Here is a 72,089-nt window from a genome sequence, read left to right as displayed (position 1 = left end):
TATTGTGGGAAGCTAACTGAGCATCATAGTCTGCATTCTTTTTCATCATCTATTCAAACATCATTTCAATTATCTTCATTTCACTGTTAGAAGAACTCGAACCTTGGGATGGAAATGGGGGTGGATTGTTCGGTTGTTGATACATTGGGGTCCTTTGAAATCCTTGCTCCCGATTTCCTTGATTGTCATTGTTCCAACCACCCTGATTGTTGTTACCACCCCAATTGTTGTTGTTGTCATTCCAATTACCCTGATTGTTCTGATTATTGTTTTGATTGCCCCAATTGGAATTTTGGTTGTTATTCCCCCAATTACCATTCCCTTGTTGTTGTTGATTGTCCCAATTGCCTTGGGGTCTCCATTATTGTTGGTTGGAAGAATTGCACCTTTAGCCTTTATAGTTGTTCACGTATTGCACCTCTTAATTCTGCCCATCATAACCATCATCTTGGAATCCACCACAATCATTGTCATATTTATCCGAACTCCCTTGGTTATGTTAAACTCTTTGTCCTCTTTTGTTCACTATCATGTTGACACCCTTCATAGCATTTACTTAGCGCGAATTTTGAACATGTTGTAACTGTGCTTTTGCTAGCTGGTTCATTGTTATTGTCAGCTCTGCTATAGCCTGCCCTTTGTCATGTAGCTCTTTGTGCAAGTGAGTGACCATGGGGTCATCCTATGGCACATTGGCTCTACTTTGCCAAGCGGAGGATGTGTCAGCCATCTCGTCAAGAATGTCACAAGCCTCATCATAAGACAGCTTCATGAAATTACCTCCAGCAAGTTGGTTCACTATGCACTAATTTATTGTGTTAATGCCCTGGTAGAAAGTCTATTGTATCATTGCCTCAATCATATCATTGTTGGGACATTCCTTTACCATGGTTCTATATCGCTCACATATCTCATGTAATGGTTCGGTGGGCTCTTGCTTGAAAGCTAAGATCTCATCTCTCAATGCTGTCATATGCCCCGGTGAGAAAAACTTTTCAATGAATTTATCAGTCAACTCATCCCAAGTAGTGATGGAATGGTTGGGAAATCGTTCAGGCCAATCCAATGCCTTCCCTCTAAGTGAAAAAGGGAATAGTCTCAACTGAAGTGCATCTTATAATACATTAGGTTTCTTGCTCCCCCAACAAGTATCCACGAAACCTTTGAGATGTTTGTAAGCATTCTGATTGGCAGCGCCCGTGAAATACCATCGTTGCTCCAACAATGTCAGCATCACATTTGTATTTGAAAATTGCTCGCCCGGATCTGGGTTGGGACAATTGCACTTGCATATCCTTGGTTGAGAAGCACTTGAGGAGCCACTCTTGGAGGTGTCGGGGGAGGGTCTGGAATAATATCATTGGCCTGGCGGCCTCTCCTTTGTCCTTGAGGTACAATAGGAACCTCATCATCAACATTGTCATCTACCTCCTCCCCCCGGTGGAAGATCTCCAAAAGGTGCGTTGTTTGTTGCCATTTTGTACCTGAAGTTGTGACACACACAAAATAGTAACACAGAAGGAAAGAAGAACAATACATAAAACTATTTAGATAGATAGCCAAAACCATTAGCTCCCCGGTAACGGCACCAAAAAGTGATCGGGGGCCAACCCTGCACCACTACAAAGTAGCGAGAATGGTCGAAGCAGCTTTTACCCGAGATGGTTGGGATCGAATCCACAGGGAGCTAGAATGGGAATTGGATTCCTATATAAACTGGAGATGCGTAATTGCTCTCAATTGCACTTCCAATCATAATTGGTCATTTGATTACTTCTAATATTATGCTAATAAGATGCTAAATTAAGCTAAGAGTAAGATACTTGAAAGGTTGTCTAAATGGTTAAGGAGGCACTAGGGAAGTGACTTTTTCCTAAGTGAATACTTGACGGGTTTTCGAATCTAAGGCAAGATTGTCATTTTGGGGATTACGATATAACCAATGCATGAAACTTCTCACTCTATACCTCTCGGTAGTTTGAGTGATTTTGTCCTAATTGACTTTCTCAAGACCAATTGGGTATGATAATTTGTGCAAGCAATTTAGGTTCAAGTCGGGTATTACTATCTCTAGGTTTAACCATTTAATTGGGGCTATCAATCTCTTATATATGCCACAATTCCTTGTTGGACTAATATTCCTAGACTCAAGCTCTCTTTCTCAAGAAGAGCTCAAGTCAAAAAGGCACAAATTAGTATTTGCAACCACTAATTCAACATGGAAAATAAAAATTAGTCCAAATATCAAACATTCATAGACATTCAAGTCCTAAAACTCAAGACCCATCAAATACTCACATTAGGGTTGAGCCACAACCCCAACTAATAGGTATAGCTACTCATAATAATAGAAGAAACTGATAAATAGATGAAGAAAAAGCCATAAGAATCAATTACAAGCTAATAATTGAATATTCAATGATAAAACCACTATAAAATTACTCAAAGTAGTTAAGAACAGCAGTTCACGTGCTCAGCCCAAAGTCAGATTACAAAAGATGACCTAAAAATGGGAAAAAAGTATTTATACTAGGCTGAATTTTCTGGACAAAAATACCCCTGCGGGGGTAGTGCGGTCCGCACAAAATCGAGTGCGACCGCGGTGAGGCTTCTTGGCTTTAGATCTCTACTCTCTAAACTTGGCCACCGCGGGCCGCATAAAATGCACCGCGGCCGCGGTGGCTTCAATTGCGGTCCGCACAAAAAGGACCGCGGACCGCATTGGCATTAATTCTTCAAAGTCCCAACTCTTTGAACTCCTTCTTTGTGGACCACACAATTTCGATTGTGGCTGCAATGAGGCCATTGCGGTCCGCACAAAATGCTTTACGACTGCAATTCTTGAGTTTACAAAATATTCACTCTCTGAATCTCTTCACTGCGGACCTCACTAAATGGAATGCGGCCGCAGTAGATCTGTTTCACTGTGCTTGAACTTGTTCTTGGTACTTGTGCATGTTTCACTCCTTTTTGAGCTAGTTTTGACTAATTGTCACTTTTTTACCAAACCCTACAAACAAGTACAACGTGTAAACCTTTGGGACTATTTTGTATACATTTTTAATCAAAACTCAAGTAAGAAGGAGTGTAAAATGAACCATAATCCCTAGTTATCACCGGTCCATATGTATTCATATTTTAAGAATGATAGTTTATTGATACAGTATTGCCCACTTATAGTTATGCATTACGAGTTGTGTCCATGTTGGCCCACGATAGTTACAAAAGGAATAAGTCCAGCTAACTCGACCTATGTATGTTCTAGTTTTGGTCGAACGATCATGAGTTATCAGAGTGATTCGTTCGGGCCACAACGGCACAGGGTGCCATCCATGCCTCCCCAGGTTTGGGGTGTGATACCACCTCAAGCTGTCACTTCTTAGTTGGTAAGCACATTCCTCCCCTGAAGCTGTAGACCTCTTAGTCTTAGTTCCGGTGCTAATGACCCTTGGATTTTCTCCTCCACTCTGCCAAAGTACAATATATTTAGTTACAACATTACATTCAATAGAAGGAGGATATACTAATTATAGCTTTAGTTAGTTCACTTACAGTAAAAGAAGTAAACCCATTCCTTGCTTGAAATAACACAATTCCACTGCCTCTACCTCTTCCAACCCCTCTAACTCTTGCTGATTGTGAACTAGATGTTGTAATAGTACCAGTTCCTCTTCCTCTTCCATTTCCTCTTCCTCTACATCTTCCAGCAACATATAAAGGTGTACTAATTGGTATAACATTTCCAGCAGCATTATTTTTAGCAGCAGCATTTCCAGCAGTAGTTATTTTACTGGGGCATTCACCTTCTACATCTAATATTATCAAGCTTGTTATATTTGTTAAATTAAAGTGTAATTCATAAGGTAAGATAATTATTCTTCTATAAATTCTCGTATTAGGGTTCATATTAAATGGAGAATTCAGGTCCATTTTTATCGATATGGAGATACAGCTGGACTAGTAATTTCATGGAGCATTCAGAACCCTGGTCATCGATTCTACGACTGTAAAAATTACTAGGTAAGCTTAGATTGTTATAAACACTATTTCAAGATTTTATAAGCTTCATTTTAACTTATTTTTGGATTTGCAGAAAGATAAGAAAACTGGGTGTAAGTATTTCGCATGGTTTGATCCCGTGACTCATGAACACTTGAAGCTAGTGATTTTGGATCTGCTTAAGAAGAAGAAGCAGTTTGAAGCGCATTTGCAGGAATCCAGAAAATAAAGGAATTGAAGGAGACTTTTTTCTGATTTAGGATTAATCATTATTAAGGCCATTGTATTTGGTAGTTCCGAGCACTGCTATATAGTGTAATGATATTCCCCTATATTGGGTGTTCATGTATTTTGGCTGATTGAAGTTGTTGTTGTCTATGAGGATTATCCCCTATTTTATTAGAGATGAATTCAAGCTTTGTGTTATGTTCCTATTTAGCTCATTGAAGTTATTGGTCTTCTTTTATGTTATGTTCCTATTTAGATTTGGTAGCAAAATATGGGTAATGCAGCTTTTGTATAACCAAAGTATACCAGTATAAAAAGAAGACCTAAATATACTTTATTCCACAAAATAGGTGTTCATTAGTAGACACCAAAACAGATTAGCAACACTTAACAGAACATACCACTTGGTTGTCCATAGTAACACTTTACAAAATATAGCACTTGGTTATCCATAGCAACACTTTACAAAATATAGCACTTGGTTGTCCATAGCAACACTTTACAAAATTTAATACTTTGTTGTCCATAGCAAAACTTAACAAAACATAAAGCTTTCATTTCTTTTTCTGCTTCTTCATTAGTTGAGATGATAAACTAGCTTGAGTAAGATTGTGTTGTGATGCTGCAACTCTTTGAAGTTTTCTTGTGCTTATGGCATTTTTGCACATCCACCTCAAACCGACACTTCTTGGTTGGTAAGAACATTTCTCTCCTGAAGCCGTAGACCTCTTAGTCTTAGTTCCAGTGCTAATGACCCTTGGATTTTGTCCTCCACTCTGCCAAAGTACTATATATTTAGTTACAATATTACATTCAATAGAAGGAAGATACACTAATTATAGCTTTAGTTAGTTCACTTACAGTAAAAGAAGTGAACCCATTGCTTGCTTGAAACAACCCAATTCTACTGCCTCTACCTCTTCCAACCCCTCTACCTCTTGCAGAAACTCCTATACCTCTTACTGATTGTGAACTAGATGTTGTAGTAGAACTAGTTCCTCTTCCTCTTCCATTTCCTCTTCCTCTACCCCTTCCAGCAGCAGATGAAGGTGTACCAGTTGGTACAATATTTCCAGAAGCATCATTTCCAACAATGATTTTTTTTACTGGGGCATCCCCTCTTGTTGTGTCCACACACACCACAGAGGAAACATGTCATATCCATACCTCTCCTTGAAAGCGTCCCAGATTTTGGATGTTTAGTTTCTTCTCTTTTCCGATTTTTTTGGTCTGCCAGACAGGCATCTTTCTAATAGGGTGAGGTTCAAAATAGGGGTGCTTGAAGATGGGCACTATTTCATACAAGGCACATGCTGGATAAATATTGAATAAGCCTTTAAGTACGTGGGCTTATGATACTAATGTGAAATGTAGTGAATATGTTCCATGTCCTTGAAATGCATGCTAGCAATTGCATGACAACAGGGGATACCTTTTAACTTCCAAGCTCTCATATTCACTAAGGATACCATATGCCCGTACTTAAGATCTTCAATCTCATAGCCCGTTTCACCGTTCCATCTTGGAGCACACCTCATAGACTTTGCTAAATTATCCTGGTAAACCATCATTGCAATTGGGGAGGTACCACATATCCATGTCTCACAGAACTCCCTCATCTTGCCTATCATAATCATCAGCTTAATTCTGATTTCCTCTAACATTATGATGATTGTCTTGTGTGTCTCAGTCAGAATCCAAGAGTTGAAAGTCTCACATATATTGTTGTCAATAATATCACACTTCCTATCATATTTGAAATAAGCTATACACCAAGTTTCTTTTCTGTAGTAGAGTAAGCTTTCACATATGCCATCCCCAAACTTGTCTAGCATATCAAGTTGGTCATTTAATTCTGCAACACTAGAAGCTCTTGCGCATCTCCAGAAAATATTTCTCCTATCCAACCCTCTCCACTCTTTTGACTAGCTTGCAAGGATGTTTCTAACACACATCCTGTGTTCACACTCAAGCAACAAATCCCTTACATCATTAATAAAATCGTAAAGCATTAAAAAAATATAGTTACTGAAGCAGAACATATACTGCAAAATAGTGAAGGAAAATAGTTACTGAAGCAGAACAGTGAAGGAAAATATTACCTTCTGTATATCCGACATAATTATAAGGTATTTACCATATTCTAAGATTAAATCTTCACTCAAATATTTCAGAAACCAAGTCCATGTGAAGGTGTTCTCCACCTCTACAACTACCCATGCAATTGGAAATATCTGATTGTTTTCATCTTTGGAGATAGCTACAAGAAGTTGTCCCTTGCAAACTCCTTTCAAGAAACATCCATCAAGACCAATAATTCTTCTGCATCCTTCAAGCCAACCCCTTTTCATGGCATGTAAACAAACATAAATTTTAGAAAATACCAATTTTCCATCACCTTGATCTTCTGCTTTAACCACACATGTACTCCCAGGATTGGTTTGCAAAATTATATCTCTATAGTCATAGAGTCTTTTGAACTTTTGATGCACATCGCCAATGATTTCTTTCAGTATCTTAGCTCTAGCCATATGAGCAGTTGATCTCCCTACATAAAGGTCCAGTTCTTGCTTTCAAATCCAAACTTTCATACCTGGTTGTGACATAATTTTGCTTTTGTATCTTTTTGCAAGATATCTCGTTACTTGTTCTTATTGGTTGTATAACATTTGTGCACTGGATTGTATTTTTTCACCTTAAAATTATTGGATCTGTCATCTTTACTAGTTGCTAGAAGGCATCCACATTTAGGTACCATGCATTTACCATCACCCTATGTAGCTCATTTATGTACTTCTCAATTTGCACCCTTTTTTGAATTGCCTATTTGGTGATTGCTTCCCTAAACTCATCAACATTTTCAAATATCAATCCTAACTTCCAAGTTATTTTCTTGGCAGTAGGACCAAAGATCAATCTTTTTTTTTCTTCCTCCATTTTCCTATTATGTTCTTCACCATCTTCACCTTCCATATATGAAATAAAGCTTTCATCATATGAGGAACCAAAGTATGGCTCATCAGTCCCAATTAGTTCTTCACACCTATTTTCTTACTACATGTATGCAGCTCATCAAACCTAATGTCGACACCTACTTTATCTATGTTTATATCACCCTTCCCTTTAGGCTTTTCACTTCTTTTTCTCCTGCTTCTCTTCACCTGCTCTCTACCTTCACCAAACTCCTCATGGATATCAGATTGGAGATCATTGTCATCAGAAACATTCAAGTCAACTTCATAAAAACAATCAGAAATCCAGTCTATGTCTACTTTTCCTTCATTCCCAGCAACATCATAAGCATTTCCATTAGAAGCAACAGAACTCTCTGAAATCCGATGTATGTCATCAGAATCTTCATCATCTACCTCTTCAACCTCTATAGGCCTTTTTTCAGAAGCCTTACTACTGCTCACACCTTCCCTTTTTTTAATAGGGTCATGTACTGATAAAGGGGCAGCATGATTCACATATATTTCTAGTGTATCCACATCCTCTAACTGATTACAAATGTCTAAAATGTCCTTATCAGTCAATACGTTTACCAGTTTGTCAATCCTATCCATCGGGTACATATACAACTCAACCATATTAGTTAGTCTCATCTCCTTAGTGTAATCCATAAGCTCAAAGAATGAAATCCTATCTATATCCATGTCTAAATTCAAGGATTGACTGCCCCCACATATCTGCTAAAAGGACCAATAATTAACTCACCCCCGTGATACCACTTTAAAGTAACAATTTTAAAAGATATTGTCCCTGAAACAAGCAGACAACAAGTTTCAATTTCACATGCAAACAAAGAATAAAGAAATTAAAATGGACAATAAAGAAAGATATAACACAATAAAGAAAGAAAAAGACAACACAAGCTCAAAAGCACCAGGTTTCAGTAGACAATGACAAGAGATTCCCCATAAAGATGTCTTAAAGCGCTAAAAATACTTATGATAAAATACCCAAATAAACCCTAACTATTTTGACCCGCCCATCCAAATCAAAATGATTGAACAACATAAAATTAGAATACTAACCTGAAAATGACGAAAGTAACAGCAACAACCAGCAGATTTGTTCTCGTCGAAGTCGCCTTCAAAGTTAGGGCTGAAGAACATTTTGGTGAAAATAGAAATATATTTGTTAATCTGGTCGAGGGGTATTTTTTAATCTAGCGGGTCGAATCTTTTTTGTGTCGGGGATTAAAGCTTGGGTCAGGTTGTCTATTTTTAATTAAAAAATAATTTTTTTAATTTAAATAAGCGCGCGTATATACAACATTGAGTATTAACTAGGCTGGTCAAAAGTAGTGTGTCATTGACACACTTTTAAAAGTTTTGGTACGTAACATTAAATCCGTGGTCAATAGGTGTGTAACAAAAATTTGAGTACAAAGTAGATGGATAAACTATGTATTTTGCCTTTTTTAAATGAAGAGAATAAACCTAAAAAACTCACTTACATCTTCTGCGTTACCCACTCTTTCTTTATTTATAAAACAAGTTTACTCATTTCTATGCAAATGCAATACAATATCACAAAGCAAATGTAATTGTGTGATGCAAATAGTACTAGCACTATTGCTATTTTGTCAATCATAACTGAGTTTCTTTACTACTATAGTTGATATTTCAAATTTGTATGTTTATAAAAATTTAAGAACTCAATATACAAATTTTGATCTGATAACTCCTTGCATGTCGAACTTTGCCACAAGGGGTGCTCATGATTCGACTTGAGTTAATTTTCCTCTAATTTTTCGGTTATTTCGAGTTTTTATCGGGGTTTTCTCCCTTAAATATGAGACATTTGCCAAACACATATTCCGCCTATATTCTAAAATAACACTATCAAACCTATTATTCATTAAGAAAATTTATCATTTACCAAGATATATTAAGAATATATGATTGAATTAAATAGTAGAGTAATTTAAGGACTCAATTAAAGATAATTTTTTGAACGTGAAATAGATTCTTGGACTTTGAAAAATAAAACTACCATCAAACTAGAAAGTAAAGGCAAATAACTTAATTATTATAATGACAAAGAACTAGACTACCAACTAAGAGTGCAAACGATTAAATATTTACCATAAAATTATGTATGCATGTGTGTGTTGTAGAAATGTGATTTTTGACCCTTCCCAATTTTTTTTATATTTTAGCATGTAAATATTTAATTTAGGCCTAATATCGTTATTTCGACTAATTTTGACTCTTTTACTTTATTTTATTACAAGAAAATGAAAATTACAAAAAATTATTTTAGTTTATGTATCTTTCATAAATTTAAAAAATACAAAAAATAGTACCTTATTTTTATCTTTATATAATCTTGAAAAATACAAATATATATATATATATATATATATATATATATATATATTTATATATATATATATATATATATATATATATATATATTTAATTAATTAGAATTTATTTTCGCATCATGTAATATAGTTATCTTATATTAAAGAAATTTAGGTATAGTTTTGAATAATAATTTTGGAGTCTTGGAGCCCAATTTTAAGACCCAACAAGACATGAACCTACCCCAATCTCCTAAATTTAGGCCCAATAAGACCAAACTCATATTCCCTTAACCTAGAAATCCCTACACTTTATGAAATGGGCTAAAAATACAAAGAAAATGAGACCTAAGATATTCATAGCTTGCTTTAGGCAAGTAGTAAAATCATCACAACTACGGGTACGGTTTCCGTGGTGTAGTTGTGATATTCAGTTTTAATTAGTGTCAAATATGAATATCTATAGTTCGTTTAGTTGAATACTTTTACTTTAAATAAAATTGAGGCGTGTCATTCATACAATTGAATCACATAATCTATGACCCTCATATTAATTATCTTAACTAATGTAGAAAATGCCTTGAACTATCGTAGTTTGCTTTAGGCGCATTAATTAAATAATTATCATGGCTACGGGTACGGTTCCCGTGACGTAGTTGTGACGCTTAATTTCTAAATCCGGGGGTGCATTTCATGTGACCCGGTTCTAATTTCCAACAAGGTTAAATAGAACGTGTCGTGAATCGCGCACTACTACATTATGCATTTATAGCTACAGAAGTTTTGCTATGAATTTAATAATTATAGCTAATACCTAATAATAGCCACACAAATTAGAATCCGTGGCTATTTACAAAAGTATAAAATTTCTTTGCCACGAAAATTAAGTTAGTAAAGCTAATTCCTTGTATTAGCTATACTTGCTAACAATCGTGGCAATAGCTACATAAATAGCTATAAATTTATTGTTACAAATTAATTTTGTATCTAATCATAAGTTTTTGCCACGCGTCAATAGTTATTGTAGCAAAAGTAACCTTTCAGCTACAATAAATTATTTGAAACAAAATATTGTAGTTAAATGAATGCTTTTGCTTCAAGTTTTAAAACGTTGTGGCAGTAGTTAAATGATATAGCCGCAAATTTATTGCTATAACTGAATTCTGTAGTTAATCATTAATTTTTTTGCCACGAATTGAAACTTACTATAGCTATAATAACTTTTTAGCCACAATAAAATATTTGAAATAAAAATTTGTAGCTAAATGAATATTTCTGCTACAAGTCATAAAAAGTTATGGCAGTATAGGTTAAATTAGCCACAAATTTTTTGCTATAATAGAATTTCGTAGCTAATCATTAATTTCTGTCACGAGTTGAAACTTCATATAAAAGTAGTAACCTTTTAGTCACAACAAATTTTTAAAATCAAAATGGTACTAAATAAATAATTTTACTTCAAGTTCTAAAAAGTCATGGCCATAGTTGGCTTAGTAGCTACAACTATTTGTCACGCTAAAATAATACCACAAAATTGATAAGATAAAATTTTATAACTCATCATTAGTTTTTTTTTCCACAAGGTAAATCTAGCCACATTAAATATTTGAACTACATTTTGTAGTCAGATAAATATTTATCTTCTAAAATAAAAATAGTTAAACAAAAGTTAAAACTATTTGTCATGACAAAATTAATAGCCACAAATTTAAAAAGACGGTAAACTTACCAGTTAATTATAACTTTGGTCGTATAGTTAGGATTGTCACTGCAAAAATAGTATTTTAACCACAATAAGTTATATGTACAAAATTTCATAGGTGAATATTTTTATTTCAGTGACAAAAATAAGAGTTGCTCAAACACTATCAAGTAATGACAATTCAATTTTAACTATAGAAGTTAGATTTTCTCAAAATAATTGAAAATATAGTAATTATGTATAAATTGAAGTATTAATAAACTTTAAAATAACAAACTAAATTGCAAAAGTTGATCTTCAATAATAGATCATTTGTATGCCTATTTGTAGCCTCAAAACTTACCAATTTACTTTTTATTTATTAAACTCATATTTTATTTATTGCAACATGTTATATTTGGACGTTAATTATATATATTTGGTGTAAAATTCAAAATATATTAGCATATATAGATAATTTATGTATGTCTTGTACTTAACTATTTTTTATGTAACTACTTAGAGTAATTTCTTATATGTTTAAGATTTCTTTTTAATTAAGTCCTCATATATTGAAGACTTTAAGAGTTGTTTGATATATATATATATATATATATACACACACCTAAGTATTTTTAATAAGTACTTAGACTAATTTCATATATCTAATGATTCATTTTGAAAATAAGTTCTCATATATTGTAGAACTTTGTGAAGGTTTTGGTGCATTTAATTTTGATAAATGACCAAAGCTCCAAAATACATACAATCAACATATTTAACTCTACAAAAAGTTTATGAAATTATAATTCATTAATTTTTATATAATTCTGTTATCGCTATTTACATAAAGAATTACGAAATTAATTGATACTTAAGTCCACATGAAAACTAATTATGTTATAATTCTTATTAAATATAATGGAATTATAGCTAATTAATGTGTGGATGACTAATTATATAAAATTTAAACAAATATAATCTTGTACCATATACACACAAACACACACACACTTAGGTCCACAGGAAAACTAATTATATATATATAAGTTTCTAATTTTCACAAATTAAATTATACATCAAACATAAGAATTGAGAACTAAATATGATAAAGATATAGGAAGAGGATCATGTTTCTCTTGTGACTATTATTTGATATTTTATAATATTTACATAATTCAATATTATTAAGTTTCACTTCAAAAAATTTAAGATTTTAATATGGTTATATAGCAATGTATAACAAAAATAACAACTAGTATATCATAATTCATATTAAAAAATTATACTTGTAACTTTCAATACATTTTAATTAAGTTTGTAATTAATTTTCATTAGATTTGAATAAACAATATCAAATTTAGACAAGATGTTTGTATCTATGTACATTGATCGCTAATTACACTCAATTTAGACAAATAGAAAAGTTATTTATTTAATGATTTAATACTATTTTAATAACTTAATAACTATCGTAATCTACTTAAAACACTAAAATTAATAAGTTATATAATTGAAATAGGAATACATAAGAAAACTAATAATATCGTATAGGACAAAAAAAAGTTATAAAGAATATAATATATTATAGAATGTCTTTATTTCGTGCAAGTTAATATTTTTTATTTTATTTAGTATAAATTATGTATTTAATCTTTTGTATTTTACATAGATAATTTTCTTACTTACTTGCATATGTTAGCAGTAGTACTTACGTTTCTAGCATTTATGGCATTTGTAATATATTACACAAGAAATAAAAGCAAGCAAATATATATTAAAAAATAGAAAAGGAACATAAAGGCCATTTGGCCCAAACCAAAATTCACAAACCTAATAACATTCTCAACAAACCAAAATAGAAAAGGGTATTATATGTTTCCCTACCCTGCCGCCCCCCCCCCCCCTCCATTTCCTTCTTCAACAGTGCCTCTCTTCACATGAAGAGAGCAAACCCGCGGAATCACTGGCTAGATAGCTCGATGGCTTCTCTTTTTTCAGGTATATTTATGTATATATTTCTTAGGATTTTTAGATCTCAATAAACCTATTTGATTTAAAATTTGGGATTTATATTCTAACAATTTGATAGATATATTTTGTCGTATTGTGATAGGCATTGAGTGAGACTTTAAAGATTAAAATGTAATATTGGGAGGAGACACAGTTCGTCGAAAAGACATTACAAAAATGAGATGAGAATTCTTTCAAAAGTTTTTTAAAAAAGTATACAAGTTTATTTTCTTATCTTGTTGCTTTGAGTTTTCCCCTCTTATTGTATACTAAAAATTCTTGTATCAATGTGCTTTTTGGTTCAGTTATTCTTTTGTGTTAATTATTATTTCCTTTAAATTTATAAGGTGCATTTCAATCTATTCAATGCAAGAAGATTAAGGATTCAACCTTGATGCCAAGAGTGAAAGTAGTTCATCCTTGACCGCAGAAGATCATCTAGTGGCGATATCTGAAATTCCCGGATCAAATACTTAGAACTTAGTTTTCTTTTGACGTGGAACCCTTCAGAATTTTATAGATTATAGATAACGGTGCATAATTTGTATTATACTCCTATTAGTTTGACAAGAATGTGAGTTTAACTTGTTTCTATTATCTAGCTGCATATTAACTAGTTGTTATGTCTCTTGTACAAGAGTTACATACTTGTGGAAGTGTTGATATTATGTACTGTAATAGACAATTGTATATTTTAGAATTAATTTTTTAAACTATTTAGATTTCAAATTATAAAATAAGTGATATTTAAAGTTTATTACTGTGTGTTTCTATGGTTTGATAACAAAAATGTATGGATATGGAATGTTTGAAAATTTTAATAAAATATATAAAATATATTCACCAAATAAAATATAATAAAATACTTAATCGTGAATATTTGACGATTTATAGCCATAAAATTATGGGTTGGTAGCTAAATATAAATGTTATAATATAAATCTAATATGAGACCATAGCTACTGTCACACCTCCTTTTTCCGCGCCCGATGGGGTGCAAGGGAGTTTTTTCCAATTAAAGGACAATCGAAACGGGATTTGTTTATTTATCTCAGAGTCGCCACTTGGGCGATTTAGGGTGTCCCAAGTCACCAATTTTAATCCCGAATCGAGGAAAATAATGACTCTATATTATAGTCTGCGTACCAGAAATCCGGATAAGGAATTTTGTTAACCCGGGAGAAGGTGTTAGGCATTCCCGAGTTCCGTGGTTCTAGCACGGTCGCTCAATTGTTATATTCGGCTTGATTATCTGATTTTATACAAGTATGAACTTATGTGCAAATTTTAACTTTTAACCGCTTTATTATTATTGTTTTTACAAGAATGTGAACAACGCTTAAAACACGTCTTTGGACTGCGTCACATGAAATGCACCCACAATCCGGAACGCATTTTATTTGATGTTTTGAGATTTGGATTTGGGTCACATGAAATGCACACCCAAGTTTATGAAAATAGATTATTAAACACGCGCTTAAAGAGACTATCGTGTTATTATTTTGGGAAGGTCGTGAAATTCGCTAAACGGCCCTCCTGAATTCTAAGTAATTTAAAACAAGTATTTACTGAGGGCCCCGCAATTTGTGTTTTTATTCGGCGAGGCTCATCTCATTCTTATTTTTTAAAGGGGTTTGCAACGTCATGGAAATGCATCTCGGGCCACGCCATAATCAATATACCCGTGATTAGAGACACATTTCGATTCCGTTGAGATTTTTAGATTTGGGTCACATAAATGTGCACCCGAGTTTAGGAAAATTAAATTATTAAAGGCGCGCCTGAAGCAACTAGCGCATTATTATTTTGGGGTAGGGCCGTGAAATTTGCTAAACGGCCCGTCCCGGAATCTAAGTATTTAAGACATATATTTTGTGAGGGCTTCGCAATCCGTACATTTTTATTTGGCGAAGCTAGTCTCGTTTTTTATTTATTTATTTGAGGGCAAACTTAAAGCAACTACGATTTTCTACCAATGAAATCATCCGAGGTTAAACAAAAACAACGATTCTAACAGGTAATAATATCCAGGGTAAAAATGAAAAAATAGAATAACCTCGTTCATATGCTCACATTTACTTTAAGCATGCAGTAACTAAACATAGAATAAACATTTTTAACACAACAACAAAAATTGCATTGTTGACATTCATATATATCGAATATTCTCATTTATTGCCTTGAACCATAATATGCAAAAATGAATGAAATGAAACAAAGGACGAAGAACACCAACCTTCGAACCTCGACAATCCTAGAACGACAAACAGTGCTTCCTACGGAACCCGAACCAGATTTCACTGAACAAGGCACAACAACGAAAACCCCGGAACAAACTCGACGAACCGGACCTCGACTCAGCTTTTGGACTTTGGACTGGAACTCGACTTCAACTCGACCTCACTGACGAACTGTTTAGTCGACGACTGTGGGGTCAACTGGCAGTGTTTGACGTCGGGGGGTGCAGCGATGGAGCTAGGAGGAGAGGTGATGGTCGTGGGCTGTGTGAGACGGTGGAGGGTCACGACTGGAGAAGAATGAAGCAGCGATGGGGGACTGCTTGTGGTCGTTTGAACGCGAGGGAGTGGGTTGCGACTGGTTTGGTGGGTTACTCCGGGAAGGTGAGGACGGTAGCGAGGAGGCAGTGAAGGTGACGGGCTGTTTGGGCAGTGGTTTTGGGGTGCAATGGCAACGGGGGTCGTCGTTGGTAGTGGTCGACGATGGCTGCTGGGTTTTTGGACGTGGTCGACGATGGAGTAGGGGTTGTCGACCGGGAAGGTGATGTTGGGTGGTGGTCGTGAGGCGGAGAGGGAGCTGGGGGAAGGTGACGGGGTGGTTTGGGTGGAAGTTATGGCCGTCGGGGGTAGGGTGCGACTGGTTGGCGAAGGTGGTGTTTGGGAGGAGGAGGGTCGTGGTCGTTGATGGCGGTTCCGGCGTTGATGGAGGTGGTGAGACGGAGAGGGTGGTTGCCGGTGGTGAAGGTGGTTTTCACCGTGGTTTAGGGCTTCTGCTTCTTCTTCTCAAAGAAGAAGATGCACAGTACTTTTCCAAAAAAATCTTTCAAAAGTCCTCCCCTTGTCAAATGTGTTTGTCCGTGTTTTGTAATGTTTTGCCAAGAAAAATGAGCCCCACGCGTGGTGGGGTTCAAGGTTTATGTCCCCCACGCGTGGTGGGGTTCCCCATGTGTCCTGGACACGGTTTATTATGGGCTAGGTCCGAAAATTAGGCCTAAAACCGGGTAGTTTGAACCCGAATATTATTCTTTTGCCCGGACCCGAGAAATAGGAACACGTTGCTTAACTAGTCCTATGTAAGCAAAATAACTACCAAAAATAAGACTAGTATTTAAACAAAACTATATCTTTTTAAATATTTTTTTCAAGATTTAAAATAGCTACAAAATATTAATGAAACTTTTTTTTGTAATTTTCGTTTTAAATATTAAGATAAAATATGAGGTAATATTTTTGTATTTTTCAAAGTAAAAATGACTATAAAACCTTAATAGAACTATATTTTATTTATTTATTTTTTGTAATTTTCGAAATTATATAAAGTACAAAAATAAAGTGCAATTTTTGTATTTTTCAAGTTTATCAGAGATACATAAACTAAAATTTATATATATATTTTTTGAATTTTTTTCTTTTTGCAACGAAATAAAGTAAAAATAGTTAAAATAGCTATACTAGACCCAGTTTCACATATTCACGCTAAAAATGTGAAAATTCTCGGGGAGAGTCAAAAATCACGTGCTTACAGCTGCCCCTCTTTGACTGGAAACACGAAGAGTTTTCCGACAAAGAACGACTAGACGTGTTTTTGACCCGACCATTACTTGGACGGACTACACTTAAGGAAAGGGAGGGAATGTGACCGAGCCCTGGTATCTGAGCTGCCTACATATCCTTGGTTTTACAGGAATCAGGCCACGTGTAGTTCGGATATGAGAGAGATAGTGAAGTGTACCGAGGTGAAGAGCCGATCGAGGTGCCGTTCCGTTGAGGTTCCGGTCCGCGGTCCTGTCATTACAACAAAAATGAAAACTGAAAAAGACTAACTAAGCCTATCAACTACTAGTTACAAGGATTCCTATCTCTTAAGTCTTCTGAAACTTGGTCTTGAGTCTTGAATGGTGCTTCATACAGACTTTGGATTTGAACCTTGATACTTGCTAGTTGTAGGCGCTAGTTCTTGAGCAGATCACATCTGTTCTCCACTTCCGTGCTTTGGATTCATTCATTTTTCTTCTTTTTTTTTTTTTTGTGACTAGCTTTTGTTGACCCTCTCAGACTGTTGACTCGCATTCTTGGGGCGAGCTTCTTGTTGCTTCTATCTTGGATTGAGTGCTGGGGATTTTTGTTGTAGCCTTCTGCCTTCCAATGGGTTACGGCTTGACTTTGAACGATCCCGCTGTTCTACAGGCGGACCCCTAACTTCTTCAATCTTTGACATATAACAATCTTCTGCTCTACAGGCAGGCCCCTGACAATCAAAACAAACAAAACAAACAAAATTTCCTAACCCAGTTTGCACTGGGAAGGTTTGTGAGTCGTTAGCAAAATCGTAGCCCACTGATACTACTGATGCAGTGCTGAGAGTGAACTAAACACTAGATTAGGATGTATTCCCTTGTTATACAGGTGGGCGCCTAACTTCAATGCTTGAAATGTAAGGACTGAAATGTATTCCTCTGTTCTATGGGCGGGCTCCCAACTTCAACACTTGTAATGAAAAAGACTGAAATGTATTCCTCTCGTTATACAGGTGGGCGCCTGGCAAGAAATTTAAAGACTGGAATGTATGCCTCTGTTCTTTGGGCGGGCTCCCAATTTCAACACCTGAAAAGTAAAGACTGAATGTATTCCTCTCGTTATACAGGTGGGCGCCTGGATTTAGGAAAATGACTCTTTTTTCAAAATGTTTTTTTTAGCATCTTAGGAGAAAGATTCATCGGACTAAGATTTTGATCCTAGGAGAAGGTTCGTCAGACTAGGTCTCTATCTTAGGAGAAAAATTCGTCAGACTAAGATTTTGATCCTAGGAGAAGGTTCATCAGACTAGGTCTTTTCTTTTTGGTATCTTAGGAGAAAGATTCATCAGACTAAGATTTTGATCCTAGGAGAAAGTTCATCAGACTAGGTCATTTTTTGTTTTTTTGGTTATCTTAGGAGAAAGATTCATCAGACTAAGATTTTGATCCTAGGAGAAGGTTCGTCAGACTAGGTCTCTATCTTAGGAGAAAAATTCGTCAGACTAAGATTTTGATCCTAGGAGAAGGTTCATCAGACTAGGTCATTTTGTTTTTTTTGGTTATCTTAGGAGAAAGATTCATCAGGACTAAGATTTTGATCCTAGGAGAAGGTTCATCAGACTAGGTCATTTTGTTTTTTTTGGTTATCTTAGGAGAAAGATTCATCAGACTAAGATTTTGATCCTAGGAGAAGGTTCGTCAGACTAGGTCTCTATCTTAGGAGAAAAATTCGTCAGACTAAGATTTTGATCCTAGGAGAAGGTTCATCAGACTAGGTCATTTTGTTTTTTTGGTTATCTTAGGAGAAAGATTCATCAGACTAAGATTTTGATCCTAGGAGAAGGTTCGTCAGACTAGGTCTCTATCTTAGGAGAAAGATTCATCAGACTAAGATTTTGATCCTAGGGGAAGGTTCGTCAGACTAGGTCTCTATCTTAGGAGAAAAATTCACCGGACTAAGATTTTGATCCTAGGAGAAGGTTCATCAGACTAGGTCATTTTTTGGCATCTTAGGAGAAAGATTCATTAGACTAAGATTTTGATCCTAGGAGAAGGTTCATCAGACTAGGTCATTTTTTTGGCATCTTAGGAGAAAGATTCATTAGACTAAGATTTTGATCCTAGGAGAAGGTTTGTCAGACTAGGTCTCTATCTTAGGAGAAAAATTCGTCAGACTAAGATTTTGATTTTTTTTTTTTTTAATTTTTTTATCTTTAACAACCACTTAGGAGGAAATGCGTCTCCTACGGGTGAAACTAAAACTTAAACTTAGGAGGAAATGCGTCTCCTATGGGTAAAATAAAATTAGGAGGAAATGCGTCTCCTATGGGTAAAACATAACTTAGGAAGCGCGTCTCCTATCGGTGAAACTTTTTTAGGAAGTGCGTCTCCTATTGGTGAAACTTGCTTAGGATGTGCGTCTCCTACTGGTAAAACTTGCTTAGGAAGTGCGTCTCCTACTGGTGAAACTTGCTTAGGAAGTGCGTCTCCTATTGGTGAAATTATTTTTTAGGAAGTACGTCTCCTATTGGGTGAAATCAACTTAGGAAGTGCGTCTCCTATGGGTACACTGAACTTAGGAAGTGCGTCTCCTATTGTAAAACTGAGCTTTAGGAAGTGCGTCTCCTATTGGGTAAAACTAAAACAAACTTAGGAGGAAATGCATCTCCTATGGGTAAAGACGTGGAATGTATGCCTCTGTTATCTGGGCGGGCTCCCAACTTCAATACTTGGAACGTATAGACTGAATGTATGCCTCTATTATCTGGGCGGGCTCCCAATTTCAACACTTGAAATAAAAAGACTGAATGTATGCCTCTGTTATCTGGGCGGGCTCCCAATTTCAACACTTGAAAAGTAAAGACTGAATTTATGCCTCTGTTATCTGGGCGGGCTCCCAATTTCAACACTTGAAATAAAAGACTGAAACCAACATATCCTATTTGAGGGCGGATGAACCCAACATATCCTATTTGAGGGCGGATGAACCCGACAGATCCTATTTGAGGGCGGATGAACCCAACATATCCTATTTGAGGGCGGATGAACCCGACATATCCTATTTGAGGGCGGATGAACCCGACATATCCTATTTGAGGGCGGATGAACCCGACAGATCCTATTTGAGGGCGGATGAACCCGACAGATCCTATTTGAGGGCGGATGAACCCAACATATCCTATTTGAGGGCGGATGAACCCGACATATCCTATTTGAGGGCGGATGAACCCGACATATCCTATTTGAGGGCGGATGAACCCGACAGATCCTATTTGAGGGCGGATGAACCCGACATATCCTATTTGAGGGCGGATGAACCCGAAATATCTTTAAGACCTGAAAATGTCTTACCTCGAATACTTGCTGGGGATTGGGATGAATTTTCCTTTTCTACCCTTCCCATTTTTTATTATTATTCTTTTTTTTATTCCTTTTTTGTTTTTGTTTTGTTTTTGCATAGCTTCTTCCTTCAAAGACTACCTCCCTTGATTTACTTACCTGTTGGGGGGTAAAATGTTATCAGCTGGGGGTACCTGACTTCCAAAAAATTTTCTAAATGGAAGGAAAATTTTCTGCCCCAATTTGATAATATCCCTTGTGGCACGCAGTTCTGGCATCAATGCCATTTCCTTTACCTGTTTCAAATCAAACAAAATTGTTAGTTTAAAACACGGTGGTTGGTTGTGATACTCCTACTGTGATGGCTTTCCCTTTCTCCTTCCTTGCTCTGCGTTCAACAACTTGTTGGGGATGATCTTATGTGCTGGGGATAATCCCTTCCTGCTGGGGGATATCCCTCTTCTTTTGTGGCATAGCTTGGAAACTGGCATTTCCCCGACCTTTTAGTCTAGTATGGATTTTGTCAAATCATGTTCACTGCTTTCCTTGCTTTGTTCATGGGCCTTGGCTTTGAGGTTTATAACCTTGGTTTTGGCAAGGGTATCCCTCTTGACACTCGTCAATCCTTTTGTCAATTTCCTTTTGCTGGGGATATCTTTATTGACACTGGCCTCGCGCTTGTTCCTTGCTGACTATACCATTTGGATGTACTAGTCAAATCTCATCTTGAAAAGCTGATGGCATATTTGAAGTCATTTCATACTTGTTCTGACCAGACAGACTCTATTGGGGATTTTCTATGAAAGGAAAATGATAAAAGGGAGCAGAATAAAAGACAAAGGAGACGATGACTCTCTTACAAAAGAAACTATAAATAAAAATGTATCAAATGCAGATACCGACTCTAATGGTCATGACATGCGGATGTGGCCTATCCTTTACCGTCAATCATCTTTCAAGATCTTCAACTGGCGATTCCCCATCTGATTCCCAATCTTATTCGACTTGTAGTGCCCGAAGGGTTTTCACTATCAAGCCTCTCTCATTTGGGTTTTTCTCTCAGCTTTCAATCGCCTTATGGTGCCTGTGAAGGTTTTCACCGATAAGACTCTCTCATTTGTATCACTTTCCAGCTGGGGATGTGGAGTGTCGCCGGTATGACTCTTTCTGCTGAAGATTAGAGTCATTTCTGCTGTGGAACAGAATGTTATGTTCGCCGGTAAGACTCTTCATTTGTCTGACTTGGCATTTTTTGAAAACTGATCAGAAGGCCTTTCTTTGGACCGTAACGTGGGTTTTGGATAGGGCTAGAAAAAAAGGTATTAAAGGCTCAAAAATGCATTAATTTTGGGTTATTAATTACAACCTTCGGAATTAGATTTATTTACAACAAAGGCAACTTTTGCCCCAGTTTCTTGCTTGGGGATATTTTAATTGATTTTTTTCATTTTTCAAAACTATGACCGAGCCGTGAAGCGCCTACGTATCCTCTTTGAGGAATCAGGTCAAACGTAGTTCCCAATTCCTCTGTTTTCATTGTGACTTTCTTTTCACTCATTTCTTATCTTTCTTTTCTTTTTTCTTTTCCTTTTTTTTTCTTGCTTGTTTTTTGTTGTTTTGCTATTTTTTTTTTTTTATCTTCCATGTTCGCATCTTCTAGTCGTTGCTACTGATTCCGAACGAGGGGTATGAAAGAAAAAATAAATAAGGCTCAAAAGGGATAACAAAGGATAAAGTGTTTAGGTAGCAGAACAAAATGCCTTCGTCATTCCAGTCTTTAAAACATGCCAAGTGCAAACAACACAATTTAAACTTGTAGTCCCTTCGGATGGTGCTGGACTTGACAATTATGTTAAACGTCTGTTTGTTCATTTGTCACTTCTAAAGCACCGTCGGGTGACACTCTCTTTCTCATTATTGTGAACGAACCTCATGCCAATTTGGCGAATCTTGCTTTTAAACGGTTTTCTTTTTGTTTAACTTGCCCCAGTTCTACATGACTCGAGCCCTAAATAATCTCAAACCGTCCTTATTTTCTTTAAATGGATTGATCGCCTTTCTGGGGTTTTATGATTAACTTTAAAGACTAGGCCCAAACTGTGTGCGCAGGTCACGTCCCTAGAATCGGCATGGAATCACAAAATGATAAAAGGACTAAACAAAAGATGACTGGAAATAATAAAAGACCGGACTTTGTATTAGACTACCGGTGAAATGGTTTAAATAACAAAACAAACAAAACAATCCAGAACAAAATCCTAAAAACAAACTAGACAAGACAACATCCGACTCAATAGCCCTAATAATCCGAACAACAGAAATGACAACAAAATGAGCCACCACAAGCTTCTCTCTTGCTGACCCAGGAACAAAACTTCCTCCCACTTTATCAAAATTGGCATTTTAGCCACTGAGCTTTGCATCAATACTGCCGAGACCATTACCAGCTTCAACCTCATCAACCTCCGTCGGCAAATTCTCGAGGGGGTTCGAGTGCTCCATGTCACTGTTATTAATCGCAACCCGCCCTTCTCAGATCATTTTCTCTACTTCCCTTCTCCAGCTATGACAGCTCTCAATGTTGTGCCATATGACATTGGAGTGGTAGGCGCATCGTGCTGCCGGATCAAAGCTCCTTGCAAGCGGATTTATAGTACATGCGGGGAGTGGCTCAATCGAACCAGCATGCCTTAGCCTTTCAAACTGACTGGCATAAGATACCCCGATGGGGGTGAGAGCCTTTCCTCGTTTCAGCAACCTCTTCATTCTTGCATGTTGACAGGGCCGGAAACCTGATCCAGGTGGCTTTTGGTAGGCTTGTGTAGGTGGGTAGGCATTTGTGGAGCCGGGTGCCTAGAAAGTGAAGTATGGCGGGGAAAGAAGTGGTGTTGGGGAGCGGAGAAGCATTGAGGAGTGATGGAGCTACTCGGGTAGCTGGGAAGGCTGCCATAAGTGGGTTGGGATGGAGAGTATGGGGGATCTTCCATTATGGTGTTGGGTGCTTGGGAAATGACCGAGCTCAAGAGACTTGGCGGTGGAGGGGGTGGTGCTTTTCCCGTTATCCATGCCTGATACATGTCTGCCACATGCTGTCTCAGCAGTCTCACTTCTTCTACCAACCCGCTGTTCCGTTCGATCAATTGTTGTCGGTCATCAGTACCGACCCACTCGGTTCTGCGGTTCTGAGCCATTGTCCTTTGATTTTGCTTTGCAAGGAGGAGTTACCACAACCAACCACTTTTCTATATATGAACACAGCAAAGGGAAGCCATCAACGTTAGTGTTAGGGCATTTGACAGACAATCATATATCAGAGATACAATGCGCCTAAGCAGTCAGACAATTGTGCCCCTCTAAAAATTTCCCACACTTTCCTTTATTTATTTATTCTTTTTTTTTGTTATTTTTTTTAGTGGTGGTCGAATCTTATGGAGATTGCCTACGTATCACGTCCCTGCGTGAATCAGACCTTGCGTAGTTCGGACCAATAAAATAAACAATAATGAACATTTTTTCTTTTCACTTTCATATTAAAACAAACTGGGTTTCAAAGGTTTAAAGATGACCTACAAACTTGAAAATCAAACAACCCGCATGTTCTAATCAAAAGATTGGTAGACTCAAAAACAAAATTCCAGCTCCCTTTCTCTGTTCGACAAATGCAACCAAATGGTTATTTTTTGCAAATGTGGCTCCTTCCAAATTTCACATGAATTTTGAGGCCGGGGAGGATTATTTCGACACTTTACAAACTTGTCCATTCTTTTACGAAAATAACCTTTCGACAACTGAAAGATACTCTAAGGCTATTTCGGCAAGAACGGTTTAAGACGCGGCCGAAGCTGGCTCGGCTTATTATGACAAAATTTGAACGGTATTCACTTGACCGTTGACTAGTTGTTTTTTTTTCTTTTTTGTTTTTCTTTTCAAATTATAATAAAACCCTGGTATTGCAAACACGGCCCTTCAGCGCCTCGGGGACGAAGATTTATAAGGCTGTGTGGGTCAACTAGACCAAAAATCCTAAACATGACCCGAAAGTGGCTATTTATGCAAAGTCAGCCTTCCGGCGTCCCTTTCGGGAACATTCGGCTATTTATGGCAAAACAACATCACCTGACTTATTTATGACTCTTTTTATCATTTTTTCAAATTAGAAAACTCAATATTGCAAGCACGACCTTTCAACGTCTCGGGGACGAAGATTTTTAAGGCTGTGTGGGCCAATTGGACCAAATCCAAAACATGACCCAAAAGGTGGCTGTTTATGCAAAGTCAGCCTTCCGGCGTCCCTTTCGGGAACATTCGGCTATGTCTTGATAAAACAGCGTCACCCGACTTCTTTATGACAAAATTAAAATTTGACATATATATATTTTTATTTTATTATTATTTATTTTTTTTTTTGGCTTTTTAGCAAAAGGTGGGGTTGGACCCGATGAGGGTTGCCTACGTATCTCACATCCGGTGAGAACCAAACCCGCGTAGTTCGGGCAAATGAACTACTTTAAAAGAAGAAAGGAAACATTTTTTGATTGATTTTCTTTTTACAAGAAACACTTCTAAGATATATTTTGGAATTTTCATTTGCTCTTTTTTTCTTTATTCTAAAGAAGAAGAAGAAAATATTTTTCGGAATTTTGCTTTTGATAAAAGAAATGCTTCTCAAAATGTTTTTTTTTTGGATTTTGAATTTTCTTTTCAACTTTGAAAAAGAATCAAAATATTTTCGGATTTGTTTTTTTTTTTTTTTTATATATATTATTTTTTTGAAAACAATTAGAAAGACTTCCTAAAGAAGTCAATAATGGAGAAAATATTTTTGGATTATTTTAATTTTGTCATTTTCATAAACAAATAAATAACACATATTTTAAAAACAAGACTCTTTTTTTCATTTTTATGGCAAGACAAACAATTTTCTTTTCTATTAATGTTTTTTTTTAATAAAACAAACTAATAAGACATATATTTTTTATTTTATATTCTCAAAATTTCGGCAGAGTTTCGACACTACTTGGACATTTGTTTTTTTTTCTTTCTAAAAATAAGTAGTTATATCTCTACACTGCCATTTCCTCATCTTTTCACGATTTTCTAATTTGTGGAAAATGATGACAACATACAAAATCTTTTGAATTTTCATGCCTTGTTTTTATATGTATTTTTATTTTTTTATATTTATTGTTATTTTCAAAATGTGGCATGGGAAACATAAGGATTTCCAAGACATCTTAGATTTCGCAAATGTTCCCCATGCGCTTTTTCCAACATATGAAGCGTGGGGGACATATGTGAATTCCAAGACTTCTTGGATTCCACAAATGTTCCCCATGTGTTTTCCCAAAAAGCAAGCGTGGGGGACATAGGGAATTCCAAGGCTTCTTGGATTCCACAAATGTTCCCCATGCTTTGATTAAAATAACATCATGCTGGAAATGACCAAATGACCCATTCGCCCTTGACTGAATACAACATGTAGCACATAGGATGCCATAAGCTGGTCTATTATTTTCAGGTTGCTTGTCCTAGACGGACCCAACCCCTGTGTTGAGTCCCCTAAGTCAAATGCACATGATGCAAATAAACGTTCCTACTAGGGATCCGGCATGTGGCTTTGTTATACTAGGTTCAAAAACCTGGGTCGGTGTTCTAGACAGTGTACCCGAGCGGACAACTCGAGCTGAGGAAGGAGCTCCTTTCCGGGAACCAAAAGGCCAGCCGGCTTAGAAACTTTCCGAGCCTCTTTTATTTAGGGTATGACACTAACAGAATAGGGAGTCTCAACCAGTAAGCACATCCCCGGAGGTAAGAAAAGAAGGGTTTCGGCACAGTTTATACACAATTAAGATAATATCAAAGCGGTAAAAGAGAACATTTAGTATGTTATGTCAAAACATGCAATATATATCGGATAATAAAGCCAAATATAACAATTATTCTAAGCTTGAATCCTTGAGCCCTGAACCAGTGGTTCTGGGTTTAATTTCCAGCAGCGGTTTTGTCATACTGGGTTTATAACCTGGGTATACGTTCTAGACTGTGTACCCGAGCGGACAACTCGAGCCGAGGAGGGGGCTACGTACCGGGGACCCGCGAGATCGTCCGGCTTTGTAACTTGTCCGACCTCTTTCTTATTTCAGGTATTGACACTAACAGAATAGGGAGTCTCGTCCAGCGAGCTTCTCCCCGGAGGTAAGGAGAGAAAGGTTTCAGCACAATTTATATGTACAGTTCAAGTAATATCAAAGCGGTAAAAGCAGCATTTAACACATTAGGCTTAAAACATGTAAAAATCAGATAAAGCCAAATAATAACAATCATTTTAAGCTCGAATTCTTAACCCTGAACCAATGGTTCTGGGTTTCACGTCCCCAGCAGAGTCGCCAGAGCTGTCACACCTCCTTTTTCCGCGCCCGATGGGGTGCAAGGGAGTTTTTTCCAATTAAAGGACAATCGAAACGGGATTTGTTTATTTATCTCAGAGTCGCCACTTGGGAGATTTACAGTGTCCCAAGTCACCAATTTTAATCCCGAATCGAGGAAAATAATGACTCTATATTATAGTCTGCGTACCAGAAATCCGGATAAGGAATTCTGTTAACCCGGGAGAAGGTGTTAGGCATTCCCGAGTTCCGTGGTTCTAGCACGGTCGCTCAATTGTTATATTCGGCTTGATTATCTGATTTTATACAAGTATGAACTTATGTGCAAATTTTAACTTTTAACCGCTTTATTATTATTGTTTTTACAAGAATGTGAACATCGCTTAAAACACGTCTTTGGACTGCGTCACATGAAATGCACCCACAATCCGGAACGCATTTTATTTGATGTTTTGAGATTTGGATTTGGGTCACATGAAATGCACACCCAAGTTTATGAAAATAGATTATTAAACACGTGCTTAAAGAGACTATCGTGTTATTATTTTGGGAAGGCCGTGAAATTCGCTAAACGGCCCTCCTGAATTCTAAGTAATTTAAAACAAGTATTTACTGAGGGCCCCGCAATTTGTGTTTTTATTCGGCGAGGCTCATCTCATTCTTATTTTTTAAAGGGGTTTGCAACGTCATGGAAATGCATCTCGGGCCACGCCATAATCAATATACTCGTGATTAGAGACACATTTCGATTCCGTTGAGATTTTTAGATTTGGGTCACATAAATGTGCACCCGAGTTTAGGAAAATTAAATTATTAAAGGCGCGCCTGAAACAACTAGCGCATTATTATTTTGGGGTAGGGCCGTGAAATTTGCTAAACGACCCGTCCCGGAATCTAAGTATTTAAGACATATATTTTGTGAGGGCTTCGCAATCCGTACATTTTTATTTGGCGAAGCTAGTCTCGTTTTTTATTTATTTATTTGAGGGCAAACTTAAAGCAACTACGATTTTCTACCAATGAAATCATCCGAGGTTAAACAAAAACAACGATTCTAACAGGTAATAATATCCAGGGTAAAAATGAAAAAATAGAATAACCTCGTTCATATGCTCACATTTACTTTAAGCATGCAGTAACTAAACATAGAATAAACATTTTTAACACAACAACAAAAATTGCATTGTTGACATTCATATATATCGAATATTCTCATTTATTGCCTTGAACCATAATATGCAAAAATGAATGAAATGAAACAAAGGACGAAGAACACCAACCTTCGAACCTCGACAATCCTAGAACGACAAACAGTGCTTCCTACGGAACCCGAACCAGATTTCACTGAACAAGGCACAACAACGAAAACCCCAGAACAAACTCGACGAACCGGACCTCGACTCAGCTTTTGGACTTTGGACTGGAACTCGACTTCAACTCGACCTCACTGACGGACTGTTTGGTCGACGACTGTGGGGTCAACGGGCAGTGTTTGACGTCAGGGGGTGCAGCGATGGAGCTAGGAGGAGAGGTGATGGTCGTGGGCTGTGTGAGACGGTGGAGGGTCACGACTGGAGAAGAATGAAGCAGCGATGGGGGACTGCTTGTGGTCGTTTGAACGCGAGGGAGTGGATTGCGACTGGTTTGGTGGGTTACTCCGGGAAGGTGAGGACGGTAGCGAGGAGGCAGTGAAGGTGACGGGCTGTTTGGGCAGTGGTTTTGGGGTGCAATGACAACGGGGGTCGTCGTGGGTAGTGGTCGACGATGGCTGCTGGGTTTTTGGACGTGGTCGACGATGGAGTAGGGGTTGTCGACCGGGAAGGTGATGTTGGGTGGTGGTCGTGAGGCGGAGAGGGAGCTGGGGGAAGGTGACGGGGTGGTTTGGGTGGAAGTTATGGCGTCGGGGGTAGGGTGCGACTGGTTGGCGAAGGTGGTGTTTGGGAGGAGGAGGGTCGTGGTCGTTGATGGCGGTTCCGGCGTTGATGGAGGTGGTGAGACGGAGAGGGTGGTTGCCGGTGGTGAAGGTGGTTTTCACCGTGGTTTAGGGCTTCTGCTTCTTCTTCTCAAAGAAGAAGATGCACAGTACTTTTCCAAAAAAATCTTTCAAAAGTCCTCCCCTTGTCAAATGTGTTTGTCCGTGTTTTGTAATGTTTTGCCAAGAAAAATGAGCCCCACGCGTGGTGGGGTTCAAGGTTTATGTCCCCCACGCGTGGTGGGGTTCCCCATGTGTCCTGGACACGGTTTATTATGGGCTAGGTCCGAAAATTAGGCCTAAAACCGGGTAGTTTGAACCCGAATATTATTCTTTTGCCCGGACCCGAGAAATAGGAACACATTGCTTAACTAGTCCTATGTAAGCAAAATAACTACCAAAAATAAGACTAGTATTTAAACAAAACTATATCTTTTTAATTATTTTTTCAAGATTTAAAATAGCTACAAAATATTAATGAAACTTTTTTTTTGTAATTTTTGTTTTAAATATTAAGATAAAATATGAGGTAATATTTTTGTATTTTTCAAAGTTAAAATGACTATAAAACCTTAATATAACTATATATTTTTTTTTTGTAATTTTTGAAATTATATAAAGTACAAAAATAAAGTGCAATTTTTGTATTTTTCAAGTTTATGAGAGATACATAAACTAAAATTTATATATATATTTTTTGAAATTTTTTCTTTTTGCAACGAAATAAAGTAAAAATAGTTAAAATAGCTATACTAGACCCAGTTTCACATATTCACGCTAAAAATGTGAAAATTCTCGGGGAGAGTCAAAAATCACGTGCTTACAGCTACATATTTGAATTTTGTAGCTACATAAATAACATCTTTTGCCACAGTATATCCCTTTGTATCTAAAGTATAGAAGATAGATACAAAGTTAATTTATCGTGGCAAAGGAATAAAATTATTAGCTATAAATATATATTCTTTGTGGCAAAAAGTTTTATTAATATAGTCACATCACAAAAATTCTTGTAGCAATAAGTATTAATCCTTAGTCATGAAATGTTAAAGTTTGTAGCTAACTTTTAGTTACGCTACTTCTAGCTACGGATGCTACGGAAAAAATTATTGTGGTTAAAAGTGTTTAGCCACGAAATTTTTCATGTTTAGCTACGACGTACTTCATAGCTATATATGCATAATGTTGTAGTGGCGGGTGTATTTCATGTATCGTGGCTTGCGATATGTTTTAAATTACCTTGAAATAATTCCTTAAATAATCAAAAGCGGTCAAAGGTTAAAAATGCACATAGGTTTCAAAATATTTTAAAATCAGATAAATAGGCCAATAATAATAGTTGAGCGACTGTGCTAGAACCACAGAACCTGGGAATGCCTAACACCTTCTCCCAGGTTAACAAAATTCCTTACCCGGATTTCTGTGTTCGCGGACTGTAAAACAGAGTCGATCTTTCCTCGACTCGGGATTTAAAACCGGTGACTTGAGACACCATAAATTATCCCAAGTGGCGACTCTGATTTTAAATAAATAATCTCATTTAGATTGTTACTTAAATTGGAAAAACTCCCTTAATTTGGTAAACAGAAAAAATAAAAATGAAATAGTAACTGTTTTTTTTTCTCTTAATTATCCGAAAGAGATAAGATTGGACTATTCAGATGGCTAGTTTTTAGTGTACGTGCGTTGCACGTGTCTATCGTGTTAATCAATAAAATATATACAAAAAGAACAAATTTATTCTGCATGTACCCTATACACTCCTATAATTTAGATAAACCGATCTGTATTTCAGTCATCTTCATAGGCCGTCAGCCACACACTCCCAATTTAATCCCCTTTTTTGAGTCTTATGTTTCTTCTCATCTCAAAGATTTTTATTTAACTCTAACTTATGCACCACATGAGAAAGTAGGAACACTCCAAAAGAACTCATTCCACTCAATCCCTTCCTAAATAATTATATTTATGGATTACATAATTATATATATTCAAAGTAAATATATAACATTTAAAAATTTAGCATGTAAATAGAAAAGTTTTTTTTTAAAAAAGGAATAAAGGATTCTACTTTTTGTTTGACAAAGTTGCCGAAAAATTGCTCATAAAAAAAGTAGCTAAGAGTTTCCTTTTAATGTATTGTCCTTTTCTATTTATGCATAGGAGAAAATAGAATTTAAAATAATTTGATTCCTTCTTGAAATATATATTTTCTTTTAATTAACTTAAGATTTTAGGAATCGAAGATATTTTAATTCCTTCTCTAAAACGTACTTTTCTCTTTTACTTATGATAGGAATTTTAGGAATGTGTTTTTCACTTTTCTAAATCAAGGTCCTAAATAAGAAATTAAATGACTATTTTTAAATATTAGGAAAGTAAATTGAATGATTAATACTATATAAAGAAAAATAATAAAATGACTATTTTGTCAAGTATGAACTATATTTTAAAGGGGTAAATAAGACGAACGATATTTCGCTTAGGGCCTTCGTGCTTTTAATATAATATAGATGTTGTATGCATGTTTGTGTAATAATAAAGTTTTAAATAATTATTTCTATAGTCGGTTTGGTTCGATTTTTCAGTTATATTTTTGCCTAAAATTAAAACTAAATTAAATTTGATCAGTTTTAAATTCAAAATCAAAACCAAATTAAACTAAAATATATATTTTTTTTTATGTTGATTTGGTTCGGATTTTCGATTTTTGATGAACACCCCTACTTTGCCACCACTATTGGGGAGTAAGGGAGTCTTTTATTCTTAATAAGATGAACCATTATTGACACGCAATACAGAGTGTAATTTGTTTTATTTTTTCATACGCAGGGAGATAGGATGTGAATACAAGGTGGAGTTGGAAACCTAACAATGTTTGATTGCAAGAAAGTGTTTAACTCACATAAAAAAGTTAATTCTAATAACTAAGAGCGAAGTTAAAATTCTAGTTACAAGTTCCATAGAACTCGACAGTTTTAGTTAAAATTATGTATTTATTCACGTTAACGAATCTACTTAATATATGTATATACTTTAATCAAAACCTTGTAAATTGTCTTTTCAAGAATTAAGAATCTATATTAAGGGTGTCTAACGAGCGGGGTTTAACCGTACCCAAACCGATTAAAACCAGAATCGGCCCGGACCGGTACAAGAGGGTCGGGTGAGGCTAGGTTAATGTGGTACGGAGGGTTGGTCCGTTTACGTTGGGGCTAGGATGGTTAACCTGTTCTACAATAAAAATCATTGACAGGGAGATATGATGTGAATACAACGATTTTTATTGTAGAACAGGTTAATCGGCCCAGACCAGACCGACCCAGATCGGTATAAGAGCTACTTATTTTTTTTATATAGTGGGGCCTTTTTCTGACCGTTGGCAACAGTCTTTTGGCCTTGGAGTCGTTGCCCAACGGCAGATTTGCAAAAATAACCCATTTTGGGCTTTTTTTTTAAAACTAAACACTTTTTGTAATTACCTAATTTGCCCTTAGAAAAACTATAAGTACACCCCCCTCTTCTTCATTTATTCACTCATCTCTCATTTCTCAAACTCATATTCTCAATTATCATTCTCTCATTCTTCACCTAAAGTGAAATTAATATTTGACTCTTATTTTTTTGGAATTTCATTTATCGTATTATTTAATATTTGAAGTTTGAAGTTTGAACAATTGACGTTTCTTCGTGGTAATATTGCAGTTGCTAAATCATCAGGTGTTCAATTTATTACCGAATTCGGTGCACTCCCTCCAACTCTTTCTCTTATTTACTATTTTATTTGCATATTTAATTTTTGCAAGTAGTTAAGTTTTCACAATATGTTTAATGCTGCAAAAAGAGTTTGTAATAAGATTACTAATCGGAAAAATAAAAAAGAGGTAGTACTTCTGCTTCAGCATCTGGTAGTAATTTAAATGACTCTACACATATTCCTGAAACATTACTTGATAATAATATAGATCATGAACAATTACAAGAAAATTTCGGTATAGAAGATCATGAATTAGAAATGGAAGATGAGATACCACTTACACCTAGTAGTGTTGGAGCTGGTAGCAGGGATGGTAGTCGTGGTGCTAGTAGTAGATCACCTGTGGCCCCGGCTACTAATCGGAGAAAAAAAGTAAGGTTTGCCGATTTTTTGACGAAATAGAAGGTATTGATAGAGTTAAATGCAAACTTTGTAATGATACTTTTAAACATAAGACTAGAGGACAATCAGGGGGGACTGGGACACTTAGTAGATGTATGAGAATTGAGCATCTTATAGAATGTGGCTCTGATGGAGATGAAAATCAAGCAACTCTAAACCTTACTACTGGAGGACTTATGAAATATAATAAAATAAAGGATCGTGAGGAGTTAGCAAAAATGATTGCTTTGGGTTGTCTACCTTTTCCTTTTGCTTCTTAATCATATCTTATTATGTATATTCAAAGGATTTATAATCCTTTATTTAAAGAGATCCCTAGAAGTACTTGTAGATCTGATATATTTAGACTTCATGGACAATGTCAAACATACATACATTATTTGTTTCGCCACCTTCGTTGTAGAGTTTCTCTAACTTGTGATATTGACCATGCTGTTAATAGAAATGATTATTTGACAATTACATGTCATTGGATAGATGATAATTATTGTATGCAAAAATGTATTATCACTTTTAAATATGATGAAGATCAGAGTCATATTGATGTGTTTATAAGTACTACTATCTATGAAGTTGTTGAATTTTATAATCTCAAACAAAAAATATTGTGTATGTCTTTTGATAATGCTTCTAACAATAATGCCGCAATTTCAATATTAAAACTGCATTTGCAACCACCACTTGACGAAATTTTCATGTTAGGTGTGCATGTCATGTTTATAATTTAATTGTTAAAAGTGGCCTTGATTTATTTTCAACTGAGATTACTCATATTAGAAGAGCAGTTGGTGTTATTCAAGAAAATAATAGACAATCTAGAATTAGGGAATTTAAGAATAAGTGTACCGAGAATAACCTTAAACCCAGATTCATGCCAGACGAAATTGTTACTAGATGGAATTGTACATATATATTTTTAAAATGTTGCCACAAATATAGATTCCCAATAACTGAAGTTGCTAATGCACATTGTACTGATCCAAACCGTATGTTAACAACTACTACTTGGGAGGTCATTAATGATGTTGTTAAATTTTTACATAAATTTTATACAACTACTGTTGAGTTTTTTGGAGCATTTTACCCTACAGTTACTATGGCTTTAGTACATATAGCTAAAATTTCTTTTCTACTCTTTGAATTTAAGAAGAAAAAAATATATAGGGATGTTGTTGAACAAATGCAAGCAAAATTCAAAAAATATTTCTTTCCAATTCCTCCGATTTACTTAATTGGTGCTCTTTTAAATCCTTCTATTAAGATGTCTGATTGTCACCAATTAATAAATGCTTTATATACTTATATGGAGATTGGACCAACTGAAACCCCATATATATATATATATATATATATATATATATATATATATATATATATGTGTGTGTGTGTGTGTGTGTGTGTGTGTGTGTGTGTGTGTGTGTGTGTGTGTGTGTGTGTGTGTGTGTGTGTGTGTTATGCAAATATAATTGATGATGCTGCTCTTAATGTAGGCAATGTTAATCCCATTATGCACTGTACCACATCTACTACTGTGGATGATGATGAAAGCCTTGATAGTTTTAATATTTTTTTCTACATTTTCTAACACTCAAATCAATAGCAGGAACATTGATGAACTTCAATTCTACTTGCAGAAGCAAAAAGAGCCTCGCACAAAGGAATTTTCACCGTTGAGATGATGCCATAAGAATGGAAAGCAATTTCCTGTTCTTTCCGCTATGGCCCGGGACATGCTGAATGTGCCAATTTCAACTGTTGCATTAGAGAGTGCATTTAGAAAAGCAAGACAACAACTTGGAGACACCCGTCACTCATTGGGAAGCAATGCTTTGAAAGTTTTAGTATGTTTCAGAGATTGGATTAGATCGGAACGAAGAAATCAAGGACGTGAAGATGTTGATAGCCCAGAAGACGAGGAACTTAGAGATGTATTAACACATGGTAACCCATCTGAATTTAACACTCCAGAAGAAGGCCAATCAATTCATATTGATTACGAAAAACTTACTAAGACAATGCAAAACCTTTGAATTTACTCTTTTTTTTGTTAATTTACTTATTGTTAAATGTAAACCTTTTAATTTGTAAGTTTGAATTTTGAAATAAATGTAGCACTTGCAATTTATAAGTGCAATTTTTTCTCATCTTCATTGTATTCTTTATATTATATAACTTATAATAGTTATACAAAATACAAAAAAAAAAATATTAAAAATTACACTAACCTGGCCTGGCCCCTTGTACCCGTAACCCATACGGTTCATTTTTACCCGGATGAACCCGAACCCGCTAAACCCGGTAAGCCCTAATCTGTAATCGGCACGGTTCCCAACCCATTCGGTTCCAAAATTTATGTAAAAATTGCACGGGGCGCCCTATTTGGTCGCCCCCATTTAACCTATACCCATTTTTTAAAAATACTTTTAACTTGTACCCACTTTTTAAATAACTTCAGCCCCCTTTCTCCTCCTCCTTCTCATCCTTCGTTTTCTTCTTCTTTCTTCTGCTGCTGTTGGTGCAGATTATTTTTTAGGTAAAATTTCTTTTACACTGTTGGTGCATAGAAGTTAAAACTTTCTTTTGTACCTTTATATGATTAAAAAAGAAATTATTTTCCATAGTTCCTTTTGTGAGTGGAAACTATCAAGATACCATTGTTAAGTGACAACGTCTTTGCATTTTAATCGTATTACGAAACTCATTATTTGTTCTCGCAATCAGGGATGATTAATTTGCATTTATTTACTTATATTTTTGGGTTGTTTTGATAAATATTATTAAGGTGAAAGTTGTTTCTTGTAAAGCTAAATTGAGTATGTTAGCACATAAAAATTCTTGAGCCCGATGCTGAGATTTTATCCCAAAGATTTTAACAAACTAGCAAGTTGTTTGATGGATGGATCCCCAACTTATTTGAGCAGATCCTATTCTAAAGCTAGCTTCCAAATAACTTCAGCTCTAAAACTGAAGTTCGACAGTTACAAAACAAAAACTTCAGCTCTAGAGCTGAAGTTCGCCAGTTACAAACAAAAACTTCAGCTCTAGAGCTGAAGTTCGACAATTACAAAACAAAAACTTCAGCTTTAGAGCTGAAGCTTACAAACAAAATCTTCAGCTCTAAAGCTGAAGTTCGCCAGTTACAAACAAAAACTTCAGCTCTAGAGCTGTTCGACAGTTACAAACAAAAACTTCAGCTCTAGAGCTGAAGTTCGACAGTTACAAAACAAATACTCAGGCCCGGCTACTAGAATACTGAAGTTTTGCATGATTGTCTTTGCTACTTCAGCCCCGTATACTGAAGTTATGCGAAAAAGCGGGTACACTTGCAATTTTTTTTTGCAAAACAGACATAAGTTAAAACGTGACACAAAAAGCGAGTATAGATGCAAATATCCCAAAATTTACCTACCCAGCCCGACCTACCCGTTAGACACCCTTATTCTATATACTCAAATTTTTTGATCCGCTTACGCTAACAGCACAAAATACAACAACAACAACAACAACCCAGTATAGTCCCACTTAGTGGGGTCTGGGGAGGGTAGTGTGTACGCAGACCTTACCCCTAACCTAGGGTAGAGAGACTGTTTCCAAATAGACCCCCGACATCCTTTCCTCCAAGAACTTCCCACCTTGCTCTTGGGGAGACTCGAACTCACAACCTCTCGGTTGGAAGTGGGGGTTGCTCTGGTAAGCAACCCCTCTAACAGCACAAAATATTGTTTTAAAAAATTTCCCCCAAAATCAGGGGGCTAAAGTGCGTAAACCAAAACTTAAAGGTGGTAAGTGCATTAACCTATAATATCAATATGGACCAACAAAATTGGGAGTATATAACGCGGTGGTGAGGCAGGAACACAGAAATAAAGAATAGAGAAGAGAAAGCGAAAGAATGGAATCATCAGGGCAATGGCTGGAAAGAGCATTACTGGAGCTATGTAACAAGATAGAGACTGGTCTTGATTTAGATGCTGAGATTATATCTGGGCTCGTCTCCTATTGCGAGCTTGCTCCTCCTCTCGATGCTAAAGAATATCTTGATGTAACCTCTTTCCCTCCATCCATATTTCTGGTTTTTATAATTTCTATGTCGATGATTTTCTTGCTTCCAGTTTTGATGAGCATATTGTTATGGTAATTTGGGTTCTGTATTTAGTATAAAGTCCATAATTGAGGGTAGGGGTATATGACTAATATTAGACTGCACCTATAGACATTTACGATCAAGGGGGTCTCTTGTTAGATTCAAAGGGATAATTTATCTATGTGTAAGTTTTGATCCCACTGTTACACATTGAAAACCTGATTTGAATCCTTTTGGAATTTTCTTTCTTTTTTTGATTTTGTGATGAATTGTTTTTTTTTTAAAGTTAAATTTATGACGGACAGTAGCTCAGTGTTGAAAAGGTGGTACTAAATAATAAATAGAGCTGGAAAAACGATTGTTAAAGAATGATTGTGGAATTGTTGGTGATTTAGGTGTAGAATATTAGAAATTTAGCTTCAATTAAAAGTATTTTCTGAAAATAAAACTGAATCTAGCTTGATAAAAATTAAAATGATTTTTGAGCTTGATTGACATTGTTTTTACTTAAAGGGGAGCCTTGGCGCTTATGGCAAATGTTGCCACCATGTGACCATGAGGTCATGGGTTCAAGCATTGGATATAGTCTCTTGTAGATATGTAAGATAAGTCGGCATAGCCTCTTGTTCCTATTTGCCCTGGTGATGGATGCACTGACTCATCATATTCAAGGGGAGGTGCCATGGTGCATGCTATTTGCTGATGATATTATTCTAATTGACGAGACACGAGGCGGCGTCAACGAGAGGCTAGAGATTTGGAGACATGCTCTTGAGTCTAAAGGTTTCAAGTTGAGGAGGACGAAGACGGAATACCTCGAGTGCAAATTTGGGGTTGAGCCGACGGAAACGGGAGTTGAAGTGAGGCTTGACTCTCAAGTCATTCCCAAGAGGGGTAGTTTCAAGTACCTTGGATCGGTTATTCAGGGGATCGGGGAGATTGACGAGGATGTCACACACCGTATAGGGGTGGGGTGGATGAAGTGGAGGTTAGCGTCGGGAGTCTTGTGTGACAAGAAAGTGCCACCGTTACTAAAAGGTAAGTTTTATAGAGCAGTGGTTAGGCCTGCCATGTTATATGGAACTGAATGTTGGCCGGTAAAGAACTCACATATCCAGAAGATGAAAGTAGCAGAGATGAGGATGTTGAGGTGGATGTGCGGGCATACAAGGATGGATAAGATTAGGAATGAAGATATTCGAGAGAAGGTGGGCGTGGCCCCCATGGAGGACAAGATGCGGGAAGTAAGACTCAGATGGTTCGGGCACATTCAGAGGAGGAGCACTGATGCACCGGTGAGGAGGTGTGAGCGACTGGCTGTAGTGGGCACGCGGAGAGGTAGAGGGCGACCTAAGAAGTATTGGGGAGAGGTGATCAGACAGGACATGACGCGACTTAGGATTACTGAGGACATGGCCCTTGACAGGGAATTATGGAGGTCGAGCATTAAGGTTGTAAGTTAGAGGAAAGTTGTGAATATTTCTACAGCAAAATAGAGTGAGACTAGCCAGTTAGGAGTTAGACTAAGAATGCCATTGGTCGTCTAGTGATGCAGGGCTTTACCTGCTAGTTTTTATTATACCAGCCATCTATTTTGTATTTCGTATTCTGTATTTCATATCTCTTATATTGCTGTTATTGTATTATGCATTTTTATGGTACTAATATATCGTCTCCTGTTGCTTTTTTTTTTGAGCCGAGGGTCTCCTGGAAACAGCCTCTCTACCCTTCGGGGTAGGGGTAAGGTCTGCGTACATATTACCCTCCCCAGACCCCACTTGTGGGATTATACTGGGTCGTTGTTGTTGTTGTTGTTGTAGCCTCTTGTAGATATGTAAGATAAGTCAGCATAGCCTCTTGTAGATATATAAGATAAGTCGGCGTACATAGACCCGATGTAGTCTGGCATTTCCTCAGAATCCGCTCAGTGAGAGATTATTGCACCAGACTGCCCTTTATTGACATTGATTAAGATTGCATTCTTTCTCAATTTGTTTTCTCATATAACTTTATTTCTGTTTAAAGATACTTCATTTTACATTATAAACCTTTGTTTTCCCTTCATCTCGTACTTTTTCACCGAAGATCAGTTTGTTATTATGCTTTCTACTTAATCCCGAGCATACCTTAGCGCTTTTTTCCTATAGGCTGTAACAGCGCTATATGAATATTCCTGAGTAATAAAGCAACTATGCTCTCTTCTCAACATTTTCACATTTGTAATATTTGCTTTTACGTGGCAACTAAAATCCGTACAAGTTCCAATGTTATGACTATATCTATAAGTATCTATATTTTGAAGACAGCAGTCAAATTCTGTATTATAAATCCAAGAGGTGCTTCCGCAATTGTTTCTGAAATTTTTAGTTGTTGAGAGGATGAAAAGTCAAATGGCCTCGGTTCATTTTAACCATTTATCAAATTGATGCCTTATGCTTATTGATACGAGTAATTTGTTTTTTCTTGTATGTATGTCGTTAAGTCTTCTTGATATTTAGAGAATGTGTAGATTAATAAAACGGAGCTACGTTGGTGAGTCTTTCTAGTGTAGCATTCTGTTCCTCCAGTTAGAAAGTAAAAGGCTACTTTTTCATTTGGTATTTGAAAACGATCTGAATTTGGGTGCTGCTAAGACCTTTCTCACATTGATACTTATTAGTGGTTATTAAATCTTGATCTCATGTATCATCACGTGAATTCGGTAAGATCTTCTCTGCAGATGGCCATGGCGATTAAGATTGTGTTTGGTGTTTTTTGTTATTGGTACCATTTGACTGTTGTTGGTGCATTTACTGACATATTTTCTTTCTGAATCTTCTATAGAATATCATAGGTCAGGAAGCTGGAAGAAGTGTGACGAATGAATATTTGAGACGGAGAGGTCATTCAGATGTATACCACACTACTCAAGGTACTTCTACTTCCAAATTGCAAGCATATGTAAAGCCCCCTTCAGGTGATAGTCTGGCAGCTGGAACTAAAAAACAAGTGCGAGCACCGAAAGAAAGTAAAGCCTCAAGTAAGCAGGGGAGTCAGAGCACAGCTGGGACATCAAATGGACGAAACGTACAAAGAGGAAGTCAAGGAAACTCTACGACAACAACAACAACTGCACCTCAACCCCAAGCAAGTCAAAGAAACTCTAGAAAGAAAAAATCTGACAAAGTTGTTTCGCTTGCTGAGGCTGCAAAAGGGTCCATTGTATATCAACAGGGGAAGCCATGCTCATGCCAAGCCCGTCAACACAGGCTGATTAGCAATTGTCTATCTTGTGGAAAGATAGTATGTGAACAGGAAGGTGAAGGGCCTTGTAACTTTTGTGGTGCACTTGTGCTAAGGGAAGGAAGCTCGTATGCTGGATTAAATGAAGGCCCAGTTCCAATTTCCGATGCTGAGGCAGAAGCTGAAGCCTATGCAAAGAGGCTAGTTGACTATGATCGGAACTCTGCAGCACGTACGACTGTTATCGATGACCAAAGTGACTACTATGAGTTTGAGGGAAATAGCTGGTTGTCGAAGGAGGTACAGTGCACGTTTGTGAGAACATTTCACTTTGCAAGACTTGGCTTCTATGATGACACTGACTTATGTTCGTTATCCTTCTTTTCCTCCCCTTTTAACAGGAAAAGGAACTTCTGAGGAAAAAGAAAGAGGAGATAGAAGAGGCTGAACGTGCTAAACGAAATAGAGTCATAATGACATTTGACCTAGTTGGCCGCAAGGTTTTTCTTTCATTGCTATTAAGGAGGATATGTGCTTGCATCTTATTCCCTCTCTCTTTTGTTATTTTTTTCTTTCTTTCTTTCTCTCTTTCTTTCTTTTCTCTTTGTTCTCTGTCTTTAGCATGGAGGGTGGGAAAGTGGTTCATATCTTCTTGTTCTTTTGCGCATATCTTTAATCTTGCTTTTTCAATCATCAGGACAAACTAGTTTGTTCTTTTGGCTTTTGACTGTTGATTCCTATCTTTTCTTTATGCAAATGTGCTGCAGCATAGCTCATTATTTATTACCATGTTGATAGAGATTGCATATCCAAAATCTGGCTCTACTTTAACCAAATACTGATAGTTTCATAGCCCAAATAGTAAAATGACATTGGATTTGGTTACAAGCTGCACTGGAGTATTGATCCATTATTACTGTAATTGATGCTCATGCAATTTCCACAACCTGCTTGTTGATAGTCTAAAAAAGTTGGAAACTTCTTCGACCTCACTTTTTTTGTCATTCCCATTTTCTGACTGTGTGCGTGCGCAATGCAATTGTAACTTGTTGCACAGTTGCAGTGTTATTACTTGTATTCAAGGAGCATTTTCAGATCCTTGATCCAACACCTCAACAATGTAAACATTTCTTTTTCGCATGTTTGATTCATTGAAGATTTTAGTTGGGGAAGTTATCTATTGTTTCAGCTCTGACTTATTCTTAGGCACGGGCCTTAGGGTTTCTCTGCTTTTTTATTTTTTATTTTCATGGTGGATAAGCCTTACTCCCGTAACTTTTGTAACAACCTGAAGAACGCCTGCTGGTTGCTTGGAGTTCATCCTAATCGTAACTACAATGCCTTTCTTGATCTATATTCTGCAGGTTCTTATAAATAAAGATGAAGCTTCTGAAGAACTGCAGAATGGAATTCTACTCAGACCAGCAGGGGAAAAGGAAGCAACCCGCATTAGACCTAATCCAAACCTGAAAGTACAGCCCGTCTTTGTGGATCCAGGTCCCAGGAAAACTCCCAAGGCGAGGAATAATAAGAAAGGCCCGAGTAATGGCTTGTGCTTGGAGATTACTGGGAGAGTACAACATGATACCAATGAACTCTCACGTTTGATAGTAGAGGGCAAGCTACATGGATCTTCGAATAGCAACTCGTGGCACGAGCCATCTGTTAGTAGGACAGTCCGAACTTCAGATGACTCTGAATGTACTTTGGATTACTATTGAGAAGTATATAGCTGGTGAGTCGAGAACTTTCATCCCCACACCTCCGAACATGCTATCTTCAGATATAATTACTCAAGATGTCAACTGAGTTTTGTTTTTTCCATTTTTTCTGGGGTTGAGGATGGAGGGCAGAAAGTTCTATAAACTTACTATTATCCTGATTAATCAAGAAAAAAGGTCTTCTGCATATGTTTGTTCGGGAAGATTTTATGTGGAATTGAACTTACTGTCATCTATGTTCATCCGACATTATGTGGATGGATGCTCTGCACGAGCTGAGAAAATATATCAAAGTGCAGGTCACTCGGAAGCTTCCTATGTATTACCAGGAAGTTGCATCTTTTTATGGATTACATTTTTTTTTTTGGTAATTAAATCCTTATATTAACCACCAAAGTAATATTTACAAAGCAGTAGGTCAGCTCAACCTAACTTCCATACGGGATACAATCAATCTATCCTCCATCTAACTGCCTATCAACTATATCTATTTGTAATTACATTTTGCTAACAAAACTTTAGTATACCCCTCAGCTCTCAGACTACATACACAGGCTATCGCATGCTATCCTTTTTGCGAGGATGTCCCCTGTTTTCTCAGACTCTTAAGTTTCTTTCAATCCACAATGCATACACATATTCCGCAACTAACATTTTGAGTATTCTAGTCATTTGAGATCTTCCTTTTGTCTTCTGTACTACCCATTGTTGCCACTCTATCCATGAAGATAGACTAGTTTGCATTTGAATCCATTGCATGAGCCTGCTCCACAAATCTCTGCCATATGCACATTCTGCAAACATATGCTCCTTTGTTTCCAAAGCTTGCTTACAAAAACAGCATAGTTCATCCTTTTACAAAAACATATGGATTACATTTTCGTTTACTTCATAGTGTATGCATTTTTGGTTCTTTGATATTGTCAAATTGGGATGAAAAATAGAACACTCGCATTCTTTTACTCAAGCCTTTAGCTACCTGTAGGCATTTTCATTTATGTCAAAAATTGTTCCGCAGATAATACAACTAAACGAAGATGCAGTTTACTAGGAATTATTGATAGGGAAAATGCAAACAGAGGAAGATGTAATCTATTTTTGCTCATTCCTTAGTAATACCCTATTTGAAATTTTTATTTATAAAAAGTAGGACTCTAGTAGATTTTAGTTTGTCTTCTATGATTAACTTAATTAAAGGGAAATTTTCATAATTACTTAAGGATGTGTAAAATATTTCATAATATACTATTTGGTTTTGAATTACAAATTGTACAACATATATGTTAAAAATATACTCTAAAAATATGGTAACTATCCTTATTTAAGGGGAATGTCGTTAAATGAGGTATATTTGAAATGTATGGAATTTTCCTATTTAAGGGGTATGGTAGTCTGAAGCATATAGTTAGGCCCTAAATGTTCTCCAATTAATTAATTATTAATTATCAATATAAACATATTAGGTTACCACTACAACACTACCTCATAACAAACGCTCCATATTCCCTAAAAATAGGTACTAGCCGTAGTTGGTATGCGTCTCTTGTATACTTGTAGAAGGTTATATATATATTATAAAAAGAATAGGGGGAAGTAAACACGTTTCCACTGATGGGGAAATAAAGAAGAAGCAAATTTGATAATGATGTTTCGTTTTAGAAATAATATTTGTATACATATATATATATATATATATATATATATATATATATATATATATATATATATGTGTGTGTGTGTCGTCTTGGAAAAAATGAAAAATACATAAATATATTATATAATATATATAATATACAATAATACATTATAAAAATAATTGGGGGAAGTAAACACGTTTTCGCTGATGGGGAAATAAAGAGGAAGCAAATTTGAGGGAAACAAAATATAATATATATATGATTAAATGTATATAATAAAATATACATTATTAAATTATAAAATAACATAATATATGTATATGTAATATAAACTAATACATTATCAAAAGAAAAACAGGGAGGCAAAACACATTTCTGCTGAAAATTTCCTAAGCCTTAGATGATTTTTGGATGATGCATAAGGTTCAAAGAGAAAGAAATTGGGGGTGATAATTTATAGTGATTGATATGTTAGATGAGAGAGAACCAGAAAGAGATACTACCTTTATGTGAGAGAGAATCTCAAGGGAGAGATTTTAGAAGATGAAAAAATGTACATAATTTAATTAAAAAGGTAAGATTTTTAAATAAGTTGTACTAAAGGTAATTTTGTAAAAGCAGTTGTAGAGAATATAAATAAATCTTTAAAAGGTTGTATTCTAGGTAAATTCATCTTAATTAAATTGTTAAAACATTTATTTATCTCATAGGTAACGAAATCCATTTTCTTGTTTTAGCTAAACATAATTTTTCTTAAAAAGAAAATTATTCAACAATCAAGGAACCAAATACTGAACATTAAATGGTAGTAAAAGGAAAAATTGGAGCAGAATATTTTTCAGAATAACATTATTCGTCGTACCCAATTGTTTTATATAATATTTTTTCACTTTCCAGACACGCAGCTGAAAATAAATGCTCGTCCTAGTCCACAACTCTGGGTTGGGAGATGGTATATCTGATTCTTTTTCCTTAAAAAGCCAGCCTAGTAATAATCCGAGGCGTAAATAACTCCAACTCCCCTGTTTTATTGAAAACATCGGATTTGTCTTTGTAAGTTATGTCGAATGTTGTTGTATACGTACGACTCTCACGAACTAAAATCTTTGCCAATTATCTCCTTTTCCCTCTTCTCTCAGCCCCGTTGCTCATTCTGACGAACAACATCCTTATTACTGTAACTTCCGATCAACAACTTTGTACTCTATTAGTACGCCGTAAATAATCGAACTATGCTCTGATCCTATTGGAACCGCAAAATCCTGTTTTTTGAGATCCGTAAGATTTCTATTCTCAGCACGTATTCGTCCTGTTGATTTCTGCTTATTTTCTCTCCGTGTGAGTGTTTGTTTTCTTCTTCTTCTTTTTGGTGCTGATACGAGATATAGTAAACTCTTGTGGGTGCTTATTCATTAAATTACTAAATACTCGGTCAATTCTTGCAAGAAAATTCCTGTTTCCTTAGTAGCAGTTGTTTCATAGTATTTCAGGAATTAGCACAAAACTTGTTTTGCGGTTCTTTCTTTTGTGCTCGTCATGTGAATGTTGCTGTTGAGATCTTTAATTAGTTCTGATATAAAAGAAACAATTGTTATTTCTTGATTTATATATGACGTTGGGTAATTGGATGATAAAAAAATGTCTGAAGTGGAATAACATAGTGTTAGTATTAATTGAATGTACTAAATTGGAACCCTGTGCTTTTTTTCCTCTTATGAGTTACACAGTTACATTGACATCTATTTGAAATTGCAAATCAAGCACATTTACTTGTTTATTACTTCCCTTTTTTAATTGTATATATTAGGATGTTTGTTGTCTTGACAACATGCAAGTGCTTGCATATTAAGGCTTACCGGTTAGCAAGGTTGCGGGAGGTAGAGCGCGTGTGACTGTTGCTTGCAATGAGATGTTGTTTGGTGAAAATGAGAATTATTGGTCTTCTATAAACACCTCTATTAAATGACACAATAAGTAAGGAGCTCGGCAAGATGTCATATATCTAGTGAGGGCAGAAGGTGTAGGCTGCACGCACGTTACATTTTGTTATGCAGACAAGAAGAGGGGCAGTACCTCCATAGAAAAATGACAGAGGGAAGAGGGTATGCTCATGATGTAGTGGCAAGTGCGGCACTAATCATTAACTGTGACTGATAACACCTTTCACCTCAAAATGCAGTGGACGTTGAATCTTGGTAATTTAAACAGTCGCACGCCTTGATTATGTCAGTGTTAAACAATGGTCTGAGAATTACTTCTTACCTGATTGTATTTCTCAAACCAAAATTTGTTAGTTGATATGGGAAGGTACAGGGACGGGCTTATTATCCATCGAGTTTCGAACCATGCACCATTAGTCCTCGGGGATTTCTCGGTTACCAAAAAAAAATGGTTGATATGGGGTAGTCAAACTCTTCATCTACATCCTTAATGATTACTTGCCATGAAAACTATTGAGCTTTATTTTCTCTCTTTGTTTCCATGTCATCTGAAATCTATAATACAATTCCAGATCAATCATGGCAATAAAAGGAAATCCAGGAGATAACAGAAGCCGAGGCCCGTTGCCAATATTTGTTGTAGTTGGACTTTGTTGTTTTTTCTATCTTCTAGGAGCATGGCAAAGAAGTGGTTTTGGGAAGGGAGACAGCATAGCTCTTCAGATGACAAAGAAGGCAGAAGACTGCAGCATCCTCTCCAATCTAGAATATGAAACTCATCATGGTGATCAAAGCGGTATGGTTGATGATCCCAAGCTAGAAGTCAAGCAGTTTGAGCCTTGTGGTGAGCAATATGTTGATTACACACCGTGTCATGATCAGATGCGAGCAATGACATTTCCTAGAGAAAATATGAACTACAGAGAGAGACATTGTCCTCCAGAGGAAGAGAAGCTGCATTGTCTTATTCCAGCCCCAAAAGGATATGTGACTCCTTTTCAATGGCCAAAAAGTCGTGATTACGTACCCTTTGCAAATGCACCACATAAAAGTTTAACAGTTGAGAAGGCAGTGCAAAACTGGGTCCAATATGAAGGGAATTTATTTAGATTTCCAGGTGGTGGAACTCAATTCCCACATGGGGCAGATGCATATATTGACCAACTTGCTTCTGTGATCCCAATGGACAATGGTACAGTTCGAACTGCATTGGATACCGGTTGTGGGGTGAGTAGAAGCTTTTCAATATATTCTTATCTCTTCACTAGCCGTCTTTACTGCTCTAATCTGGATGCACTTACTCTCGGTTCAGATGATTTATCTGCTGCTTTTTCGTGCACTATCTATCTGATAGTTGTACTCTTTGGTTGAATACTTTTACGTTTACAATATCAGTTAAGATTCATTTTCATGACAGCTGGTAGTTTGTACAAATTTGCATTATTTTCTTGGTTTCCTCTTCCTTTGCGAGGTTAAAGCTTTTACTTTTATTCCTTTTCTCATCATAATGATTTATGGTTCTACCCCAATTCAATCTCTTAATGTTTGACCACTGGCATATGGCATCTTAGGTTGCAAGTTGGGGTGCATACCTTTTCAAGAAGAACGTTATAGCCATGTCATTTGCACCAAGAGATTCACATGAAGCTCAAGTCCAATTTGCTTTGGAAAGAGGTGTGCCAGCAGTTATTGGTGTACTTGGAACCATAAAATTGCCATTTCCATCAAGGGCCTTTGATATGGCTCATTGTTCACGATGTTTGATTCCATGGGCTGCAAATGGTGAGCATCTTTTTCTGGATCTTTTCGTTTTCTGCGGTCTTTTAGTCTAATTAGAAATCTGATAAGGCAGGGGATTGCTCCTCTAGAAAGATGCCACCTATCTTGTTAGGCATATGTGCTTTTCATTTAGTATTCTAGGCTCTTCTCTGGCGTGTATATGATACCTTGGCATTACAAACTAATTGGTATCAAGACTTAGTTTTTGTTGTAACATTTTTATTAGACCTGGTTATTGTGGATCTTTTTCGCTTGGTGAAAGATTTGTCTGTTAGCGTAGGGTAAATATGATATTTAGAGAACCTCTTCTTCTGGAGAAACCCTTATTTACCTTGAAAGACAAATAATTTAATATTAGAAAAACTAGACCGGAGTAGAGTGGAATGGATATACAATATTCATATAGTAGACTCCTACTAGTAATCAACTTAGCTCAAGTCATCCTCAAAAGAGATATGGTAAACACAAGCTTTTACTTGGCACTTCTTTTCTTGTATTTGTGATACATGTTCTTTTGATAATTTAGCAACCATTTTCCAGCACCAATTGCCAACCCAGGATAATCCTAGATTGATTATCCCTTTCCATTTTGGATTGCCAAAACACAATTTCTTTAAACTTTCCAATGAAAACTGTGCTATGCTAATAAGCATATGTTTCCCTTAATTAAAGAATACACATTTCTTAGTCTCATTTTAGAAACCTTGCAAGTCAAATAAGATATTTTACTTGTCATATTTATACTTGTACTGTACTTAAACATACATTTGTACCTGGTCAACAACTTTCGTAACGTGCATCTACATGCAAAGCATGTCTTTCTTTTTCCTTTTTTGTATTACCCTTGGTGTTAGAGATGGAACTTTAGGAGTAAGCAATGTGTTTTTGGTTTTGATAAGTCTTCTTCTGAAAGAAGATAGTGCATGTGGACACTGATGAGGATTGGAAATTTACTCTATTGGCTGTTTTTGTATTTTGGATTTTTTTACTTACGTTCTTCCTTCAATTATCTTTTATTATTTTTATGATAACTTATAAGCTACTCTTTTTAGGTGGAATCTACATGATGGAAGTGGATCGCGTGCTCAGACCAGGGGGGTACTGGATACTTTCAGGTCCTCCCATCAACTGGCGGACTAATTATCAATCATGGCAACGGCCTAAAGAGGAGCTGGAAGAGGAACAAAGAATGATTGAAGAGATAGCTGAATTTCTCTGCTGGGAAAAGAAATATGAGAAAGGTGAGATAGCAATATGGAGAAAACGAGTAAACAATGAGTACTGCAGTGAACGAGATTCTCGTGTAACTCTATGTGAATCCTCGAAGTCAGAAAATGTCTGGTAACTTCTTGCACCTTATAATGTTATCAAAATTGCAATTCTCAAATGGCCAAATAAATGAGGATTTTCTTATCCTTTATTGTATTATTCAATGGATGCACAAAGCTGGAATGACAAGCATAATTGAAGTTATTATAGAGGACCCTTTTTATGATTGTTATCAGTCTCTTTAGGTAAAGTCTTTGTCTCTTAAGATTTTGAGTGGCAGTGATGTTTGATTATGATGTGGTATGTTTATTAGTCAAAGGGGATATCATAAGTTCTTTTATAATATATTTATCTTTATATTTTGTTGCCGTGCCCTAAGTCTTTCATCTTCTATGACCAAGCATGTCATATTCCTACAAGCACTTTCTGTTCCATACCAAAATCGTTTCATTCCCTTCTTATAGTGAATGTGAGATGTTGAAAACCACAAAATGTTTGCTATAAAATATGAGTACAATAATGATTATTAAAAGTACTGAATTGCATTACTTTTCGACTATAAATGGGAATCTGATGATTTTGAGTTCTCTATGACTTTGGTGTTGAAGTTTTTGGTCTCCATCTGATTACGTGATATTAAACCAATATATTGCTGTAGGTATAAGAAGATGGAGGCATGTGTAACTCCGTATCCTGAAACAAGGAATTCTGATGAAGTTGCTGGTGGAGAGCTCAAGCCATTTCCAGAGAGACTTAATGCTATTCCTCCAAGAATAGCAAGTGGATCTGTTCCTGGAGTCTCTGTCGAGTCATTCCAGGAGGACAACAAGTTGTGGAAAAAGCATGTGAAAGCTTATAAGAGAGTTAACAAGTTCCTTGACACTGGGAGGTATCGCAATATACTAGATATGAATGCTGGCCTAGGAAGTTTTGCTGCAGCACTAGAGTCACCTAAGCTGTGGGTAATGAATGTTATGCCAACTAAAGCAGAAAGCGACACTCTTGGCGTATTATATGAACGAGGCCTGATTGGCATATACCATGACTGGTAACTATATGAAGCTCTCTTATCTTTTATCATTGGTCTCTAGCATCAGTTCCACCTTCTTTTCATTAATTCTAGATGGTAAGTTGTAAAGAATAAGTAAAGAAAAGAATGTTGTGGAAACAAGAAGACTCACAATCCATTGGTCTGACTGTTAAGTTTATTTTGAGAGATGGTTCGTTCTCTTTGTCTTCTTACTTTGCTGGAGTTTCATCAGATACTGTCCAAGTTTAAATTCTTAGATATGTTTAGCAAGCAGAGTAGCTTCTCTATCTGTGACTATGCATAGGTTAAACTGTCAAATCGTGACAACTACTTTTTTGCTTCTTATATGTTTCCTACTAACTTCTCATTGAAACCAAGGTCTTGTTTGTATCTTCCAGTTAATGATATTTGTAATTGCAGTTTCTTTTGATTTTACTCATTGAGTAGTTGCTGCTTCTTGATATTTGATGTATAGGAGGATGCATCCTCATCGCATGTCCCACAAATATAAACATAACATTTTACTACCGGTTGAGCTCAGAATGGGTAGAGCTATACATTTGTTAGGCCGGGTCATGCTGCCAAAAGCAGAACAAAGATAACAATTTGCTGGTTAAACACCTCAGGAGCTCAGCCAGCATATGTTTGAACTTATTACTGTATAACAGTAGTCAGGACATGCCCTTTTACTAAATTTGAGACGAAAGGGACATAGAATTTCCCAGAAGGGGGAAGACTTTTGATGCAACCATCTTTTCATATTCGTATACCTGTGTAGTTTTCTTTCAGGACTCTGACAAAGGGCATTAGTCTGGGTTGACCTTCAATCATGATCACTACTTTATATAGTCCTTTTATATGACATTGAAGATACTATTCCTCCCCCAGGTTTCATGTCTCAGCATTCTCAGTTGACAGCAATAGCGTGACAGGACTACAGCTCTGTTTGAGCTTGTATTCAACTCTAAATCCCCCTCTTTGCATATACATAGGAGATAGCTTGAGGTTTGACCTTATAGGAAGTTTTTTGCATGATTTCTTCTGTTCGTGATGTTAAAATTGCAACACTATGAGCCAACCCTTCTCTGTTGGTGCTGATGTTTTTTTAGTGCTTTTACTTTTATAATGGGGGAGATTTTGGTATCTTGTGAATTTGCTATCTTGAGCTTTCCTTACTTTTTCTTGTTTTTCAAGTCTCTTATTGGTTGTTTCATCTTCCAAATTCAGGTGTGAAGCCTTCTCTACCTACCCTCGGACGTATGACCTTATTCATGCAAATGGAGTTTTCAGCTTATATAAGGACAAGTAAGTTCTTCAGACTCCACTTGATCTGCAGAATCTAGAGCATTTTAATTTAACATCTTCCAATAGTTTGTCATGGAGACAACTCTTTATGGTAGAAGAATACCATGTATTTAGCAGGTAGATGAAGCAATTTTCTTTATAAGACCCTTTTTTTTTGTTTTTTTGTTTTTTGGTGGGGTGGGGTGTGTGTGTTTCGGTCCATAATATTTCAATACTCCGTACTTAAGGATTATCTTAAACTTGGAGTTCTCTAATATACTCTAGTGGTTATATCTCTAGTATACTAAGAGTCTTCTAGTAAGCAATAATCTTCTGGTTGGTATCACCTTTACTAATTTTCAACTTCCATCTTTTTCTATCTTTTGCTGGATCTGCCTAGGTTCCGAGATATTCTAAATCTTTTGTGATAACTTCTTTCCATGTGATTTACTACCTCTTCCTCTTTTAACACCTTCAATCGTCATGTTTTCACATCTATGAACCGCAGAATCGGTGCATTTGAAGTCCTATGTAACACATGACGAAACCATCTCAACCCACGTTCTCTCCTTTTATCCTCTATATGCGCTAGCTGCATCTTCTGACGGAAGTGATCAGTTCAATCTTGTCTAATCTTGTATGACTGCAGATCCATCTTAACATTTACATCTATGCAATACTTATCTTGTGGATATGTTGGCTTAGAGGCCCAACATTCACTCCCTATAACATTGCTGGTTTTACTGTCGTTCTATGCAACATCATGTTCTAGTGAAAAAAAAATGATACGTGTAAATCCAGACATATCTTTCATTGCTAATAGTTTCAGTAATCTAAATCTTGATCAGAAGTTTCTGTGATCAGATTAACAAAGAACATCTAATCAGCACGCTCGTCGAGTTAGATCTTGTAAACTTTCTGATTATGTGAGTATTTCTACTGCATCTGAATTTTTTTGAATATACTTGTATACAGATGTAATGTTGAAGACATTCTACTAGAGATGGACAGGATTCTTAGACCAGAAGGTGCAGTTATATTCCGAGATCATGCAGATATTCTTGGCCAAGTAAAACGCATTGCAACTGGTATGAGGTGGAAGACAAAAATGGTAGATAATGAGGATGGTCCTCTTATTCCAGAAAAGGTATTGTTTGCTGTCAAAAGATACTGGGTTGTTGGAGATAACAACTCCACCGCCTTATAGTGAATGGCGTGAAGAGATCCCTATGCGCCAGAGTTAGTATGATTCTTTTCCCCCCGGGAATTCAAAGTTGACTACAAGGAGAGATCCCTGCAGTTTGTCATGGTAATCTTTTTCTTTTTCTTTTCCTTTTTCTTTCTTCTTATTTAGTGGTTGCAGGTAAGAAAAGTTTTTAGTTTCTTATCCTCATTGGTTGTTTATTAAGGCTTCATCTCATTCTCTTTGTGTAGTATTATTACTATTATAATTATTTTCTTTTTTCTTGATTTACTTTGCTATATACCATGTATTTATAGCAGTTTTTTTTAGAGATTCCAGCTCAGCAGAATGAGTTATTTATTGTTAGGAATCAGACTTACTTTCTGATGTCCTATTTTTCAAGAACATCTAACTGTGATCTTACTCCAGTGAAACAGTTTATTACAGAACTGGACATGGGCCAGGTTACTCTCAATGTTGAAACAGATCGATATGCAACCATCTCGGATCCAACTAGGCATTTATCTAACAGAAATGCCAAAGCAAAAGCCATGTACGCATAAATGAGTCTGTAAAATTGATAACCCTTAACCATAGGATAGCCAAATCATTGAACTACTGAATTTTTGGGAGGCATCAAATTCAAAATTCATTATGATGTGTTGTCTTGAGTCCCTACCTCACTTGGATGAGTGGCGGATCTCTGTCTTTTTTTTTGAGTTTTTTTTTGAGCCTCTTGTTATCTGCTGCCAATTCGCAGAAGTCCCGTCGCATTTATTATCCGTAGTTAATAGTGCATTCTTCCTGTGGATGTAATGACTGACTAAAACTGCAAACTGTTAGGCATAGAATGGAAGATATCTTTAGTTGAAAGAACATCAGAGGTGCTGTAAAGTCTGTGATTTATTGTGTTAGATTTGATGAGAGTTTATAAGGCTGTCAATATTAGGCTTCTCCAAACATGTAGGATCCACCATCTTAAAGCTACCTGACCCCCTTCCCTCATGTTTCCATGAAAAGCCATGTTATAAAAGGAGTGCATACAGAACCAAGAGAAAACAAAACCTCTTCAAATCAAAATTCATCCTATGACTTTCAATTCTTTTAACTTTTGCTTCTAAAGTAAGCCTCCCTCCAAAATATTTACTAAGCTTCTTTATATAAGTCAATTTGATTGATACCTCCGAAGATATTAATAGTACAAATCCTCTCGAACTAATTTTTTTCCCAGTTCAAAACTTCTGTAACTTTATGAAAGGAAAAAACATTTCTTGTCTCCATGGCAGCCGATGATAATACGACCAGCCTTCGTATTGCATCATTTTCTTGTTACCTCAGCAACCCTGAAGAGAGCTTTGTACAGAAAATTGGTGGTGCAGTTGAGTCTGCTCTTATTTCACCCCCTGAGATCCCCTTTTCCTTGACTGCAGTAAAAGCTGCTAAGGCAGCTACTGCAAAGCCGTCCTTAAACAGCAACCAAGATAACCTCGCGAATCTTCGCGTGGAATCTTTCTCTTCTTATCTCAAAACAAAGGAAGACAACTTTGTGTTTAAGAATTTAGCAGCTCCAGTTCAAGATCCTACTATTGCATTTGTATTTCCTCAACAGGTAAAGCAACTAGAACGAAACAAGTCCAAAGATGGAGAGATTAGCATATTTGGTGCTGACAAGTACTTCAACATGGACTTGGATTATGGAGCTGCTCCTCTCCCTCCAGCTGGGGTTATGAAGTACAGGGGAATAAATCCACCAAACCTGAAACCCAATGTACAGTCAGGAACTCCTAGCATTTGTTCTGAGGCAAGCAGCTGGAACAGTCAAAATGCACTGTTACGAAATATTCGGCGAAATGGATATCAGACAAAGCAGAAGAAGACGACAAGAAGATTTTTGGACACTTTCGCATGTCAACCTTGTTCGGACAAGAAAGCAGTTTATGTGGATGAAAGCATAGGACATGCAATTTCCCAGCCAGGACCAAAGCATGGGGTAGGTCCTTCTGCGTTGAGTTTGGCTCAGGATCAAAGCATTGAAGAGCAGAGGAAATCACTGGAAGTGTTTGGCTCTGGCAAAATGGGAAAAGGAGATATAGCAGTTAACTTAGAGAGGAAACTCTCTATGTTAACTTGGGACGCTATTCCTAAAGCCCAAAACCTCCCTACAACCACCAATGGAAGCAGCACAGTCTGTGATGACATGGCTAGCGATGCTAGCTCCGATTTATTCGAAATTGAGAATATATCCAGCAGTGGATATGGACTTGTGAATACACAAACTTCAGGTGATTGTATGTCTAGCAGTTGCATGTCTCCAACAACTCAGTACGCGCCAAGTGAGGTCAGCATTGAGTGGAGCGTTGTCACGGCCAGTGCTGCTGATTACTCGTCCATTATCTCCGATTATGATGAAAAAAACTTTGGCATTAGTGGTAACATAAATTCAAGAAATGCAACCAATAAAACCACCAAAAACAAGAATACAGTAGGCAAAGAGGTGCAAAAAACTCGCCCTAGTACTGGGCTTTTAGGTTGCAAGAGCCAAAAAGCGGTAAATGTGGCTGAAACTGTGCATAAGACTAGTGAGAAAGCAAAACAAAGATGATTTAATTTCCTCTTAGTTCAGTAAATTTGAGAGAATAATATTTTCTTATTGAAAAGGAGTGTGAAACTTAATGGTTTAGTTGGACCTGTACTTGGTATAATCTTTGGCTTAGTCACTATCTTCCAATCTTTAATAAAGGAATAGTTTGTATTATTGTAGCTAATTTGTCTTCCTCTTAACTGCCGACTCTATCTTGTCATCAGTAAAGTTGTTTCACTGTCAAGAAAAGCCACAGCAGCCTTCATACATAAAAGCATATATTTTTTCTCTCCAAGACAATAAAGCCAAGTTTAACCACAAATAAGGTAACCATCGGCCAACCTTGTCCGAAAAGAAGATATTATTATGGTTTGTTTATTTGTTTCTCCTTTCGTTATGCTCTCCTGATATTCCATAGTTGGTATTCATCAACATTTGAAAATCTACATTGAAACAAAGCTACTTTCCAAAAGACATGTTTGCCTCACTCAAGAGTCATCAAATCCAAATATTGAAGTTGGCATGCACCTATGTCCAAAACCCAAAAGGCCCTACTTGAACAGAATCTTGCTTCAAAATGAGATACATATTTGGACTTTAAACTGATGCCTTCAAGTGATGCTGTCTGCCTCGTCCATTGACAAAGTTTTCATTAGTGTTGAAATATTTGATACCCTTTTCATCTATGTCCGACCAACATGGTTGGGGGAGTGTGGCCATGCGACTTCCAAAACTAAGTAGTAGAATATTCCACTTGATTTTGAACTGTTTTATATGTAGCAGGTGCACTCGATCCCAAGTGTGTCTAACTATATTATCCGTAAGTCTGGTACAAAAGATCTATAAGAGAGTAAGTTGAGCTCTTAGCTAATATTGTTTCCACTAGTTGAAGATCTGTAGTTGAAATAACGTGTAGACTCTACTGACACATGATATAATTAAGAATTTAAATGTGGGCATTTTGTTAATAACTTAAGCTTTTAGGTTCAAATTTAGCGTGCCTAAAAAACACACATTAATGAAGTAGCAATTGAAAAAATACTATATTTTAACAACTTAAGCTTTTCAAATGAAATGGTCGCACGTACTACAGGCTCTGCTAGCAATATTGGAAAACTTAAAACAAAATCCTCTCAAGCCACTTCGTACCAGTCCTTTGTGTCCCCCAGCCAGTTAATTGGATAACAACATTTTCAAGAGAACAATAGGATAAGCTTTGCCAAAACATCATATGCTAATTGCCATTAATGTATAATTTTATGGCTTTCATTGTCCTATTTAAAAGCACAGAAATTATATCTTAAAAAATTGTGTAACTTGTCGACAGGATGGGAAGAGACCACGTGTTCAATCTGTTAACGACTCCAAACTGTGGAACCAGATAGATCTTGATGCAAGAGGGGGGAGAGTAGGAACTCTAGAGTAGAATTATAAAATTAATTATATACTTCTAATATATAAGTATGAGTTCAATAATTGGAAGAATCAAAAGGAAATGTCAATCAAGATAACATAACCACATGACAATCATGCCTGAATGTGCTTGGAATTTGTCTGTTAGCAATTCTTAATTTTGTAGTCATCCTAATCCTCTATTTGGAAGCAAATAATGGATTCTCTAGTTTCTAACTGTATGTAGTTAATTATTACTTCTCTCTGAATAAAAATAAAATAAAATATTTATAATTAGATCACACGCATTTTCAATTCACTTACTCTAGACTCTAAATTCACCTCTCTAGTTTCTCTTTCACAAAAGAGTCGGCTGGGCTGGAAATCAGGTGAGCAATAAACCAAACCAAGAAATTTTGGGACTAACTATACTATCAAGAAACACTGACAGAATATGAACATTATTTTTATGCATGAACCAAAACCATGTTATTATTTCCTCATATGTGTACGAGCCTTAATCCTGGCAGATAAGATAACGCATGGTTTCGATGAAGGTGCCACAATAGTGTCACTGTGCAAGCCCATGGCATATATTGTCCGTTTTGGTCCAATAGACCTCGTGGATTTTTTCTCTCGCCATCATGGATCTTAAAGCGTGTGTATCATGCAAAATTTGTATTTTGCGTTATAAAGCTCTTCACTTTTCTCTTACATTCCGATGTGATTCGTCTAAAATGTAATGTGCAATCCTCAATCATTCTCTTTGACCCGCCCTCCCTTATTGGCGTCACAGATAGAAAGGTCCCATGTTTTTAATACGGATTAATAGTGAAGAAAAGATATGCTATGGAGTCATGTGGTTGATATAGGCCTTGATTGAAGAGAGAAGAAAGTTAGAGGCTAAACTAACAGTCAATAGCAACAGATTGTGGTATACTATGTGCTCCCTCCGTTTACTTTTATTAGTCTATATTATTCTAAAAATAGATTTTCAATTTTACTTGTTCACTTTCGCATATCAAGAGAAAAGTAATTTACTTCTTCTTTTTTTGACTTAGTATTAATTACTCATTGTAAATTATTTTTCAAATTCATTAAGACTATTCACCATTTAATATAGGTATCATGGTAAATTATGCAATTTATTTATTATGTCTTAAGGGATGTACAAAGTCAATATTGGACAAGTAAAAGTGAACGGAGAGTAGCTGCTATGTGACAGGCTTATTTACTCTTTGGTGACAACTAGCTGCTATGGCATTGAAAGAAGAATGTTTGGAGGGACTTCAAAGGAATGTTGGATATCTGCCACCAAAATTGAGGATGGAAATTCTCTAGGTGACTAAGGGGTGATTGAGTTAACATTTATTACACTGGTAGGCCAAGCAATGGGAATGTTTTTCAAGAGGGACCATTAGGAGTTGTGTATCAATGTCAAAGTAGGGTTTGAGGATGACCATATTAATATTTAATTAGGAGTTTAGGACCACTCCTTTTAATAAGCTGACCATCCTATATTCAATTTTCTTTGCCAATGAGTTCCATACTCTTAAGCATGGTTGTAAAGAAAAGGACTTAAATTAATATATAGGGCCACAAATCAGTTAAACAATTTCACTTGCACACTTCTATCTTTCCTATCACACAGTATATATAGTTTATATCTTTTAAAAATACGCAATATATCACACCTATTAAATTAAAATTCATAAATCACCTCTGGAATATGATGTTAATTGCCCCCACCCCCCAAACAATTGAGTGAAAGGTCTTAGAATATTAACAATTGGTGGATCATGGGTCTTCCTAGTGACTCCAATTGATAATTGGGAAACTTACACAAATATCCCAAATAAGTCTCAACTTACCAACCTCTAGCCATTAGTCATAGATTTACCAAAACTAGTCAAGCACATATAAAAATTGAAAACCCAAATTAATAAGGTTCTTTCTCTCAAAGAATCACATACAAAAATCACCTTCCATTTTTAAGCGTGATTAACAACATTAGATGCAAGACAGAAAGGAAATTTCATGGATGAGGTAGCAAATAAAGTAATAAAATACGGAAAAAATAAATATAATATTCCAAAAATCTAAGCAAAAAAGAACCTTTTCAATGGATATAGTTAAAATTCATTGAAAACATATAGATAAGTTAATGTACAAAATTTGAGGAAGATTGAAGGTCATTTGGACTGATTTTGTATCATATTTCGTAATTAAATCGCATTCAAAAAGTTCTTCTGCGACACATGTATCACGCATGTATCTCACACACATGTATACATGTGATGCACAATTGATACAAATATGATACATATGTGATACACAAATGATACATAGTATGATATACATATAATTTTTTTGTGTTCAGTTTTTACTTTGAATTTTCAATTCAAACCACCTCAAAACTTCACCAAATTATCCCAAAACTAAGATTCAAGCTCCTTAAGATGTATCCATTTAGACAACTCAATGTCTTGCTGAAGCAACAATCAGTCAAGGAAATGGTAGAGGATATATGGAAGACCCAAGTTGATGGCTATGCTATGTATGGAGTTTGCAGGAAATTGAAACAAGTGGAACAAACTGTTAAACAGATGAATCAAGAAATGAACAAGCTAGATCAAAAGCTGGAGAACCTACAGGCAAAACTGAAAGAAACACAATATGCTCTGGCAACTGACTTGTACAGTACTCAACTGATCACAGAAAAAAAGAGATACTACTGGAGCTGGAGAAATGGGCTACTATCCAGGAAAGAGTCCTTAGATAAAAATCTAGAGTTGTATGGATCAAACAGGGAGATTCAAATTCCAAGTTCTTTCATGCCCAACTCAAAGCAAGACAGGCTAGGAATAATATAGCTACTATTTATAATGAACATGGAATGCAATTAACTGACCCAAAGTAGGTGCATCAGGAATTCATAAGGTTCTATCAAGGCTTGATGGGAGACAAAGCACATGAACTACCTTGTGTAGGTACTTACATTGCTAAATATGGCCCTTGTTTACAGAGAGATCAACAATTGCTACTGATTCAACCAGTCACAAAAGAGGATATCCTACAGGCATTAAGAGAGCTACCAAATGACAAGGCCCAGGGGTGGATGAGTTCAATGTAGAATTCTTTAAAGAATATTGGTATGTCATAGGAGAGGAGGTGGGTAAGGCTGTTGTCTAGTTTTTTGAAACTGGGAAAATGTTAAAGGAAGCAAACTGCACCACACCCACTCTAGTACCAAAGGTAGCAAATCCCACATATGTGAAGGAGTACATACCCATAGCTTGTTGTACAACTTTGTATAAGTTGATAGCAAGAATCCTGACTGATAGACTTAAACTAGTAGCAGACACAATTGTTGGACATTCACAGTCAACATTCATAGCAGGAAGGAGTATCTTAGATAATGTAATCACTGCACATGAGCTAGTGAAAGGGTATACGCAGAAGGGAGCCTCCCCTAGGTGCATGGTAAAAGTTGACATCAGAAAAGCTTATGACTTAGTTGAATGTGACTTCCTTAGAATTGTTTTACTAGAGTTTGGGTTTCTTGGGAAATTTGTTGGGTGGATTATGGAATGTGTGACTACTGTAAGTTATGCTATATTGATAAATGGAGGGATTACTCCAAAGTTTGAGGCAAGGAAAGGATTGAGACAGGGTGATCCCATGTCCCCGTACTTGTTTGTGTTGATTATGGAGTACCTAAACAGATGCCTCAAACAGTTACAACATAATCCAGACTTCAGTTACCACCCTAGATGCATCAGGATGAAGCTGGTACATATATGTTTTGCTGATGATTTACTCATGTGCTGCAAGGCTGATAGAATTTCAATCCGACTAATGATCCAAGCTTTTAATCATTTCTCTAATGTGTCTGGACTGAAAGCAAATTTGGACAAGAGTTCTCTGTATATTGCTGGAATTCCTCAGGAACTGAAGCAGCAGATTTTGAACGAGATGCAGTTTGCACAGGAGAACTGCCATTCAAATACCTGGGGGTTCCACTTTCTTCCAAGAAGATTACTGTACAACATTGTATGCCAATTGTGGAGAAGATGATATCAAGAATCAGATGCTGGACTACTAAATTCCTATCCTACAGTGGAAGGGTGCAGCTGATCAAAAGTGTTCTTTTTGAGATGCAAACATACTGGGCTCAGATTTTTGTCTTACCCAAGAAGGTTGTTCAACTCATCACAAGTATATGTAGAACCTTTCTATAGACTGGAAGTTGTGAAGCATCAAGGAAATCTCTAGTTTCTTAGGAATCATTGTGTATGCCAAGATCAGCGGGGGGCCTAAAGTTGATAGACTACACTTTTTGGAACAGGGCAGCCATATGCAAACTCTTATGGGCAGTATCTACAAGGAAGGAATCACTATGGGTGCAATGGATACATGGATATTACATAAAGAACAAGGAGATAGAATCCATGAAAACACTTACACAATCTTGCTGGCTTGTGAGGAAAATATTTGATGCAAGAAACTGGTTTGGCAACAGGAACTACAAGGTGGATCTGGGAAAGTGCAGCAAGGGTGATAAGTTCAGCATCACGACAGCTTATTCATCCTTTCAGCCATAATATCAAAAAGGTCAATGGAAAAATCTGACCATGGAGGCAAGGCAAATCCCTAGACATTAATTCATTCTATGGCTAGCCATAAGACAAAGGCTTGCAACTGTGGACAGACTAGAGAGATGGGGAATAAATGTTCCAAAAGATTGTGTTTTATGCTCCCAAAAGAACCATAGAATCACTAGCTCACTTATTCTTTGAATGTAAATATGCAAGAGATATCTGGTGTTCTTTATTGAAGTGGATGAATGAAAATAGAACTTATAAAACATGGAATAAGGAGGTGTGCTGGATGGCAAAGAGGTGTAGAGGAAGTAGAGCTAAAGGCCAAGTACTAGCATGGCTATTTGCTGCAACAGTATACCATGCATGGAGTGAAAGGAATGTTAGAAGATTTCAAAATGAAAAGATAGAGAGTCAACAGAGAATTAAAGAAATCAGCCTCCGACTGCACATTAGAGGACAAAGTTATAGCAAATAGAAGAAGATACTAGATAGTTTAAATAGTTTTCCTAGCTAAGAGTAGATAACTTATGAATGTAAATGCATAGTTAACACTCTTAGATAGAAAGAGATAGAGTTGACTAGTTCTTGAGTCCAAATGGAACTAGTGGCTGTAAATATACAATTTTGGTTGAATAAAATTTTACTTTAACCAAAAAAAAGATGTACCCAATCTATTCTAATGACACCCACTCAAAAGAAAGTAAAAAATTAATATTTTTTTCTTCAAATAGCTAATTGGCTAATATTAATAATATTTTATGAATTGACCAATTTTTATAATGAGCTACTTATAAATGGACATAACTTTGAATCAGAAAACATTCTATATGTTTTGGGCCTCACTGACTACATAGTCTGTAAAAATTGCACGGGGCGCCCTATTTGGTCGCCCCATTTAATCTATACTCATTTTTTAAAAAACTTTTAACTTGTATCCACTTTTTAAACAATATCAGCCCCCTTTCTCCTCCTCTTTCTCCTCCTCAAAGTTTTATCTTTTCTTTTTCCAGAAGTAAGGTTAATCCCTATCTGCTTCTTCTTAGTTCTCCGGTGAGTCCTATAAATTTTCAATCATTTTTTTCTTTTCGCCGACACCCTTAGCTGTAAAGGTTCTATCTTGATAAGAATAATAATAGTGAAAATACGATTATTCTTAAATACAAATAATACTCACAAGAGAGACAAGATCTCATTCATGTATAAGAATAATATTAAATTTTCAATTCTTAGATTCAATGCTCAGAGTATCTTGAACATCAAGCTGATGGAAAACAACATTTGAAAAACCTTGTTTATTCAGCAATGATGTTGCTTCCACTCCCCTCTTCTCATTTCTGGCTGTTAGGATAACCTTAACGCCTGATCTCGCGAGCTGCTTGACAATCTCAAAAGGAAGAAACATGTCCGATCGATCAATATGATCGAAACTTGCTAATTAATTTTCTGTCAGTTTGGTCAAGATGGTGTGGCAAATGAAATTATAAACAAACAAAAACTTCAGCTCTAGAGCTGAAGTTTCCCAGTTACAAAGACAAAAACTTCAGCTCTAGAGCTGAAGTTCCCCAATTACAAAACAAAAACTTCAGCTCCAGAGCTGAAGTTCCCCAGTTACAAAATAAAAACTTCAGCTCTAGAGCTGAAGTTCGCCAGTTACAAAACAAAAACTTCAGCTCTAGAGCTGAACTTCATGCCCGGCTACTAGATTGCTGGAGTTTTGCGTGATTGCCTTTGCTACTTCAGTCCCGTATGCTGAAGTTATGCGAAAAAGCGGGTACGTTTGCAATTTTTTTTGCAAAGTGGGCATAAGTTAAAACGTAACACAAAAAGCGAGTATAGATGCAAATGCCCCACATAGTCTACACAAATACCCTCTTACCTTAATTGGAATAGTTTACAAATAGCTCATTCAATACGTATTAGGAATTATTTTCTTCCTATACAATATTTGAAACTTATTTACTAAGATTATCTTAGTTTTGTATATTACCTGCTCTAAATAAGGATTGCTTACAATTTATATACAATCAATTATTAGTGTCTTAAATTAGGGGATTCAGTTACATTTTTTTCCTTTTTTCTCTCCTCTCTTCTTTCCCTATTCTTTGCCGCATCTCTCCTTATACAATTCATTATTAGTGCCTTAAATTAGAAAATTTTGTTATATCCAAGTTTATAATCCAAAAATATTCAGTTGTGATCACAAGCAAATTAAAACAATCCAATGATTCTCACAAGTCACAAACAGAAATTTGCCTCATCATATTCGAGTTCTAAGAAGCTTTACTAAAGCATAACCAATAACCATTTCAACAACACATATCATGTGCTAAAAAAATTTACTGATCCAGCAATGTCATATCATGTATCCTGAGTCTTTGACAAAAGAAGGTGCAGAAGCAAGCCTTGTGCTACGCAGAACTTGGATATGTCTATTCGTTTTGTCATAATCTTGTGATCATTTTGCAGCTCTGCAGTGTGAAAAAACACAATCTATTTACTACATAGCTACTGAAACATGAGTAGTTGTGGAAACAATTACAACAAATTATACAACATGACACATGGTGGATTTCTGATGTTGCAGCAATTTTTCTACAAAACAGGACATGCTTCCATAGAACAATGATTAAAAATAAGTCACAGTAATTCATATTTGATACATCTACAACAACATATAAACTAAAAATAAATTTTATACAACTAATTATGTAGTATACAACTTATTTATAACTTATCTACGACTTTCATACATAAATTTTAGCCAGTTAAATATAACTACAACATCATACAACTTAAATACAATTTTCATACAAATTTTATACAATATGTCTTTTTGATGTATTTTGTATCTGATTTGTATATATTTTGTATGCGGTTTGTTCTTTTTCCTATCTAAACTTCCATTCAAAACTTTCCCTTTTAATATAATTTTGATATATATCAACAACTTTATGTAAAAAGATAATATTTATAGTTTAAATACAAATTTCATATACAACTATTTTTTAACTTTCATACAACATTCAAATAAAGAAATATATAACTACAATAGAATACAACTTAAATACAATTTACATACAACTTTACTACAATTTCGTAAGTATATTGTATGTCATGTGTTCTTCTTCTTCTTCTTCTTCTTCTTCTTCTTCTTCTTCTTCTTCTTCTTCTTCTTCTTCTTCTTCTTCTTCTTCTTCTTCTTCTTCTTCTTCTTCTTCTTCTTCTTCTTCTTGAGCCGAGGGTCTATTGGAAAATAAGTCTAATATTCACTAAACACCTCAAAATTGAGATATAAATTCCAAATAATATTCCCAATTGTTTGCAACAATATCCAATCCAAACAAATAATGATTTTTGAAAACCCAAATTCGAATTCAAAGCTTCAAAACTTTTTAATAGCTATCAATGGTGGAGAGTCAAACACCTTCAAAACTTATTGATTGACAATTTTAATTTAAACACCAATTGTGCAACATGAAAGGAAATTGTTAAATTAAAACTCTATAGCAAAACGATTGAAATCCATTGATGAATTCCATTAAAAATATATATAACATGAAAGGATAAAAAGTAGAGAACGTCAAAGGAAGAAAAACTGGGGAAAGAACTGTCACGACCCAATTTAGGATCGTGACCGACGCTTAGGAGCAAGTGCTCCCAAGTAAGCCTCGCCGGTATTTTACAGAAAATCGGATAGAGTTTTTCCTGTTTTTGGACGATCCCAAAATTTTTCCTGTCTCAAATCAACAACCAAAAATCCTAATATCATATCAAACAATTGACAACTTATCAATTAACTAAAACAAGTCTCCACAATTACTAAGCAACCCACTAACAACCAGAAATACTAATTTATCTCTAACTTTGATAATAAAGAACGATACTCAACATAAGACAATAATAACAAACGAATACTCATGACACTAAAATATTGACTATGGAGCGATTCTAAGAGTTCAAAGAAAAGACTATAACAATAAATAAAATCTCCACCCACGCAAACAAGTGTGAGGCTCACCAAGAACTATCAACATGTGCGCTCTAATTAACGAAATCCTCGCCCGCGTCAATTGCTGTCTCTGTAAAAAAAATTAGCGGGGAATGAGTCGCTAGCTCAGCGAGTAATAACACTTAACAACAACCGTTTTTATTGGGGACAAGTCAGAAAACATGCTAGTATCTCAAACAGAAAATAACATAAAATGCCCTTTCAAAAATAATAAATAATTCTCAGTCTCATCATGCTTTTCTTGTGGTATATACAATTAACAGTTCAGTAATAAGCTCGGTAACCACTGTATAATATCAATATTCACATTTGGGAGATTTCAATGAACGGATCATGTAATCTGTATTACTGTGGACTTCTTCGCAAGCAGTCAAATATAACGGTAGTCCCTACGAGGGAAAACGGTAACGATATGCTAGTTCTATCTTCCCACTAGTGAGGGCTATAATTGTACTCTGTAATCAGTAAATACAAGGTGCACCAGGTCTAACGAACCCACCATTAGCTACGGGATCCTTCGAAGTCTACTCTCATTTATACTGTCTCTGTATCCGTATATACTCATAGGAAAATATTTTAAAATAATATAGGACATTTCGGTTCTTATCAAATCATGTAATTTCATTTCGACAACAGTAAATTGAAGTAACGGTAGAACAGATCTAGTGACAACAAGAATATTTAAAACAACGGTAATCATCTCAAATAACTATTTCGGTATCACATCGAGTGAAAGATTTGTCCCACATGCAACTCAAAATAATCGGTAATATATTCGTATTAAAAATCATGTGTAAATCATGCAAGTTATGAGAACACAAATTGCGGTAAGATTACTACTCACAGTACTCGTGTAAAATACCAAACTCGTCACCTCGAACGATTCATACTACTTTCTTCAATCAATCTATAACCACATCAACACTGATCTCGTGTTAATTGCCTCATTTAGACTAAATTGATGGAAAAAATTTAGGATACCCAATCCTCCGAATTTTTATATTTTATCATCAATTCGCCAAATTATATTTACCCACACTATGAGTAATTTAGATTAGTCCAAAATCTATAACTTTTTAGCCTATTTATATAATATGCTCGCTTAATTCATGAAAAGTCTTATGGATTTTCACTCGATTCCCTAACCTCCTCTTTTAACTTAGAATCAAATCCCAACATTATATTTACTTAGTCTAGCGAGGAATTATGTATATAAAATTACCACTATTTCAAAAGGGGGAAAAATATATGTAATTACCTGGAACTTATCGCGGAGACTCAAGAATGTAAATTTACTTTTCCAGTAGGGTAGAAGTTTTGCGGAACAAAGACTGAACCAGCGCTCCTTTCTAATTCTTATGCCTTGTTGACTATAAGATTTCAACAAAATCCCTTCTTTGCTTTCTTTGCCTCTTACCTAGATGCCTTCTTCAATTTTTTTTTGTTCTTAAGCTTTTGTTCACTGCGCCCCTTTTCTCCCAAAATTACTTTAGCCTTTTATATATTTTTTTTCTTTTTCTCCTATGCCCTAACGTTGCTAATGGGTAAGGCCCATTTACATACTCTTTTTTTTTATTTTGTTTTATTTTATTAGTTCTTTTTGCTAGATTTGTTCGACTTTTCTTTCTTTTTGTGCATTTTTTTTACTTAATTAATTGCTAAATGACTAATATATCCTTGGTTAAAATCATGGGATATTACATCCTCCTCACCTTATAAAAATTGGGTTCCCGAATTTAACTCAAGTACATACCTGTAGACTAAAATAAGTGAGGGTACTTGACTCACACATCTTTTATTTCCTAGGTAGCTTTTTCAACTGTATGATTGCTTCACAAGACTTTCACATTATAATTTCCTTGATCGTAGCTTTCTTTCTTGATAATAGCCACCAGCTACTCATATGACAAGTTCTCATCGAACAGTAACGTCAGTGCTTCATACACCTAAGAAGGGTCTGGTGTATATTTTCTTAGCATTGAAACATCAAACACAAGATGAATAAAATACAACTCAGCAGGAAGTATCAAATAGTATGCCATAGCTCCCGTTCAATCAAGTTTCTCGTACCCTTCCATAAATCTCGGGCTCAACTTTCCTTTTTTTTTTGAATCGTATCATGCCTTTCATAAGAAAAACTTGTAGGAACACTCTATCCCTAATGGTGAAAACTAAACCTCTTCTCCTCTTATCGCATAAGACTTTTGTCTACCTTGAGTTGTGAGCAATCTCTGTCTGATGAACCGGATCTTATCAATAATTTCTTGTACCAAGTCGGGTCCCATTAAGCCAGTCTCACCAGCTTCAAACCATCTGATAAGAGAACAACTCCTCCTACCATACAATATTTCGTACGGTGCCATTTGAATGCTGGACTAGAATCTATTATTGTAGACGAATTCAGCTAAAGGTACATAAGTGTTCAAACTAAATCCAACTTAAGAATGCAAGCTCCAACTTATCCTCTAAGGTCTATACAGTACACTCGGGTTGCCCATCTGTCAGCTGATGAAATGCTATATAAAGATCTACTAGCGTACACAATGCTCCTAGGAAAGAGTATGGCAGCAATTATGAAGTAACTAGTGTATAAGTACTGTTGTGATAATCCTACTTGTTCGAGTTTGCAATCTGTGAACCACCTACATTCATATATATATATATAATTATCAACAAAATGAAGTTGTTTAATTCACTGTAAGAAGTTTTGACTAGCAAGAAGTGCGCCTTCTTCGTAAGCCAACCTATATTTTCACACACACAGTCAGGACCTCTAATTGTTTGAGGTAGCTCAGTCATAAGATTCATTGTAATGCTATTCTATTTCTATTTCGAAATCTCAAGTTGTTGTAGTGTCCATGCGAGTTGCAAATGCTTTCCTTGACATGCTGACATGTCAAATAGTTAGAAACAAAGTTAGCAATATCTTTCTTCATCCCTTCCCACCAATATAGCGTATCTAGAGTTATGGGCCTTCTAAAAAAATAACTTGTCTTCACCCATGTATGACTGCTATACATGACCAATTACCTAGTCAAAGAACACTATCATAGTCTATAATCATATTCTTATTTTTTTTACTAGTTAGGACCTTACCTTGATATTTTCATAATCGCTCATCTTCATTTAGAGTGGCCTTTATGTGCTCTACTAGTGAAGACTTGATTTTAACACAAGCAACCAATGCCTCTAAATTCCCCACTCTAAATCTGATACATGTTCCCTCTAACCTCTGTATGTCTTTAGCCAAAAGTCTTTTTGGCGGAACTATATGTGACAAACTATGTATAATATTCTATTCAGTCTGTCAGTCACAATATTGGCCTTCCCATGATGATATCAAACAGAACAATCATGGTCCTCAAGTATTTTCATCCACCAATGCTACCATAAATTCAAATTTCTCTGTTGAAAAATATACTATAAGTTCTTGTCGTCAGTATGAATCTCATAAGTTTCGCCGTATAAGTAAAGCATCCAAACCTTCAGAGCAACAACCATTGTGTCTAACTCCTAATCATGAGTAGGATAATTTTGCTTGTGTTTTTTATAGTCTCGGAGCATAAGCTATAATGCAACCATTTTGCATAAAAACACATCCTAATCTCACGCTCAAAGTATTACCGAATATCGCGAGTCATTTAGAACTTGATGGTAAGGTTAATTTTGGAGTGGTTGTCAAACATGGTTTTGAGCTTCTGAAAGCCCTCTCACATTTCTTCATTAGTTAGAGTCTTTCATTTTGAGGTGTTAACTTGGTTAGTGGCGCTGGTATTCTGGAAAAGAAAATCATGCACGAAGTGACTGCAATAGTCTGCCTAGTGCCTGCCTAGTCTAAGAAGTTGTGAATCTTTGTAGAAGTAGTAGATCTTGACTATTTTTGAACTGCTTATGTTGTTTTGACCACCATAATTCCATCTTCAGATATAACATACCCAAGAAATGCTACTGAGTCTAACCAAAATTCTCATTTGGTCATAAAATTTGATGGAAGATTTTTTTCCAAAAAAAATTTCACTTTTTTTTCGAAACCAGTGTTTGTTCATAAAATTTTCAATTTTCATTTGAAGATGCATTTTGGAAATTTTCAAAAACTGCAAAAAGCTATTTTTTTCAAAATTTTCACTCATATGACTCACAAAACTTAAAAACAACCCAAACTGAAATTTATGTCCAAACACAACTCTAAATTTCAAATACCATTTTCACTTGGAAAAAAAATTTCACCATTTTTTTGAATTTTACAATTTTTATGTCCAAACACCTACTTAGAATAGAGCTGATATTGTTGCAATGTTTGAAATGCAATTCTCAAATGATCTTCATAATTCTTGGCTACGAGAATATAGTAGTCAATAAACTCTATGATAAATCTATCAAAAAAATAACATGAATAACCTATTCATTAAGTCCAAGAATGCAACTAGCATTGGTAAGTTCAAAAGGAATCACAAAGAACTCACGATACCATGTCGAGTTCGGACTATTATCTTAGGAATATTTTTCTCTTGGATTCTAAGCGACTAATTAAGCAAGTCAGTTATAGGAGTCAATATGTACTTATCGTGCATTATTACCTTATTCAACCTACTTTTGGTCGATGCACATACTTAAAGATCCATGTTTCTTTTTCACAAAAAACTCTGGTGCACCTCATGAAATATACTCGATCAATAAATTCCTATCTAGTAGTCTTGCAATTTTTCTTTTCTTCCTTTAGCGCTTTCTAACTCCTTTCGTGTCATAAAGTATGTGGGTTTCTAGATAGGTTGAATGCCAGGTGTCAAACCGATACCAAACTTTATTTTTCATACTGGAAGTAGTACTATAAAATTTTCAAAAAATACATCAATTTTTTTTCTAGCTATTGGTACCTTTTCCCAGCTAGGTGTCTTATCCGGTATGGCTCTTATCATATTTAAGAGAACCCCAATAACTATTCTTTAGTAACATTGAGCCCTTTATATATAATATAACCTTACCTATCTTTGTAACTTGTTTTACTCTTACGACAAAACTGGATTAATTTTGATAATTGAAACTCAACTACCTTTGTATGGCAATCAAGGGTGACATAACAAGAAGTTAATTAATCCATTTCTATTGGCATGTCAAAGTAAACCATATAAAGTAAAAATATCAAGCCACCTAGGATATCTTTGTACTCAACTTAAATTTGACAAGCTTGCTAAACATGTTCAGTTACTTCAGATTCTAAAACATGAGCGACAATCCAAACGATTTATTCAACATCTCACTGTCCTTGTTTCCAATTGTTCAACCCGCATTGAAATGCTCGTTGAAGTAATTTTTCAGTCTTGTGCCTTTCCTATAAAACTTTTATTGCATGCCTATCACGTCATATTTTCGGTCTTTCTAGCTAGATCAACTACTATAAATAGGTCATATATTCATATATAAAGTGACTGCCTTATTAAAAGGCTAAGAAATTCTTAGACAAGCTTCTAAACTCGAGATGATGTGCATCTAACTAGCTGAGAAAGCTTAATGCCATATAGCAATATATTTGTTGTCTGAACTAATTTCTTACCTAGTAGATTCTGGCCATCGATTTTCAAGAAGAAGGTGATTCATAAATTTTTTTAGTAAACTCGTTCCCAAAATAGTTGTGTGCTCCTACCTATGTAACTAAAAATACATATCATACTATAAATTGACCATTTTATTCGGTCTATAAGTTGTTAGCACCGCCCACGTCTCGCTAGAGTATCCTAGGGTCTATAATGCTTTAATTTTTTTCTGTTAAAAACCTTTGAAGATCTTCCCAACTATCAGAAATGGTAAACTTGGTAACATCAATTTTTTTAAAAGAATTTTGTTAAGGAAACATCTCTATTCTCGACAACATACGTCAATTTAGGCGCCGAGGCTTCTAAAGCCTTATTTTTTTTCCGATTCTTCTCGTCTATTCATTATATCCATCAAGATCTCAATTTCTCTTATTCATGGAGGTAGGTACCTTTTTGACGAAACTCTCCTATTTCTATAGTGGTTGACAATTGCTAATTCCAAAATGGATTCCATTACACATTTTAGCGGTATGAAAGTCCCTCATTATGGTACAACAACCCTTTTCATTGGCCTTTATAATGCTTTTATCGCATTCTTTTGTTGGAACACAATTGCGTCTTCGGTAGTAGCACTTGTGTCTTTGAACCTCTAACTAAATTCTATTATTGGGTGAACAGTCCTAGCCAAACAGGAACAAAAGAAAATGTGACATTCAATTGTTTGACCCTATCTGCCATACACGCATGAAGGAACAGGAAAAAAAGACAAAGAAATATCCTATCACGCCCTCGTAGAATCATAATTATGGGAATGACTGGCTACATAACCATAATTGAGATTATACTACCGACGTGTGCTCCTTTAGTCACAAGAATAACCTAAAGCTCTGAGACCAACTTTGTCACAATCCAATTTAGGATCGTGACCGGCGCTTAGGAGCAAGTGATCCCAAGTAAGCCTCATAGGTATTTTACAGAAAATCGGACAGAGTTTTCCCTATTTTTGGACTATCCCAAAAATTTTCCTGTCTCAAATCAACAACCAAACATCCTAATATCATACCAAATAATTTACAACTTATCAATTAACCAAAATAAGTCTCCACAATTATTAAGCAACCCACTAACAACCAGAAATACTAATTTATCTCTAACTTTGATAATAAAGAACGATACTCAACATAAGACAATAATAACAAAAGAATACTCATGACACTAATGTATTGACTATAGAGCGACTCTAAGAGTTCAAAAAAAAGACTATAACAATAAATAAAATCTCTGCCTATGCGAACAAGTGCGAGGCTCACCAAGAACTATCAACATGTGCGCTCTAATTAACGAAATCCTCGCCCGTATCAATTGTTGTCTCTGTAAAAAAAATTAGCGAGAAATGAGTCGCTAGCTCAGTGAGTAATAACACTTAACCACAACCATTTTTATTGGGGACAAGTCAGAAAACATGCTAGTATCTCAAACAAAAAATAACATAAAATTGCCCTTTCAGAAACAATAAATAATTCTCAGTCTCATCATGCTTTTCTTGTGGTATAATACAATTAACAATTCAGTAATAAGCTCGGTAACCACTGTATAATATCAATATTCACATTTGAGAGATTTTAATGAATGGATCATGTAATCGGTATAACTGTGGACTTCTTCTCAAGAAGTCAAATATAACGATAGTCCCTACGAGGAAAAATGATAACGGTATGCTAGTTCTACCTTCCCACTAGAGAGGACTATAACTGTACTCTACAATCGGTAAATACAAAGTGCACCAGGTCTAACGAACCTGTCGTTGGCTACGGGATTCTTCAAAGTCTACTCCCATTTGTACTGTCTCTGTATCCATATATACTCATACGAAAATATTTTAAAACAATATAGGGCATTTCGGTTCTTATCAAATCATGTAATTTCATTTCGATAACAGTAAATTCAAGTAACTGTAGAACATATCTAGTGACAACAA

The 72,089-nt window shown here is 35.9% G+C and overlaps 3 protein-coding genes across 7 annotated transcripts; all 3 read left to right on the top strand.

The window, feature by feature from the left end:
• The first annotated feature begins 36,699 nt into the window (after positions 1-36,699).
• LOC107815732 (uncharacterized) lies at positions 36,700-42,059 on the top strand. The gene is made up of 4 exons (XM_075256651.1): positions 36,700-36,887; positions 39,753-40,451; positions 40,553-40,651; positions 41,516-42,059. The coding sequence occupies exons 1-4, from the start codon at positions 36,738-36,740 to the stop codon at positions 41,870-41,872; spliced, it is 1,305 nt and encodes a 434-aa protein (XP_075112752.1). The 5' UTR covers positions 36,700-36,737; the 3' UTR covers positions 41,873-42,059.
• A 2,356-nt stretch (positions 42,060-44,415) lies between these two features.
• Positions 44,416-53,741, top strand: LOC107815730 (putative methyltransferase PMT2). Of its 5 annotated transcripts, none has more exons than XR_012711170.1 (8): positions 44,416-44,787; positions 46,022-46,676; positions 47,021-47,231; positions 48,281-48,569; positions 49,156-49,545; positions 50,755-50,832; positions 51,787-52,120; positions 53,604-53,741. XR_012711170.1 is itself a non-coding variant. In XM_016641350.2 (7 exons), exons 2-7 carry the CDS (start codon positions 46,029-46,031, stop codon positions 52,016-52,018), a joined length of 1,848 nt encoding a protein of 615 aa, XP_016496836.1. In that variant the 5' UTR covers positions 44,416-44,787; positions 46,022-46,028; the 3' UTR covers positions 52,019-52,337. The 5 variants fall into 5 exon arrangements, 2 of the variants coding, with proteins under 2 accessions (XP_016496836.1, XP_075112751.1); XR_012711171.1 differs by lacking the exon at positions 53,604-53,741 and adding an exon at positions 52,432-52,649; XR_012711169.1 differs by lacking the exon at positions 53,604-53,741 and adding an exon at positions 52,424-52,649.
• LOC107815731 (protein PHYTOCHROME KINASE SUBSTRATE 3-like) lies at positions 53,020-54,755 on the top strand. The gene has a single exon (XM_016641351.2). It carries the CDS (start codon positions 53,274-53,276, stop codon positions 54,594-54,596), a length of 1,323 nt encoding a protein of 440 aa, XP_016496837.2. The 5' UTR covers positions 53,020-53,273; the 3' UTR covers positions 54,597-54,755.
• The last annotated feature ends 17,334 nt before the right edge of the window (positions 54,756-72,089 follow it).

This window comes from Nicotiana tabacum, chromosome 6 (assembly GCF_000715075.1).
Source record: "Nicotiana tabacum cultivar K326 chromosome 6, ASM71507v2, whole genome shotgun sequence".
NCBI classification, from domain to species: domain Eukaryota; kingdom Viridiplantae; phylum Streptophyta; class Magnoliopsida; order Solanales; family Solanaceae; genus Nicotiana; species Nicotiana tabacum.
This window is presented reverse-complemented; position numbering and strand designations above follow the sequence as displayed.

Excerpts from the sequence above, each read along its gene's own strand:
- LOC107815732 (XM_075256651.1), top strand. The coding sequence starts at position 36,738 with ATGGAATCATCAGGGCAATGGCTGGAAAGAGCATTACTGGAGCTATGT. Across the intron at positions 36,888-39,752 it reads ATGCTAAAGAATATCTTGAT|AATATCATAGGTCAGGAAGC; the intron begins GTAACCTCTTTC and ends AATCTTCTATAG. Across the intron at positions 40,452-40,552 it reads ATAGCTGGTTGTCGAAGGAG|GAAAAGGAACTTCTGAGGAA; the intron begins GTACAGTGCACG and ends CCCTTTTAACAG.
- LOC107815730 (XM_016641350.2), top strand. The coding sequence starts at position 46,029 with ATGGCAATAAAAGGAAATCCAGGAGATAACAGAAGCCGAGGCCCGTTG. Across the intron at positions 46,677-47,020 it reads CATTGGATACCGGTTGTGGG|GTTGCAAGTTGGGGTGCATA; the intron begins GTGAGTAGAAGC and ends ATGGCATCTTAG. Across the intron at positions 49,546-50,754 it reads ATTGGCATATACCATGACTG|GTGTGAAGCCTTCTCTACCT; the intron begins GTAACTATATGA and ends TTCCAAATTCAG.
- LOC107815731 (XM_016641351.2), top strand. The coding sequence starts at position 53,274 with ATGGCAGCCGATGATAATACGACCAGCCTTCGTATTGCATCATTTTCT.